General features: G+C 35.7%; 2 protein-coding genes across 2 annotated transcripts; both read left to right on the top strand.

Annotated features, from left to right (window-relative positions):
- Positions 1-7,117: 7,117 nt before the first annotated feature.
- LOC137658400 (clotting factor G beta subunit-like) lies at positions 7,118-36,144 on the top strand. Its single transcript, XM_068393082.1, has 13 exons — positions 7,118-7,276; positions 15,228-15,274; positions 17,883-18,013; positions 21,439-21,557; positions 21,763-21,866; positions 23,780-23,901; positions 24,033-24,104; positions 24,361-24,532; positions 25,041-25,306; positions 27,778-27,917; positions 34,857-34,977; positions 35,154-35,244; positions 35,956-36,144. The coding sequence occupies exons 1-12, from the start codon at positions 7,238-7,240 to the stop codon at positions 35,219-35,221; spliced, it is 1,401 nt and encodes a 466-aa protein (XP_068249183.1). The 5' UTR covers positions 7,118-7,237; the 3' UTR covers positions 35,222-35,244; positions 35,956-36,144.
- An 8,877-nt stretch (positions 36,145-45,021) lies between these two features.
- Positions 45,022-56,055, top strand: SdhB (Succinate dehydrogenase, subunit B (iron-sulfur)). The gene is made up of 6 exons (XM_068393081.1): positions 45,022-45,182; positions 47,400-47,548; positions 49,445-49,588; positions 50,167-50,362; positions 51,730-51,954; positions 55,284-56,055. Exons 1-6 carry the CDS (start codon positions 45,120-45,122, stop codon positions 55,383-55,385), a joined length of 879 nt encoding a protein of 292 aa, XP_068249182.1. The 5' UTR covers positions 45,022-45,119; the 3' UTR covers positions 55,386-56,055.
- The last annotated feature ends 11,669 nt before the right edge of the window (positions 56,056-67,724 follow it).

Below are 67,724 nucleotides of genomic sequence, written 5' to 3'. Positions count from 1 at the left end.
CCCTATCTCTGCTACATGCAAATCTGATCTCTCTCTCTCTCTCTCTCTCTCTCTCTCTCTCTCGTGTATATTATCTTTCCCTTAAGTAAATCACCTAATTCTGTTTTCCTCTCTCTCTCTCTCTCTCTCTCTCTCTCTCTCTCTCTCTCTCTCTCTCTCTCTCTCTCTCTCTCTCTCTCTCTCGTGTATATTATCTTTCCCTTAAGTAAATTATTATTATTATTATTATTATTATTATTGTTAGCTACAACCCTAGTTGGAAAAGCAAGATGCTATAAGCCCAGGGGCTCCAACAGGGAAAAATAGCTCAGTGAGGAAAGGAAATAAGGAAATAAATAAATGAAGAGAACAAATTATCTCTGCTACATGCAAATCTGACGATTACAAATCTAAACTCAAACATTATACCTACCTGTCGAAGGTTATCCACCGAAAAACATCTGATATAGTCATATTGATTTTCATATAAATCAGGACACATTAATCAGTGAGAGAGATATTGAGCCTTGACGTAATTTCGTCCTGTAGCTTATAAAGATGACTTCTTTTCATGTGTTCAGGTTATGGTAATTTCTGTAATTAAGGCACATGAATTTAGTTCTCGGATGTTAATTAGCTGAGATCTTTTTGATATGTGATTCACTCAGGAAATGATTTTCTTATAATTGCCTCTACACGAGTCGAGATTCGATGGTATGATACTGAATTTAAGTAACATATTATTACTATTATTATTATTATTGTTATTATTATTATTATTATTATTATTATAATTAATAATATTATGATAATATAAAGAAAGATATTCTATTTTGTCTCTATTTTAACTTTTTTTTTTCATGGAATTAAGCTATTTAATTTTAAAATTTTGATGAGAATTTTATCACTAAAACTCACGAATTTTTCTTTCAAATATTGTCTATTTAAATTTTTTTTGTTGAGTTAAGCTATTTCATTTAAAAATTTTTGATGAGAATTTTATCACGAAAACTCATGAATTTTTCATTCAAATATTCTTTTCTCTATTTAAACTTTTTTTTGTAGAATTAAGCTATTTCATCTTGAAAAAAAATTATGAGAATTTTATCACTAAAACTCATGAATTTTTCTTTCAAATATTCTTGTCTCTCTTTTAACTTTTTTTTTTTTATAATTAAGCAATTTCATTTAAAAAATTTTATGAGAATTTTATCACTAAAACTCATGAATTTTTCTTTCAAATATTCTTGTCTTTATTTTAACTTTTTTTTGTGGAATTAAGTTATTTCATTTAAAAATTTTATGAGAATTTGATCACTAAAACTCATTAATTTTTCTTTCAAATATTCTTGTCTCTGTTTTAACTTTTTTTTGTAGAATTAAGCTATTTCATTTTAAAATTTTTATGAGAATTTTATAAAAAAAACTCACGATTTTTTTTTCAAATCTTCAGTCAAAACTAATATGAAAATGGGTTTAATTCAACCTCACCCCGTTTCAGATAACACCGATATCATTCGTACCAGAGAGTTAGTTTTACCAAAAATTCTTGCCTATTATTATTATTATTAGTAGTATTACTTGCTAAGGTACAACCATAGTTATAAAAGCAGGATGCCTTAAGCCCAGGGGGCCCAACAGGGAAAATAGCCCAGTGAGGAAAGGAAACAAGGAAAGATATATGTTGAGAATAGTAACAACATTAAAATAGATATTTCCTATATAAATTATAAATCTTTAACAAAACAAGAGGAAGAGAAATTAGAATTTGGTGCCCAAGTGTTCCCTCAAGCAAGAGAACTCTAACCCAAGAGACAGTGGAAGACCATGGTACAGAGTCTATGACACTACCCAAGACTAGAGAACAATGGTTTGATTTTGCAGTGTCCTCCTAGAAGAGCTGCCTACCATAGCAAAAGAGTTTCTTCAAACCTCTCCAAGAGAAAAGTAGCCACTGAACAATTACAGTGCAGTAGTTAATCCCTTGGGCGAAGAAGAATTGTTTGGTAATCTCATTGTTGTCAGGTGTATGAGAACAGTGGAGAATCTGTGAAGAATAAGCCAGACTATTCTTCCTCTTGTTTTGTTAAAGTTTTTATAGTTTATATAAGAAATATATATATTTTTTTAATGTTGTTACTCTTCTTAAAATACTTTATTTTTCCTTCTTTCCTTTCCTTACTGGGCTATATTCCCTGTTGGGACCCCTGGGCTTATAGCATTCTGCTTTTCCAACTAGGGTTGTAGCTTAGTAAGTAATAATAATAATAATAATAATAATAATAATAATAATAATAATAATAATAATAATAATAATAATAATAATAATAATAATAATAATAATAATAATGTGTAGGCAAAGGGAAAGTGAACTGTAATCAGAGATTGATTCAATGTAGTACTGTCGGGCCAGTCAAAGGACATCATAACTCTCTCGCGGTAGTATCTCAAGGGTAGCTGGTGCCCTGGCCAACCTACTACCTATAAATGTAACCTAATTGGTAACTTTTGATTCGAATTACCCCTAATGAGTCAACATATGGCTGAAAATCAACACAATATCACTTAGTTGGTCAGGAATTTGTTTTTGTTGTTGTTAATAGTTTATATATGACATGTCTGTTTTGACGTTGTTACTTATTTTAGAATGATTTATTGTTAATTTTTTTTCATCGTATATTTATTTCCTTATTTCCTTTCCTCACTGGGCTATTTTTCCCTGTTGGAGCCCCTGGGCTTATAGCATCTTGCTTTTCCAACTAGGGTTGTAGCTTGGATAGTAATAATAATAATAATAATAATAATAATGATAATAATAATAATAATCTCGCTGATATAGAAGACTGTTGTGTCCATGCAAATCCTGAAATGGAGTTATCACTTAGGTTACGAGTTCTTTTATAAACTTTGTTGGCGTGACTGGTTGTGGTCATATCGTGCATTTGAAAAGACCAGAGTTTGATTAGAAAAGGTAATAAAAATGTATGTGCGTGTTTAAGGTAACCTATAAAGTGTATATCGTCATCGTGACCTTCATTTGAGTAGACTAAGGTTGTATTCCAAAATGAGGGGAGTTTTTGTTTGTGTATATATATATATATATATATATATATATATATATATGTATATATATATATATATATATATATATTATTGATTGATTGATTGATTTGAAGTTCTCTGGCATCCTGTATATATATATATATATATATATATATATATATATATATGTATATATATATATATATATATATATATATATATATATATATTGATTGATTGATTTGAAGTTCTCTGGTATCCTGTATATATGTGTGTATATATATATATATATATATATATATATATATATATATATGTGTGTGTGTGTGTGTGTGTGTGTATACAGAGAGAAGAGAGAGAGAGAGAGAGAGAGAGAGAGAGAGAGAGAGAGAGAGAGAGAGAGAGAGAGAGAGACTTTTACCGTTCCCATCAAGATGATTATCTTCTGAACCATACAAAAAAAAGTTCCATTGCTAATATTAAAAATCTTATATAACAAATCTTTCAAGGTCAATCATGCAAGGATACACAGTGATCGTAAATTTCCTTTTAATAACGATAAATGGTTTTTCAGTATTTCTTGTGAGGTATTGAGGTACTGTATTAAGACAGGGACGAGAATACACACAGTATATATATATATATATATATATATATATATATATATATATATATATATATATATATATATATATATTTATATTTATAAAATAACCCACAATGTATGAAAAATGAAAAATTTATTTAACTTTTGAAGGAACCATTTCCTTCTCTCATCATTGTGGGTTATTTTATTTATCATAAAAACCGAAAATTGTGTAATTCAGTGTGTGTATATATATATATATATATATATATATATATATATATATATATATATATATATATATATATATATATACACATAAATTTTGAGAACCAGTTACTTTTCATTGATAATATATGCAAGCTATATAATGTTTAAGTGGGCCATCTAAAACACTGCCATGAAACTCCATGATTCAGTTATTTTAGTTCTGATAAAGAATTGCTCATAAACAAGTTACTCCAACCACCTAATTATTATGAATGGAAATACGTCAATGGGCCCATATTGTAATATATAGTACTACATTACAACTTTTCTTTTATTTTCCTTCCTTGTAAGGAAGATAAATCCAGCTGAGAAAAACTTTTCACAGATTGTATGGTAATAATCTCTCTCTCTCTCTCTCTCTCTCTCTCTCTCTCTCTCTCTCTCTCTCTCTCTCTCTCTCTCTCTCTCTCTCTCTCTCTACATGAATGATAGCATACATCGATTGGAACAAAACCTTCGTCTGTAATGTTCAACAAAAGCTTATGGTCTTTAAGAAAATTTACTAGATTTTTAATACTCACCTCAGCATCTAAAGTTTTGCATTTCTCACATACTTCTCCCTTTCCTTTGAATGTTTTCCTTCTTAGTCTACGAAAAGATACAAAGTTTCTCAAAAATACTTGTGTTTATCATTGATTTCAGAAAGGAGTCTGTTGGAATATCTTACAGAAAGGTGTACGAAGTTTCTCAAATATACTTGTGTCCTTCTAGGAGAAGGACACTCCAATATCAAACCACTGTTCTTTAGTCTTGGGTAGTGTCTTAGCCTCTGTACCATGGTCTTCCACTGTCTTGGGTCAGAGTTCTCTTGCTTGAGGGTACACTCGGGCACACTATTCTATCTAATTTCTCTCTTTTTTTTTAAGTTTTTATAGTTTTTATAGGAAATATTTATTTTAATGTTACTGTTCTTAAAATGTTTAATTTTTCCTTGTTTCCTTTCCTCAATGGGCTATTTTCCCTGTTGAGACCCCTGGCCTTATAGCATCCTGCTTTTCCAACTAGGGTTGTAGTTTAGCATTTAATAATAATAATAATAATATTAATATTAATAATAAAAGATACAAATTTTCTCAAAAATACTTGTGTTTATTATTGATTCCAGAAAGGAGTCTGTTGGAATATCTAACTGTAAGGTGTACCCACGGGTACGTGCTTCATAAGGCTGTGATATTGTTATCTTGACTGCAGCAAAATTTTTGTCAGAGTCCTTATACCCATTTTTGATTTTACCATACTCTTATAATACTTTGCGGATGAAACTGTACTTTTAATCTAGAATGATAATATATCAAAGACACATGTAATATTTTCTTCCATGTTAAATCAATTAATTTTAGGATGGATATTAAAAATCCTCAGAGCTCCTCCGAACACTTGCTACAGAAAGTACCTTTGTTAGTGCGTCGTGGACTAAGGCACCTGCTCGTGGAGTTCGTACCCCTGATGACGTGTGTTTAAGGCTTCCAAGGTCTGGTCAAGGGTGTTTATGAGAGCATATGTCATGTTTGTACACTCACACACACACGCACACACACTATACACACACACACACACATATATATATATATATATATATATATATATATATATATATATATATATATATATATATATATAGTGTGTGTGTGTGTGTGTGATGTAATATATGTGTATGTGGCTACACAGTAGTTTTAAAGACAGTTTACTAACACAGAGCATGATCAAGGGTGTTTATTAAAGTATATGTAATGTTTGTACACACACACACACACTATCCATACACACACATATATATATACATATATATATACACACATATATGTGTGTATGTGTAATGTAATATATATATATATATATATATATATATATATATATATATATATATATATATATATATGTGTGTGTGTGTGTGTGTGTAGCTACACAGTAGTTTTAAAGAAATTTCATTACCACAGAGTATGATCAGTGCATGCATTTCAAAGCTACTTTGTAATTCCTGTAAAATGATCCAGTTATAATCTGGCTGTAACGAGTAGACTATTTGATAACATATGTCTAAACCCTATTTTATACATATTCTGAATAGGCCAACTTTTTTGTTTATGATGATTTTTTTTTTCAGAAACATTTTAGTTTCCGAGTAAATCAATATTAAACCTGACGTTTATCAAATGTCGATTTTCTATGTTTGAGTGAAATTTTCCGGAAAGCCTATAAAGTTCGTATATATATATATATATATATATATATATATATATATATATATATATATATATATATATATATATATATATAAGTAAAAAGATTACCCTTCATTTTATTAGCAATATTTTGATAAAAATATTATCATTCTAAACCCAATGACTGAGAAGTTATGATTCATCGTATGTGACAGCACACTTAACTTGGCGGCCATGTTGATGACGTCATCACACACCTACTAAAGGAATTTCGTTCTAAGATTCTTATGTCTTATGCCATGTAGAAACTGGCATTATTCATAAACTTTTTGCATTCTTCGGGTAAATAAATCCTGCCCTGGCTCTTGGACTAAAGCAGGCGAAGGAAGAGATTGGGATGGATTGGCAAGCTAAGAAAATTTGCAGGAATAGACTAGCATGGAAAGACCATTAACAGACGTGAGTGGAAGGACATGTCTGAGACCTTTGTCCTGAAGTGGGCTAGTAATAGCTGACGATGATATATATATATATATATATATATATATATATATATATATATATATATATATAATGTATATAAATTATATATATATATATATTATATATATATATATATATATATATATATATATATATATAAAAGTAAATAAATAAAATATATGAAAAGTAATGAGCAATTAAAATAAACAAAATATATGAACAGTAATGAGCAATTAAAATAAATATTATGAGAACCGTCACAACATTAAAACAGATTTTTCATATATAATATATAAGAAAGACACTTGAATCAGGCTGTTCAACATAAAATCATTTGCTGCAAATTTGAACTATAGAAGTTCTACCAATTCAATTAACCCTATTAGGAATATATATATATATATATATATATATATATATATATATATATATATATATATATATATATATATATATATATATATATATATATATATATATATATATATATATATATTGGCAACTATAGTCCCTTGAGTGTTCTACAGTATACTGTCAATGGTTTAATATATCCCAGGTGTTCAAGGTAGTACATTAATGGCTATGGAAAGTTCTATGAGACGTAGCTGACATACACAGCATCAGAAGCATTCCATCCACTGACCGAGGTAGAGGAATTTCAAATTCTAGTTGTAGTCTTCCATAAACTACTTTTTGAAGTCCCACTGAAGCCAGTATGGTTTCTCTCTGGCTGTATTTAGGATCCATCTTCTTGGTAAGTCTGAACAACTTTGTGTTTTGGTAGTTTTTATAAGTTTTGGAAATTGATGCGAGTCTGATCAATATTGTTTGCATTATGGTTTTTATAAGTTCTTGGAAATTGGTGTGAGTCTGATCAATATTGTTTGCATTTTGGTTTTTATAAGTTTTTGGAAATTGATGTGAATCTGATCAACATTGTTTGCATTTTGGTTTTTATAAGTTTTTTTAAATTGATGTTAGTCTGATCAACATTGTTTGCATTTTGGTTTTTATAAGTTTTTGGAAATTGATGTGAGTCTGATTAACACTGTTTGAATTTTGGTTTTTATTAGTTTTTGGAAATTGATGTTAGTCTGATCAACATTGTTTGCATTTTGGTTTTTATAAGTTTTTTTAAATTGATGTGAGTCTGATCAACATTGTTTGCATTTTGGTTTTTATAAGTTTTTGGAAATTGATGTGAGTCTGATCAACGTTGTTTGCATTTTGGTTTTTATAAGTTTTTGGAAATTGATGTGAGTCTGATCAACGTTGTTTGCATTTTGGTTTTTATAAGTTTTTGGAAATTGATGTGAGTCTGATCAACTTTGTTTGCATTTTGGTTTTTATAAGTTTTTGGAAATTGATGTGAGTCTGATCAACGTTGTTTGCATTTTGGTTTTTATAAGTTTTTGGAAATTGATGCAAGTCTGATCAACGTTGTTTGCATTTTCTTTTTTATAAGTTTTTGGAAATTGATATGAGTCTGATCAACGTTGTTTGCATTTTGGTTTTTATAAGTTTTTGGAAATTGATGCAAGTCTGATCAACGTTGTTTGCATTTTCTTTTTTATAAGTTTTTGGAAATTGATATGAGTCTGATCAACGTTGTTTGCATTTTGGTTTTTATAAGTTTTTGGAAATTGATGTGAGTCTGATCAACGTTGTTTGCATTTTCTTTTTTATAAGTTTTTGGAAATTGATATGAGTCTGATCAACGTTGTTTGCATTTTGGTTTTTATAAGTTTTTGGAAATTGATGTGAGTCTGATCAACGTTGTTTGCATTTTAGTAGTTTTTATAAGTTCTTGGAAATTGATATGAGTCTGATCAACATTGTTTGCATTTTAGCAGTTTTTATAAGTTTTTTGAAATTGATGTGAGTCTGATCAACATTGTTTGCATTTTAGTAGTTTTTATAAGTTTTTGGAAATTGATGTGAGTCTGATCAACATCGTTTGCATTTTAGTAGTTTTTATAAGGTTTTGGAAATTGATGCAAGTCTGATCATTGTTTGCCTTTTGGTGGTTTTTATAAGTTTTTTAAAATTGATGTGAGCCTGATCAACATTGTTTGCATTCTGTTTTTTATAAGTTCTTGGAAATTGATATGTGTCTGATCAACATTGTTTGCATTATAGTAGTTTTTATAAGTTATTGACAAATTGATGCAAGTCTGATCAACATTGTTTGCATTTTGGTTGTTTTTATAATTTTTTTGAAATTGATGTGAGTCTGATCAAAATTGTTTGCATTTTAGTAGTTATTATAAGTTTTTGGAAATTGATGTAAGTCTGATCAACATTGTTTGCATTTTTTTAGTTTTTATAAGTTTTTGGAAATTGATGTAAGTCTGATCAACGTTGTTTGCATTTTAGTAGTTTTTATAAGTTTTTGGAAATTTATTTGCTCTCATACTTTGATTTAAAATATATTATCGACTTTTTGAGCTAAGATTGTGAGATTAGGACGACCTGTAAGTCGTTATCAGGGGTTTCAAAAAGCAATGAGCTAATAAAACTTGCATCCGCCACCCATGAATAACCTTTATTCATTTGGATCTTTTTAGTCCATATAATATTTTAGATGGTTTTTTATTATCTAATCAGATTAATGAGGAACTCGATCTTCTTCCTTCATGTCTCCCTATTTGAGATCTTGATGGATTTTGATGCTTATGGAGATGTAGACCCAAATAATATTATTCCTTTGTTTTTTAAAGACCACTGATTTCCCAAGTTGTCTGTTATTTTAAGCAAGTTAGCAAAAAATGGATTATTTTAGCAATTATTGGAGAATTGGTATTGTTACTCTATTAGGTAAATGAGTTCCTTTGTGTTTTAAAGATCGCCGATTTCCGAAGTTCTGTTATTTTATGCAAGTTAGCAAGAAGAGATTATTTTAGCAATTATTGGAGAATTGGTATTGTTACTTCATTAGGTAAATGAGTTTAAGGTAGCTATATTTTTTAACATATTCTGGCCAAACATGTAAATAGGTATGTTGAAGGTAATATGTTCCATAATTTGTAATTTGGCTTTGGCAAAGGCCTTAGAACGCGTGATGCCCTTCTTACAATTTCCAGTGCTGGGGAGAAATCCCTTGATTGTGCTCAGGCAGTTCAAATGATTGGCCTTGATTTTAGTGCTGCCATTTATCGTGTTAATCATTAGCCCCTGGTTTTCAAACTCTAACTGTTGGGAGTAGGTGGGTCTTTTCTTAGCATCATTATTGAATTTCTTAGTAATAGATCATAAAGAGTAGATGTTGAATGTCACCATAGTGAGTGTAGGAATGTAATAGCTAGTGTTCTTGACCCTTTACTTTTCATACTATAAACACATGATACGTGGTTTGGGATAGAAGAAAAAAGGCTTTTTGCATGTGCAGATAATGCTACTCTTTGTTAAATTCAATCTCTTGAATGTTGAGTTGAGATTCCTGAATCCCTTAATAGAGAACTATTATTATTATTATTATTATTATTATTATTATTATTATTATTATTATTATGAAATGCTAGGCTACAACCCTAGTTGGAAAAGCAGAATGCTATAAGCCCAGGAGCCCCAACAGGGAAAATAACCCAGTGAGGAAAAGAAATAAGGAAAAATAAAATATTTTAAGAATAGTAACATTAAGATAGTCCATGGTAGAAATTAGGGGGCAGGAAGTTGAACACTAACAAAATTCACCTATGATTGTAATTCAGTCGAGGACAGTGGCTCCTCAACATCTAGATCTTTTCATTAATGTTTCTTTGACCCTATACAATTCCTTTAAAATTTTAGTTGTGATTCTTCAACTGCCAAAAGCAATTGTGTTGAGAAAGTCATTTGGGATATTTGGTGTTTAGTATAATCTGAAGTATTTTCCTTTTTTTTTGTTTTTTCAAACATATTTTCTTGTTTTGAGTATTGTTCTCCTGTCTGGTCTTCAGCTGCTGAATCTCTTCTTAATTTGTCGGACAGGAACTTATGGTCTATTAGATTTCATATTTTTGATCTGGATGTCTGATTTGGATATTAATATCTGGAGCTGTTGTTCAGTTAGTTCTTTATGAATGTTGCATAAGATTTTTCACAAATTTGAACATCCTTCACATTCAGATCATCCCAAGCTATACCATCATGTACGTGGAATTATTTTTGAAGTTAGTTTTAACATTCTTGCCTTTTCCATCATAAGGCTCGATACTAGACAATATTCTAGAACTTTTATTCCAGTTGTGATCAGATTGTGCAATGATTTTCCTAATCGGACAGTTGAATCGGTGGAATATCCGAATCTCAAAATTGCAGCGAATGTTTTTATGTTGAATAGGTTGACGTAATTTTCTCTTCATATATATATATATATATATATATATATACATATATATACATATTATATATATATACATATATATATATATATATATATATATATATATATATATATATATGTATGTATATATATATACATATATATATATATATATATATATATATATATATATATATATATATATATATATATATATATATATATATTGTATATATATATATATATATATATATATATATATATATATATATATGTCACATTTATTTTTACGTTATCAGTGATCATAAGATATTTTTTATTTTTCATTCTTCACTTCTCATATATAGTATTTTTCCTTAATTCCTTTCCTCTCTGAGCTATTTTTCCTTTTGAGGTATCCTGGTATTCCAACGTAGAATGTAGCTTAGCTAGTAATAAAAATAGGCCTAATAATATACTTTTGGACTATATGCGCACATCTGAATGTAATTATTGATATTTAATGTTTTAAGAAAAATTTTATATGAAAAGGAATACTGTATGTTTAGTTCAGCCAATTTAGTCATCGTAGGTCGTCTTATTACTTTAAGTCATTCATTTTACCAAATTTATTATTACAAGGACAGACTGTGCAGTGTCTGGTTTTTTTTTTTTTTTTTTTTTTTTTAATTTTGGTTACTCGTGTATCAAAGTCCGTGAAACTATATGCTATGCAGTATTTATTAAGTAGCTCTCGCCATACAAAAATACAAGAGCTCTAAGCTATGCTCAATGAAATATATCAAATAAGCTTTGATAGTTTTCGGCTGGACTAATAAATTGGATTTGATTTACCCCCACTCAAATTCGGATGAAAGTTTATAATCAATGGCTTTTGTAGTAAAATATTACTTCCTCCTCTTGCTGTTCTAAGAATAATACCATTATCAGTGTACAAACATAGAGGTTAACTACAATATTCAATATTCTTTTTTTTTTCTAGACAACCAAAAAATTTTATCGGGGAATTTAATGGCAGAGGTTAAATACAATATCCAAGATGATGATGATGAATTTTTTTTTTTTTTTTTTTTTTTTTTTTTTTTTTTTTTTTTTTTTTTTGGGTAGACAACCCAAAGATTCCCTGTGGCATTTAATGGCCTTTTGGAAAGCAATAAATAATTTTGTTTTATGGAATTATCAGAACTAATGCTTCTGATCATTTTACGAACTACACTATTATATACACTACGGTTTATTTTTCTTGGCTATGGTATGATTTTTTTTATATTAGTTTGTTGAAAAGCTGTAGTCCTACTGTTTTTTATTTATTTTTTTTAAATTATAATTTCTTTCTTTTTTGTTTGCTGAAAAGCTGCAGTCCAACTGCTCTCTCTCTCTCTCTCTCTCTCTCTCTCTCTCTCTCTCTCTCTCTCTCTCTCTCTCTCTCTCAAGACAGGTATAAGATAATCAAATTCCCTTTATTAATGCCTCGTTGATTTCCTGATATGTACCTACATCTTAAACGAATTTCTTAAAGCCACGTTGATTTCCTGAGAAGTATCTACATCTAAAACGAATTTCTTAAAGCCTCGTTGATTTCCTGATATGTACCTAGAGCTAAAACGAATTTCTTAAAGCCTCGTTGATTTCCTGATATGTACCTAGAGCTAAAACGAATTTCTTAATGCCACGTTGATTTCCTGATATGTACCTACATCTAAAACGAATTTCTTAAAGCCTCGTTGATTTCCTGATATGTACCTAGAGCTAAAACGAATTTCTTAATGCCACGTTGATTTCCTGATATGTACCTACATCTAAAACGAATTTCTTAAAGCCACGTTGATTTCCTGATATGTACCTAGAGCTAAAACGAATTTCTTAATGCCACGTTGATTTCCTGATATGTACCTACATCTAAAACGAATTTCTTAAAGCCACGTTGATTTCCTGATATGTACCTACATCTAAAACGAATTTCTTAATGACACATCAATTTCCTGAAGAAGTACCTACAGCTAAAACGAATTTCTTAATGCCTCGTTGATTTCCTGATATGTACCTACAGCTAAAACGAATTTCTTAAAGCCTCGTTGATTTCCTGATATGTACCTAGAGCTAAAACGAATTTCTTAATGCCACGTTGATTTCCTGATATGTACCTACATCTAAAACGAATTTCTTAAAGCCACGTTGATTTCCTGATATGTACCTAGAGCTAAAACGAATTTCTTAATGCCACGTTGATTTCCTGATATGTACCTACATCTAAAACGAATTTCTTAAAGCCACGTTGATTTCCTGATATGTACCTACATCTAAAACGAATTTCTTAATGACACATCAATTTCCTGAAGAAGTACCTACAGCTAAAACGAATTTCTTAATGCCTCGTTGATTTCCTGATATGTACCTACATCTAAAACGAATTTCTTAAAGCCACGTTGATTTCCTGATATGTACCTACATCTAAAACGAATTTCTTAAAGCCACGTTGATTTCCTGATATGTACCTACATCTAAAACGAATTTCTTAAAGCCACGTTGATTTCCTGATATGTACCTACATCTAAAACGAATTTCTTAATGCCACGTTGATTTCCTGATATGTACCTACATCTAAAACGAATTTCTTAATGACACATCAATTTCCTGAAGAAGTACCTACAGCTAAAACGAATTTCTTAATGCCTCGTTGATTTCCTGATATGTACCTACATCTAAAACGAATTTCTTAAAGCCACGTTGATTTCCTGATATGTACCTACATCTAAAACGAATTTCTTAAAGCCACGTTGATTTCCTGATATGTACCTACATCTAAAACGAATTTCTTAAAGCCACGTTGATTTCCTGATATGTACCTACATCTAAAACGAATTTCTTAAAGCCACGTTGATTTCCTGATATGTACCTACATCTAAAACGAATTTCTTAAAGCCACGTTGATTTCCTGATATGTACCTACATCTAAAACGAATTTCTTAAAGCCACGTTGATTTCCTGATATGTACCTACATCTAAAACGAATTTCTTAATGCCACGTTGATTTCCTGATATGTACCTACATCTAAAACGAATTTCTTAATGCCACGTTGATTTCCTGATATGTACCTACAGCTAAAACGAATTTCTTAATGCCACGTTGATTTCCTGATATGTACCTACAGCTAAAACGAATTTCTTAATGCCACGTTGATTTCCTGATATGTACCTACAGCTAAAACGAATTTCTTAATGCCACGTTGATTTCCTGATATGTACCTACAGCTAAAACGAATTTCTTAATGCCACGTTGATTTCCTGATATGTACCTACAGCTAAAACGAATTTCTTAATGCCACGTTGATTTCCTGATATGTACCTACAGCTAAAACGAATTTCTTAATGCCACGTTGATTTCCTGATATGTACCTACAGCTAAAACGAATTTCTTATGCGATTTCCTGATATGTACCTACAGCTAAAACGAATTTCTTAATGCCACGTTGATTTCCTGATATGTACCTACAGCTAAAACGAATTTCTTAATGCCACGTTGATTTCCTGATATGTACCTACAGCTAAAACGAATTTCTTAATGCCACGTTGATTTCCTGATATGTACCTACAGCTAAAACGAATTTCTTAATGCCACGTTGATTTCCTGATATGTACCTACAGCTAAAACGAATTTCTTAATGCCACGTTGATTTCCTGATATGTACCTACAGCTAAAACGAATTTCTTAATGCCACGTTGATTTCCTGATATGTACCTACATCTAAAACGAATTTCTTAATGCCACGTTGATTTCCTGATATGTACCTACAGCTAAAACGAATTTCTTAATGCCACGTTGATTTCCTGATATGTACCTACAGCTAAAACGAATTTCTTAATGCCACGTTGATTTCCTGATATGTACCTACAGCTAAAACGAATTTCTTAATGCCACGTTGATTTCCTGATATGTACTTACATCTAAAACGAATTTCTTAATGCCTCATTGATTTCCTGATATGTACCTACATCTTAAACGAATTTCTTAATGCCATGTTGATTTCCTGAGAAGTATGTACATCTAAAACGAATTTCTTAATGCCACATTAATTTCCTAAGAAGTATGTACATCTGAAACGAATTTCTTAATGCCACGTTGATTTCCTGATATGTACCTACATCTAAAACGAATTCTTAATACCACGTTGATTTTCTGATATGTACCTACATCTAAAACGAATTTTTTAATGCCACGTTGATTTCCTGATATGTACCTACAGCTAAAACGAATTTCTTATGCGATTTTCTGATATGTACCTACAGCTAAAACGAATTTCTTAATGCCACGTTGATTTCCTGATATGTACCTACATCTAAAGCGAATTCTTAATACCACGTTGTCGGTTCGTATCTTTACTAACCCACTTTCCTTTTACAGGGGATCTTGTGTACTAACTCCTCTCCAATCTTGAATGATAATGAAACGTAAGTAAATTATATTGTGTTTACTTTACCACTTTTAGGTTTTTTTTGAGTGAAAGTACGAGTACCCAGAGTTACTCCGTATATTTTCAATGTCAGTGTTTTCAATGTTCTTTGAATGATGTGAGGTAGTTAAGTCAGAAGTATATTATTATTATTATTATTATTATTATTATTATTATGGTATAGCTGTTGTTGTTGCTATATATATATATATATATATATATATATATATATATATATATATATATATATATATATATATATATATATATATATATATATATATATATATGTATATATATATATATATATATATATATATATATATATATATATATATATATATATATATATATATATATACAGCTTCTGCTGATGATATACATACACATACACACACGCATATATATATATATATATATATATATATATATATATATATATATATATATATATGTATATATATATATATACATAGGCTACATATAACAAGCAGCAACAACAAATGTCCTTATTCATAGCCGTGTTTTGGCCACTTCATCACCACGCTGGCCACTACAGATTGGTGATGGCCCAGGTTCTCTCGCAATGGGCCAATTTGATCCTTTGGAGTAGGGACACTGTCCTTTCCCGACTGCCCAAGTTGATGCCGGACAGGGAGGCTTGGCTTCTTGGGAACTCATCTATCACAGGGGAGTCCTTCTTCCCAGGACATCTGGTGGAAGGGACCCTGGAGAAGTGACGCAAGGCCAGTCAGGATGCGGTGCTCCACAGGACCTCTTCGGAGAAGCAAGCTTCTCATCGGCCCAGGATTGCTCGTCCGAGACCGGCTCACCCCCTCCCCAACCAAGATATCTGCCCACCGGACCGTCGACGAATGGGTGGTCTGCAAGCACACGGCCCCCTACCACCTACATCTCTTCCCGCCTGAGATATGTCGCCAACTGTTTCCCCCGTAACGGTCACTTCCCCAGAAAGAAGTAGGACCGGGGGCTCCCCTTCCCTTGTGACTCCGCATGTAAGGGGATGTTTCTCGTCATGTTGGAAGAATTATGCCGATTGCGGTGCAAACCCTTGGATGGTGCAGGTCCTGAGGGACAGCTATCGTATCCCCTTCCAGGACGACCTCCCCTTCAACCCAAGGGCCCACTTCAGAGGAGGTCTCTGGAAGTGGAGGTGGAAGAAATGCTACAGAAAGGGGCTATCCAGAGAGTAGGTGGGGGGTCACCTGGGTTTTTCAGTTGCCTCTTCCTTGTGGAGGCCACCAGTGGTTGGAGATCAGTCATAGACCTATCCGCCATCAACAGCTTTGCGCTCAAGACTCTCTTCAAGATGGAGACCCCCAGGACGGTCCTGGTGGCCGTCAGGGATGGGGACTACATGCTGTCCCTGTACCTGAAGGATCCATATTTCCAAATTCCAGTACACCCGTCCAGCAGGAAGTTCCTCCAGGTCAAATGGGGGAAGGACGTCCTCCAGTTTCGCACCCTATGTTTCGGGTTGTCCATGGCCCTGCAGGTATTCACCAGGGTCATCGCCAAGATTTTCGCCCTGGTCTCACAGTGGGCCCACAAGAAGGGGATCAGAATCCTACGGTACCTTGACGACTGGCTGTTACTTTCCTCCTCAAAGGAGGTCTTGCTGAAGCAGAGGGACTAACTTCTGGGATTTTGCAAGGAGCCAGGTATCCTCATCAACTGGGAAAAGTCCTAGATGTCTCTAGCGACATAGGCGGTGTACCTGGAAGCGGAAATCTGTACAGCGGTAGCCAGGGACTTCCTGGCAAAGGAGAGGCTCGACAGGCTGTATGAAGTAGCCCGTCCATTCCTTCAAGGAGTACCGGCACCCCTCGGGGAATGGCAGCGCCTGGTGGGACACCTGGTGTCTCTGGTTATTTTTGGCGGTGGAGTAAATTGTTCCTAGAATAATTCACATATCCAAATCAAAAGGTCAGATTGATGAGAAAAAAAAAAAAAACATTTGTTTTTACAAGATCGAAAACAAATAATTGGGAATATTTAAATATATATATATATATATATATATATATATATATATATATATATATATATATATATATATATATATATATATGTATATATATACATATATAGATAGATAGATATATATATATATATATATATATATATATATATATATATATATATATATATATATATATATATATATATAGATATATGTATTATTTTTTGATTGATTTATATAATTCAAATTTTACCTTATATGTGTTTTATTTCAAATTCTTCCCATCAAAACTTTTGTAATTCAGGTGACTACTAGCTCTTCTTAAAAGAAATAAAAAAAGTAATTAACTTGATTGTGAGTGACATTCACTGAGGGAAACTACACGTTATAAACCTAATAACCGTCCCGAGTTGCCCCTATCCAATAATGATAAAATAAAAAAGAGGAAGATTATACTAGAAAAAAATTTAAGACAAAATAATTTTTTTCCCAAAGTTAAGTAAGTCTTGGATTACTTTATTATTGAAGATCAAAATTGACAATGCAGAGAAAGGAGCAGTTTATCAATAGGATTATCAATATATTTCGATTTGACTTTTACTCATGGTTTTCTTTTTTTCAGATGGATCTTCATACCAAATACCAGAGGACCTTTTATCTTGTACCCCGAAAAGGAACATTCCATTCAAAGCAGAGCGGTTCACGAGCCACTGAAACCTGATTCACGCATCTTTCATTCAACTACTAAACTAAGTACAATCTGATAGAAATTTTTGACAAAAAATTGAGTAATTGATCAAATTATTTTGACTTTTAGAGGAATCAAGTAACAAAATTAAAATGGTAGATTTTATAATGATTTAATATAGCAGAAGATAAAATTCCTATATCAAAAGAAAATAATTTTTTTGAAGATAGATGCCATATTTTTCTTTTTACTCCAGGCAACATTCCATGATGTACAGAATATTTGATTCATTTGCCTCGTATATACCCCTGTAATAGCTATCTAGATCCTTACCTGGGGGATTGAAGCGCCAAGAGGTTAGAAATTCCATAACAGATATCTAAATATGTACCTGGAAATTTCATATCAGATTTGTTCCGACACTCATACAAACCTTACAATATTTAATAGCTTCGGCTTCATTCTCAGGCTACACTTGATGTTAGCCTTTAATTTAAGCTAGAGCTCGTTGAAGGGAAGCAAAGAGTGCTACCTGGAGGTTCGCCTCCAGGGGTTGTAATTCTCTTCCGAAGTTAAGTCCCTTCACTAGTCACTGTTCAGCAGTCTTCTTGCGTACGGGGAGAACTGCCGACAGCGGCAAGAGGGGTTGGTCGTTCTTTCCATCTCAGAAAGACTTCATTCACCTGGTTGGTTTTCTCTTTGGGGGATTCCTCCCATAGGAATTGGATTTTTCCATTTCTGGACTTCTGTGTGTAATCCCCTCGGGTGGGGGGTGGGGGGGGAGAACCCAGAGAAAAATCTTGGGATTGTTCTCAGGCAGCGCTCGACGTTATTCTTCAATTTGAGCTAGAGCTTGTTGAAGGGAAGCAGAGGGTTCTGCCCTGGGAGTTCGCCTCCCCAAAGGTTCACCTCCAGGTGTTGGAATTTTCCCTCCACCAGTCACTGTTCAGCAGTCTTCCTGCTTGCAGGGAGAATTGCTGACAGAAGCAGCAGATGTTGGTCACCCTTTCCCATCCACGGGAGAGACTTCCCTCCACCTGTTCGGTCTCTCCTTTGGGGGATTTCTCCAGCAGGAATTGTATTCGTACATTTCCCGCTCTTCCTCTTTGGGAGCAGACCTCGCCCAGCACTAGTCTCTCACAGATCTTATCTCGTCTAGACTCTTTTCGTGCTGCAGTCTCGTCTCTCCAGCAAGACATCTCCCCAACAAACTCGTCTCGCCCTGCAAACTCGTCTCGCCCTGCAGACTCGTCTTGCCAACAGAATCGCCTCGCCCATCCCTGCTGCAGCTGCACCGTTACTTCATGATCGACCACGATCACCCTTCAGCTCGCGACTGCCGTTCGCCAGCTTGTGATCGTCATTCACCTTTTACCAGCTGACTGCTCGTCAGCTCACTATTCACCAGCTTGTGATCGCCACTCACTGTTTGTCAGCTCGCCGATCGACAACTTCACCAGCTCACCAAGCACCCTTTGCCAGCTCATACTCAGCCAGCCCTTTGTTCGCTGATCGCAAGCTGGCCGTTTGCCAATCACTGTCTCGCCGCTCGCCAGCGTCACTCACTGTTTACCAGTTCGTTGTTCGCAGCTCGTGATAGTTTGCCAGGTCCTGATCATCATTCACCGTTTGCCATCTGGCTGTTGGTCCGTTTGCCAATCGCCAACTCACTGATCGCCATCCCACCAATCACCATTCGCGGATCTCTGTTCACCGATTGCCGATCGCCAGCCACCAATCACTGTTCGCCGTTTGCCGATCGCCAGCCACCAATCCCTGTTTGCCGTTTGCTAGCTCACTAATCGCCAGCTCGTCATTCGCTGATTGCCAACTTTCGCCAATTCACCGAGTGCCTTTTGCCAGCTCGCCATTCGCCAGCTCACCGTTCGCTAGCTCGCCATGCGTCAGCTCGCCGTCTGCCAGCTTGCCATCTGCTAGCTCATCGTTTGCCAATTGACGTTCACCGATGGCCGTTCGCCAGCTCGCCGTTCGATATCTCACCATTCGTCAGCTCACCGTTCCCTTAATTGCCGTTCACTGTTGACCGGCTTGTGATCATCACTAAGTTGCTCTCCTCTAGGTTGCTGTTAGAACCAGCAACTACTTCCAGCACCTAACGGTTTTTCTTCTGGATACTTATCCTTCCAGGGTAAAGTTACTTCTGGGATAATCTGTTCTAACTGAGATCTTCACTCCACTGAAGCTTGGGCTTCTCGTGAGTCTCATACTTTTCAGAGGGTACTCTCATCTAGACGACATAGATCATCTTCCCACCTCTCTCTTGGGTTCATGCTACTTCGGTAGCCTTCCCACATAAAGTTAAAGGAATTTAGCATGGATTTCCTTCTTGCAACCTAACTCAGCACTCTCCATCAATGGCCAGAGTAATGCACAAGGGCTAACCTTGGCACGTAATACCCCTTCCACCTTTTGAATTTTGTTAGTATTTCACAAGTAGGGTTTCTTCAGTTTTCATCTCTTCTGAACTTCAAAGAACCTGCGTACATGTAGCCAGGCATCTTCTTCAAATCCGGCACGTTCGCGAACGTTCATCCCTTATGAATGTATGTTCTTCACCTACACTTCGTTCTTACTACAGAATAGCTTACGTGTCATGTGCCTCAAGGACAAGGTTGCTTCTTCTGCTGCTACCTCCTACCTTGTTCCACATTATGGTATATAACTACCTTAATAGCTAACTCTGCATGGATAGAACCTACGGTAGTTCTACAGGCTGCGGCAGCGAATCAGGTCTTAGATGCGGTTGTGGAGGCAGATTCCTTAAATCTGCGTCTCTGCCCGTGTCAGTAGACATAACCTCATAGCTGTGACAGCTATAACAACTTAGTTGCTAAGATTTTCCTTATTTATAGGAGGATTTGGTCAACCCTTGGATGGTTGACCTTCTGAGAACATTAGAGGTTGTTAGCATCTTGCGTGCTCCCAGTCTTCGTCGGCCTGTGTGTTCTCAAAGCTTGGTGTGATCATCTTCAGCCCTCATCCACGGAATCTTTTCCCGGAGAGACATATCTGCCCAACCTCTTTGAACTAATTTAGAATATCTGGTGAGATTCTTCACTTAATCCCTCCTTTGATCTTCGTGAAAAGTATTCTATAGAATTTTCTACTGATGAAGTAGGTCCCTTTTGTAGGTTCTTGGTTCATGGCTTCTCAAGTCCCGAATGATGTTGGTTTGTTAAGTACAAATAGCATGAACACTCATTTTGAAATTTGTGAAATAACCAATAAGTTCTCTTTTGGTTTATGTTTTCTTCATGACAGATTATCTAAACATTATAGTCGGTCATAAATTAGATGTAGGCTATCAATGTCAACATTTTCATAAGATTTTTAATAACATTATTTACTCTAAAAATGTTCTGTACTTCAAATATTACAACTAATATGCAGCATAGTGTGTTTTAATGTATATTAGTAATTTCATCTTTTATAAGCTTAAATTGTCATACTGGAAATTCTTCCTTTCCAGCAAATAACGTTATCTCGTGTGGTTCATATATTCTGGGCCCAGGTCAAACTGTAGTTATAAGGTCAAGGAATTACAAAGGAGGCTTTCTTCAAAATAGAGATTACAGATGGACTTTTAAGGTTTGCTCTTACAAAACGTCTGTTGTTTGATTCAAAATATTGCTATTGTCAAAGATAACTATTTTCATCGTTAATGTTCAAGAAAAGCTCTGATTTATAAAGGAATGGGAAATCTGAAAAGCGGTGTCAAAATCTACATTATCCTTAATTATCTACCATAATGAATACCGAGAAACTTTTAAATTCATATCATGAACTTTTGCAGGGATCTAACGATGGCTCAAAGATAACTGTAGCGTGTTCAATTAACACAGTGAGAAGTTGTAGTAGGCCTTCTTTGGTAATTACTGAGAATGATGTCCCCTCCAGGTAAGTAATCTGAAGTAACATTATTATCATTACCAATTTTTTTTTATTACTTTTATTACAACTTCAGGAGCATTTATTGAAGCATTTCTTCAACTCGTATCAAACTAGAAAGTAAAAGTGCATGAAAGAAATTGAGGTGATTGATAGTATTATCTTTATCTTGAATAATGAAGACATTAAATGATTTACTATTCATTTTATAATATACATCTATCTCCTTTTGATTACTTTATCATCAGAGACTCGAAGGATGATATATAATAGGATTGTGCCACAAGCTAAATTTTACAGGGAGCCTATCTTCCTTTAAGACATTCTACAGTTAATGAAACCATGTAGAGATAACGACATTGCTCTCATATACACGGAAAGCTTTGCTTAGAATGCTTTTCTTTCAATAATACGAATTACAAATGGAAGGCATTGGTAATTTGGGTGTTTCTCAAAATTTTTTATTGATATAGCAATGTCACTACAGTTGTAACTGATGTAAAAGTTAAATAGATTGAGAAGTAAGTGTTTAAGTCTTACTCCTACTATTTTTATAACTCTTTCTGTCCTGAAGTGTAAATATTATAACCTATATTTTGCATATATATATATATATATATATATATATATATATATATATATATATATATATATATATATATATATATATATATATATATATATATATTTCAAATAAGCCATATATATTAATACATAAAAGTCTGGATTCTCTTAACGACCTCGGGATCAGAGCCCCAGGCGGAACCGCCCAAAGACTATAATATCGGACCGGCGGGGATTTGAACCCTCATCTAGGATATCTGTATGCCAGTGACCATACCACTCAGCCACTCGTGGCTGAGTGGTATGGTCACTGGCATACAGATATCCTGGATGAGGGTTCAAATCCCCGCCGGTCCGATATTATAGTCTTTGGGCGGTTCCGCCTGGGGCTCTGATCCCAAGGTCGTTAAGAGAATCCAGACTTTAATGTATTAATATATATGGCTTATTTGAAATATGAAAGAAACACGTTTGAATGTGCAAAAAATTATCATATATATATATATATATATATATATATATATATATATATATATATATATATATATTTATATGTATATATGTAAGTATTATATGTGTGTGTATGTATGTATGTTGGCATGAACTCAATTCCTTACTATTTTATCCTTGCATGCCACTGATTTTGTAATCGTATCTAGATGAAGTTTTTTCTTTATCTTTAATTGATAAAAAGTAGTTTGAAATTCCTCCCGAGGTTACCGAAATACCTTAAGATTAATCAGAAAACATTTAGCGTTTGAATAATTATGTATCTATTTCACATCGGATAAAGAATGTTACTTTTCTCATTATTATTTTTGGGCGGAGATAATAATCTTATTTGCAGAGCTTTTCCTTATTTTCATAGTATCAACTCAAGTGGATAAAGATCCCCTACATTTTGGTAGAGCATTCTAATAGTAATTCCGACGAAAACTTTACGATGGGAGAATACAGAAGATTACTATTAATAGGGCAAAGTAACTCTTCTGACAGCGGGGCTACTTTTGTTTTATGACTAAGAGAATGTATAAAAACTCCTTTTTTTCATTACAATGAACTAATGTAAGATAACCAGGAAAAAATGAGAAAGTTTAAAGAACCTGACCAGAGAAAACCAAATTTACTTTAAAGTTACAAACAATGGATTTTGACGAAGGAAAAATCTATTTTTGGGTGAGATAGCCATGTTGTCCTGATGGAAGGTTCCTTCGGCAGCTTCCTACTCCATAATATTTCTGCGAGTGATATTACAAGAGAATTACTGCCAGGTATCACGGATGTATGAAATAAATATTCTAGTTTAATAGCAATCTGTTTGCCCTATTTACGACGGTGATTTGTTTCATCAAATACAGGCTCTGCGAGAAATATTACAAACTCACTAAAACAAGTACCGACAACAAAATGAAGATCTTCTTCAATATCGACAGGCGATATGTAAAGAGTGAAAATTTTGCCTGTAGAGTTTCTGCTTCAGGTAAAGCTAAATTTATCAGTTTTGTTTCATAGAATTAGTAAATACATTTTTGCAGATAGTGTTATATACTGTATAGTTGTGTTGCCGAGGCAGTCACTAACGCACTTTTAAAATCGTCTTTATTTCGTTAGTGCCGCAACCGTCAGGATTATCCCTCACCCTTTCAACGACGACTCCCACTCCAACTTCACCAGAACCATGCAGTTAGTCATGTGTTTTTAAGTACTTTTTGTTGATACAATGTGTACACAGATTACCAATTTATTTCATATAAAATATACGCCATTACCAATATTTTTTTTCTCTCTATCTCTGTCTCTCAGAGAGAATTATATAGATTAATAAGTAACCTCAAAAAAGGCAAATTCTTCATTTTGAATTAGAGTTTGAAGCCAAAAATATTACTGAAATATGTTTAGTTTCTTTAATTTACGTCTTCTTCTCTTGTGCTTCCAATAGAACCTTGTGGTACTGTGAACCGCGTGACCCGCATCGTTGGAGGAGTGCAGACTGAGGTCAATGAGTACCCATGGCAAGTGGCCCTCGTTAATGCTGGAACCAATACCGTCATCTGTGGTGGATCTTTGCTCAACAATGTGCTGATTCTTACCGCTGCTTCCTGTATTCAAATGTAAGAAATAATCATTTGCAAAGAAATAGAAATAGAGGGAGAGCAGTATACTTTTTGAAGAACCAAACTGTAGCGAATGCAAGATTTTCAATATAATAAAAAAAATACTTATTCTCTCCCTGATTTGTTTTTCATACAAAAACGATATGTAAAAAAAATATACGTGGTTCATATTAAATGAATAAAACAATAGCTCGAAAATACGTAAATCTGTTCTAATAAAAAAAGAAAAAAGTTAATGAAAGTCTTCCTTAATTCATAGAATTACCAAAATCTGATTTCTAGTTCCTTTAAGATCTTGTTAATTATATATTATATATTTTCATATCTATGAATGAAATGTTATATTCAAAGCTTGGAAAGATGAAATTTGTTGAGAATAGCAATGTTTTAAAGTCAATCGATCTTTAAATGGCGATCTTCTGAAATGCTACATCATGAAACAATATGTTAGAACTCTTTTCCTTTATTATCTCTTTAATACTGTACATGGATATATATTTTTCAGGATGGCCACTGCTGCCGACAAGGAAATTCTTGTCGGGGCTCATGACATCAATAACCCAACTGAGGTTCATCAGAGAATTGGCCTGGCTAAAGCGGGTTATTTCCAAACTTTTAATGCTGCTACAAAGGATAACGACATTGGCCTTATTTGGCTTGCTACTCCTGCAATTTTGAGCGATAGAGTAAAACCTATTTGTTTTCCAGACCCTGCTAAAGATTACAGTGGTTTCCTAGCTGTGACATCAGGCTGGGGAAATCTTGCTGAAGGTACAGAAATTTAAAACAATGTTCTTGCCTTTTTTGTAATTAATATTAATTTGAATAATAGCACCATCTCTAAATGAGTACTGTATTCGTAAGAGATCTTTTGCTGTTTCATTTTTCTGAAAACCTTATATCAGTTTTATTCAGTGTTAAAGTTAAAAAGTTGCGGGTTTTAGGTCTCCATAGAGACGATTTACATCGCCCTCCTCGGGCGACCATTAGCCAGCTGGGACTATCACTAGTCCCCTCTAACCTCCCCCCCAGGCGCCACTTTGGAGTAACCCCCGGTAGAAGGTCTCACGGTATTCGCGTCCCTGGCGGGGACCGAACTCGGGACCTCTATAATAGAGATCCGCGACGCTACCAACCTTGCTATCCGGAATGTTCAGAAAATGTTCTCATAAGGTTACTGGTGGTTTTCGTATTTATTGATAAAGAAAACCTAAAATGTTTGTAAGTTATTTCGTTGAAAAAAAAAAAAAACTCATTTCTCAAATAAAAGATGACGATATCTATAAGTAAGTAGTAAATCTGAAAGTGTTTCCCTTAAAAATATCTAATTATCCTCTTCATATTTTGTTGAATAGATTTCAGTGAGAATATGTTTTATTTTGTACTAATTTTAACCATTGGTTGCTTTCAAAGTTACAAATTTCTTCAGATATTTCCAAAGCCAATTGTTAATCTTGGTTCAGAGCAACCCCTTTTAAAAATTTCTCTCGTATTTTAATTGTAGGAATCGTATATGAATTATAAGATACCTAACGATAAATTTATAGTTTTATAGAGGAAGAAAGAATGGAGCTTGAATCAGTAACTCAAAGTCATGTAGTGATTCGCTAAAAAGGTATGTGATAGGGAAAAAAGGCCAACAACAGACATCTGAGTATCAACATTTCCGAAGATAATAGAGTTCCCAACTTCACACCAGAGCGCGTTGACCCGACACACGCGCGAGTGGGCTACGTTAGAGTACCTATATAAAACAGGTACTCTAGGGTATGTCCAATTGGTTGCCAGATCTTCGATGATTCTTCATCTGGCGTACCAGCTTGCATGCCTGAGTATATCCGTTTTAAATGATGAAGGTTATTTTTTTTTTTTTTTTTTTTTGGCGTAGGAACAAAGGAAAACATTCAAACCCTATAATGTTTGCATGTTAAACATTCCGTATCAAATTAAATTTCAAACGCAGAACAATTACAATATCAATAGTAACTAATAGAGATGGTAAAGCTAAATATATCATTGATATGGTTCATCATTATAACCCAATTCAGTTATGCTTGCAGGCCGTAAATAATAAGCTTGAAGCCAATTGAGCTCTTTGTGTGTGCTGAATCTCATGAGGAAACAGTTGTAAATCCTCTGTATTTTCACCTATGATATAATCAGAACAGCAAGCTTTTTTTTCTGGTTAGATTAGACACCACCAAGACTAATAACTTGAAAAACTTTCTTGAAAGCGCTCAACTCAGAAAAAGATTAGACACCACCAAAACTAATGACTTGAAACACTTTCTTGAAAGCGCTCAACTCAGAAAAAGATTAGACACCACCAAGACTAATGACTTGAAACACTTTCTTGAAAGCGCTCAACTCAGAAAAAGATTAGACACCACCAAGACTAATAACTTGAAAAACTTTCTTGAAAGCGCTCAACTCAGAAAAAGATTAGACACCACCAAGACTAATGACTTGAAAAACTTTCTTGAAAGTGCTCAACTCAGAAAAAGATTAGACACCACCAAGACTAATGACTTGAAAAACTTTCTTGAAAGTGCTCAACTCAGAAAAAGATTAGACACCACTAAGACTAATAACTTGAAAAACTTTCTTGAAAGCGCTCAACTCGGAAAAAGATTAGACACCACCAAGACTAATAACTTGAAAAACTTTCTTGAAAGCGCTCAACTCAGAAAAAGATTAGACACCACTAAGACTAATAACTTGAAAAACTTTCTTGAAAGCGCTCAACTCGGAAAAAGATTAGACACCACCAAGACTAATGACTTGAAACACTTTCTTGAAAGCGCTCAACTCAGAAAAAGATTAGACACCACCAAGACTAATAACTTGAAAAACTTTCTTGAAAGCGCTCAACTCACAAAAAGATTAGACACCACCAAGACTAATAACTTGAAAAACTTTCTTGAAAGCGCTCAACTCACAAAAAGATTAGACACCACCAAGACTAATAACTTGAAAAACTTTCTTGAAAGCGCTCAACTCAGAAAAAGATTAGACACCACCAAGACTAATAACTTGAAAAACTTTCTTGAAAGTGCTCAACTCACAAAAATATTAAGCAAAAGTATTTTATTTCTACATCTTCGGTATTTTTTTCTGGAGGTTTCATTGAATTTTTTTTTCATTTTTACTCCAAATTCATGTAAAAATTGTTTTCAATGTTTTCGCTAAATAATAGAGGATATTGTCTAAAGCTCATAACCTATGATCTTATTGCATTTTAGGTGGTAGTCCATCAAGTATCCTCAATGAAGTGGAATTGCCAGTAATAACCAACGAGGCCTGCAATGCATCTTATCCATTTAGGGTCACGCCAAACATGATTTGTGCAGGATACCAAGAAGGGAATAAAGGCGCATGTGAGGTAAGTTTTTGTCCTACTTGTTAATAGCAAGTACTTATCGTAGAAGAGTAACATTGTGTGAAATATCTCCCGAAGTAGTTTGGGTTGATTGCAATCACCATATCTGTCCAGCCATTGTATAGGGATAAATAAGTCATGCCTAGGGCTATTCACAACATAGGCAAGAATTCCTTCTAAAATATTACAGGACCCCAAATATTTACTGTTTTTTTTTTCTCTCTCTCTCTCTCTCTCTCGCTGAAGTTAGAATGTTTACTTGTTCCCATACTAACAAACCTTCCAATATTTATTTGGATTATCTTTTGGTGAAGCTGGAATGTAGCCATTAGACTTAACCCTGGATAGGTACGCTCCTCGGACACCCCTTTAAGGGTATACTCGGTCGCTCGCTACCCCGACTCCGAAAAAAAATCAGGAAAAATTTAGTTATGCATCAGTCTGTATTGTTTGACTTGCTAAAAATACTTCAAAGAATGCTAAAAACTACTGAAAATATCAATGATACCCATCTACAAAATAACTATTTATTGGAAATATATTAAAAATTTAAGTATACAAAAAAAAGACGACGTAAATATTCACAAAAAATAGAAATATACATATACACATAAATCCCTTTAGGGACACCCTCTTAGATGGCCAAGCAACAGCGTGTAATTGCTGGAAATGAGTTGGACCCATAGAAGTCAAGATCTGAAATGAGAAAAAAAGGGTAACTTTTTTTGGCCAAAAAAATTTGTCCAAATTTCATGAATTTTTTGGGGTACCCAAATGAAATAGGAAGAGGCTAATTTTTTATAGAATAAACTCATATTATCCTAGAACAGAAATACATAATAAAATGTGCACTAAGATGTAATTTACTGTTATATCAGGGGCGAAATCTAAAGGTCATTTTTTAACGGCCTAGTTTCACAATGTAAATTTCTTATGAAAATCATTGTATCGCCTATAAAATATGATATTTATGCATTAAAATATACCAAAATATCGCGAATTCTATACAGAACAAGAATTTATAGAGACATGCCAACTTACCTTTCGGGTATGTCAACAAAATGGCCGCAGACCGCAACAACTCTTACAGCCCAATCTACCACTTGAAATGAAGAATGGGGTTGCAAACTCCATATTATCATCAACATCTCTTTTTAACTCCATTAGAAGTGTGTTGATGACATCCATGCCGAGGGAATACTGCCTGCTGGCCATTATTGAAGATAAATTCAAAATAAATAGAAAAAAATCAAATTTGCAAAAAATAAAACAAATTCAGAAATTAGCATTTGAGGGAAAATGGACCTCATGGCAATATATGGCATCTAAGCCAAAACCAATGTCATGCAAGTGGTAGACACACCATCCATCCACACTTTCCAACTATAAAGAACCAAACAAGTATCAACACTGTTCGACAATTTATAATTATGTAATAACTTTGCTGTTTGATCACTTACCCCTATAAAGGTATGTCAGGGTTGAGGTCGACCCCTGGGGGGGGGGGGGGGGGTAAAAAAACGGGGAAGGAGGGAAGTTAGACGAAAATCAGTCCTAAAGCAGACAATGGCATGTAGACTAGTCACCCCTTGCAGGTTGATCACTTCCATATTCGAGACAGCTGATGATTTATGGGGAAAAAACAGGTTTTGAAAATGCTGTAGGGGTCGCGTACGACCCATCATACCTTTCCAGGGTTAAAGTGCAAGGTGGCAACCCTGCCTAACCGCTAGGCCAGGGGCCGTGGGGGGGGGGGGCTTGCTACCCACCCACCTCTATATATACTGGACTCTCACGCTGTGAGCTATGACACTATCAAAAGAACTGACATAAGCTGCCATATCAAAAAAAACTCCAATCGACAAAACACAGAAAAGAAGCATTAAAACGTTTCAAACTATTGGATAAAAACATCAAAATAAATCTCTACAAAAGTATAATAAGACCTCTATTTGGATATCCAATAGCACCAGCATGCACAATGGCTCAGTCAAAGATAAAAACACTACAAAAATTCCAAAATGGAACCATAAGAAACATACATGGCCTAAACCATAATAACAATAATAATAATAGCATAAATGAAAACAACGAAACACTCCATAGCATATACAATCTCGAACTAGTAAACATCAGGTACCACAGAAGAGCCACACAAGCCTGGGAAAGATTCCAAAACATTTACCCAGAACTTAAACAACGAGTGTGGAAATAGCAGACACATAAAACGAGCATTCCTGGTGGAAAAGGATAGCTCCTTTCATTGCTCATGACAAACCAAATCCAGAGTATTAAAATAAAACAAAAATAGGCAAACATAAAAAAATAAACAAGCCCCAGAAAAGGAATAATCATGAAAACAAGTCCCTCGGAGGCTGGCAAGAGAACTCGCCCCCTGGAAGTCCTCAAGGCATGATGTTGACACCAAAAAACTAACAACAAAGAGCTATTGGGTGTGCCCCAATCTTTTCACCTCCCACTATACTTCTTTTCAATACTATTACCTCTAATCCTTCCAATCCTAATTCCCTCCCTCCCTTCCCCCACCTATCCTATCCACCTATACTGTAGCTGTAGCTACGTCACTTTTTCTTTTGGCTCAGTAGAGAGTAGACATCTCTCTCTCCTCCCAAGGCTGTCATTGGACATCTTTAATATATTTTTCTTTTCAGGTGTGCATGCTTTCTTCGGATCCCCCTCATGCGGACCTGTCATGGGCACAAGGGTGCTGTGGGCGGTATCTTCATGTCCTCGTTGGATGCTAACCGGCACTTTCTGTGTCCTTCATGTAGACGGCAACTTTTGCCGTGCGATGTCAATTATTGGAAACACGTTTAATCTGAACACAAGGAAATCTTTGATGTTCGAATAACCCAAAGTACCAGTATCGGAGTATTGGCAGATTAAGTTCATTTTTTAGATTGGCCGATACTGATACCAGATACTCATGGAGGAGGCCACTACCTATGTCATGACTGGTCGCTACCGATACCGATGCCCAAAAAAGGGCGATACATCACTAGTTACTACAGTTCCTCAGTGCTTATACACGAGCCGTTAATGGGGATGGCATGACTAAAGATGACAAAGATTGGGTCTGCAGCTATATTTCATGTCAAACTTCAAATTGCATCAAAATACGAATTTGGGTGTGGGCACTTTTCTTCAATCCAAACTTCGTTTTGCCAATATTCACGTTGATATCGTCGGCCCCATACCCACATCACAAGGACATCGTTACCTTTTCTAAGTCTCCGATCGCTCCATTTCTGGCCTGAAGCCTTCCCCCATGCAAGATGGAACATGTGCCTCATGAACTGCTGCCTTACTAGATTCAGCATCCCAGATAGTACTTTCGACAGGCCTGTCACTTTCAACTCTCAATTCTGGACGCCTCTTCTCAACATGGCCTTACATCACCCAACCGAATAGTGGAATATTTCCGTCTTACCATCAAAATATATATATGTATATATATATATATATATATATATATATATATATATATATATATATATATATATATATATATATAATCTTTTCCCTTACCAAAAGGAAAGTAGCCACTGAACAATTAGAGTGCATTAACCCCTTGGGTGAAGAAGAATTGTTTGGTAATCTGTATTGTCAGGTGTATGACATTTCAGTGTATGTGTAGGCAAAGGAAAATGAACAGTAGCCAGAGAGAAGAGTCCAATGTAGTACTGTCTAGCCAGTGAAAGGACTCAATAACTCTCTAGCGGTAGTATCTCAACGGGTGGCTGGTGCCCTGGCCAACCTATTGCCTTCGACTAAAAGAGTCAGCGAACTTCACAGTCTCTCGTATGACATCGCCTATTCAAGGGGATGGGGAGAGGTAAGCTTCAGCTTTGTCCCTGAGTTTGTAGCGAAGACTCAAAATCCAGGGGTAGCCGATTCTAGATTTGATTCCTTCCTGATAACGAGTCTCTGTTCTGTAACCGACGACCCATATCGGCTGCTACTATGTCCAGTAAGGAGTTTGAGGCTCTTACTCAAGAGAACAGCAGCAGCTCGTTGCCGGCTGCCATCACTTTCCCTCAGCACGAGGAGGTCAAGAGGAGGATCACGAAAAACACCATTTCTGCTTGGATTCGTAAGGTTATTGACCTTGCGCTGAATCCAGATCTTCCTCCAACATCTCAACCCAGAGCACACGACGTCAGGGGCATTGCTACATCCCTGGCCTTTAAACGTAACTACTCTGTGGTGCAATCTACAAGCGGACGTGTGGAAGCGTCAGACGACCTTCACCGCCCCCAACCTGCAAGACGTAACCCACAGGAGACTCGATACGTTCTCTATCGGTCCTGTGGTGGCTGCACAACAACTGGTTTAATACCTCAAGCTCTTTAATAGACAAGTACTGTAGTAGGAGGTTGAGGGCATTGGTTACCCAGTTTTAGTGTTAGTGAATGAAACGAATGACTGGCTCTTTTCTTTTCTTAATCCTCCCTTTTCTTGGGAAAATCAGCATCCAGGGTCCCCTACACGGCTGACCTCAACCACTGCAGTTAAACCATTATTCCCTTGTGTAGCCTAGTATTGTGTCATTATTGTTGGGTCCCCATACCCTGGAGAGGTGATATTGGGTATGTCTTGGTGACCTCGGACGATTCCTTTGACTCGGAAGAACTCTTACCTTGACAGTCACATTGCTAGTATGCTGGTATCTTAACACACAGCTTGTTCAGGCTGCAGACCATGTATAGCAAGGTTTAGGGAGGTGTTAGGGTCCCCACCTTTAAATGCTAACACACATGAAGGGGAATTGCCGGGTAAAAGCCAAAAAGTCAGATTGGTTGGGACTTCCACCTTCCTAAGGGGTGAGTCAATCCCCATAAATAGTGTTGGTTGTATTCCACTTACGGAACAAATGACAAATTTGGAAGTAATTTGTATTTTTCCTAATGATAAAAACCTATAACTATTTATACAGATTTGCCCGCCAGCCCAGTCCCCCTTGAATTCCTACCTCCAAGCAAAGGGAGTTAGTCACAGGTGCTTGAGCGAGAGGGGTAGTTACTACCCCCTCCACCCCCCACTAACTAGCGGTATGGATGGTTAACCCTTGCTAAATTCTAATGGCTCGTCCTTTCAGCTTCATAGAAAGTAATAACCCTATAAATAGCTACAGGTTTGTATTGTAGGAAAAATACAAATTACTTGCAAATTTGTCATTTTTAGACAACAGAATTGACCCCCTTTCCATTGCACCTGTCAAAGAGGTAATTGATGATCTAGATAGTCTGTTACTTTGTCCTGTAAAGGCAGTCTGACATTATCTCAAGAGAACTCCTCTATTTCGTCCTAAAATACTTAATTTATTCTTGAGTGCAGGTTCCAACAAAAGTGACTAAAAACACTACCTCTTTTTGGGCCTGGGGCCCATCCTAGAGCTCATGATATATGTCATGTTGCCTCAACGCAGGCATTCCGCAAGAACCACTCAGTAGCCCAGTACTGTAGTGCCGGAATCTGGTAAAGACAGACCACCTTTATGGCTCACTATCTTAAGGACTGTACCCATAAATGACTAGACACTTTCTCTTTGGGTCCAGTGGTGGCTGTTCAACTGATAGTTGGTTTTTTTCACATCATTGGTTATTCTCGTAATACCTGTAAGTGGATGCATGAATTGAATGAATGATTTCTTTCCCCCTTAACTCTGCCAGGAGTACCTGCTTGGATGGGACTCTTATACAGGTAAGAAGTTCTTTGTGACATTAAGTTACAATACTATTCCCTGTTTCTAACAATGTAAACCTTGTCAAGTCAATGACTTTTATTGTACCTTGACCTTGCCTCTCCTACAAGCCGTTCAGAGATATTAGGGCTAAGCAGATGCCCGTTGGACTCCAGGGACTTCCTCCCACATAAGCAAGACTCCCCTTATAAATGATGAGAGTTTATCAGCATATGAACAAACTACAATTTTTAAAAACAATTTGTATTTTTCCTAGCCACACAAACCTCCGTTATTTATTTTAACGTCCCGCCTCATCGAACCCCCAAGTCTTGACCACGATAAGAGTCTCATCGAACCCCCCCAAGTCTTGACCACGATAAGAGTGATGCTGCAGTGCTTGCCTGTAGCGTGGGTGAACTGCTGATACCAATGTTACCAACATCCCAAGAATTCTTTCTTTCTGGTTGTATCCAAATAATTTAGGAGTAAACCATTATAAATGACTTCGGTTTGTATCATCATCATCATCATCATCATCATCATCTCCTCCTACACCTATTGACGCAAAGGGCCTCGGTTAGATTTTGCCAGTCGTCTCCAGTCAGTTTGTATAGCTTGGAAGAATTCAAATTGTTTTAAAAATTTGTAGTTTTTTGCTAATTGAAATAAATAGCTTGTATGATAAGTTAAATATAAACTTTCCTTTCTCTTTGAAGAAAATACAGTCAAGCATAGAATGCTTTGAAACATTTGAATGAAAATAACGATGTAAAGGCTTTCCCAAAATACTGGTAGTTACCACCCAAGACATGGAATGAATGGTTAGAGTCTGACAGGTCTTTTGAAAGACCTAAACAGACACACTTTACCAAATCTAGCTTTATTTGTGTCTTGACCCATTAGACATACAATAATACCTCAGGGTACAAAAGTTTCTGTAAACAAAAAATCTCATCATAAGAATCGACATGCGAAGATTTTTTCGCCTCATATTACGAAGAAATACTCGGGATACGAAACGAAATTTGCGATGTCAGGTTAGGTATATCGAATGATTCAAATGTATTTGATTCTATTTTATTATAGAAAACAAAAATCCTGTTACGAAAGTCACTTCGAAACTAATCAATTTCATAACCTGAGGTATTACTGTAATTTTATGAGTGTTTTCTCTTTAAAGATTTGTATATATAATTTCCAAGTTAAATCAAGGTATTCAATTTTCTCCTTTCAAGGGGGATACTGGAGGACCGCTTATGGTGGCAGATAATGGCACATGGGTCTTAGCTGGTATTAGATCGTGGGGAGATGGATGCGCCAGGGTAAACGCCCCAGGAGTCTTCGTCAGAGTTTCTCGTAAGAAACCGAGGGATATTATTTTCTCCATAGTCCTTCTTAATTCTTGAAACTAAAAAGAAAGTGCTACACGTTTCAATTATGTTATATTATCCATAACTTTGAAATATTAAGTTCCTAAGTCAAATTTACTCCATTAATGGGTTATTCAAATGATATCTTATGTTTGTTCACAGAGTATATCGATGTGCTAGCATCCCTTTTGGCATCAGAGGGTGCTAATACTTTATGTGACGGTTATTAACTTCTGCTAAGACGAACAGTGAGGTAAATAGCATGTGTTTTTTATATACCATTGAAAAGTAACTTAAATGAAAGAGATTTGAGGGGTAAATAAACACAAAGAAAGTTTTCAGGTGAGATGTGTACGTAGAACATTACTATGAGAAGCTAATCGACGATTTATATAATCATCTATATAAAATGGCTAGAATCGATAATAAATTGTAATACAAGTTAAGCAAACCAACACTAAACCAAAATCAGTGGTTATTCTAATGGGAACTGTTTAATGCAGATATTTTTAAAAAATTATTTGTATTATGGAAAGTTTCAATTCATTTAGTAATTATTCCTCATTAACGTTGAATCTTTGTAACCATCGTTGCATGCAACAAGAATACGAAAACAAACTAGATTATTATTATTATTATTATTATTATTATTATTACTATCCAAGCTACAACCCTAGTTGGAAAAGCAAGATGCTATAAGCCCAGGGGCTCCAACAGGGAAAAATAGTCCAGTGAGGAAAGGAAATACGGAAATAAATAAATGAAGAGAACAAATTAACAATAAATAATTCTAAAATAAGTAACAACGTCAAAACAGACATGTCATATATAAACTATTAACAACATAAAAAACAAATATGTCATAAATAAACTATAAAAAGACTGAAGGAGCCCCGTATTTACTGAAAATTAAATCATGATTATGTGCAGAAGGTAATTATAATATATATATTTTTTTTTACAGATTAGGCCTACCTACCTTGGATATCATAACATACAGGTAGCTCTGAAGCTTCTCCAAGGCTATGAAATAAATATTTTGAAAGGACAGCAGTCCAAGTTTGGTTGTCGGTATTACATATCTCTATTTAAAATTTCCTATAATCATTTGAAATTGTAAAATGAATGACTTGAATTATGATATATTAAATCTCTTGAGCAATTACAGGCGTGTTGTTCTCGATCCTCCTACTAATATAAACCGGTATATATATATATATATATATATATATATATATATATATATATATATATATATATATATATATATATATATATACAGTACTGTATACACACACACACACACACACACACATATATATATATATATATATATATATATATATATATATATATATATATATATATATATATATATATATATATATATATATACAGTATGTATATGCATATGTGTACTATTTATAAACACATGATAGTGTACACAACCTGTCAAAATTACTGCTAAATATTTAGATAGGTATGCACACACATGCACCCCCTCTCATCAGTTTATGACTACTTCCTCTCCCCCTACCTAAGGGACGAGGAGAGGAAAAACATTTCCATGGATATTGCGAGGATTTATATTCAAGGTTTATCTATATGTTCTCTATAGTTATTTAATCTTTGCATGATTTATTTGAGCCACCCTTTTCCTCTCCCGTTTTCCAATTTTAATGACCACCGATCAATGCTTGTGATGTAAGCATTTCTATAAAGCAACTGTGGGAAATAATTTCAGGAAAGCCTCCCCGCCCTGATTTCTGGATCCTGGATAGGAGGAATAGACGCCAACTCTCTTGCACTCAACAAACCCGAGAACCGCAACAACCACGATTAATTAACCATACATTCGTTCAAGTCCAAAAATATATCGGGACTGTCAACCCTGATATCCCCTTGATGTTTCGATGCTGCTCAGGGCATAGAGTAGTAAACCCCAAGTAGGCTTGGAAAAATTGCGTTAACAAGAGACAGTGACACAAATTGCGTTAGGGGAAGCAGTACTGTAAAAGTTGAGCGCTCTAAGGGCTACCGGGAGGCAATACTATAAAAGGGGATTTTGACGTAGGAAAAATCTATTTTTGGGTGAGATAGCCATGTCGTCCTGATGAAAGTTCCTTCTGGCAACTTTCTACAATATAATAACTCTGCGATTGAAATTACAAGAGAATTACTGTCAGGTATCACGGGGTTCCAACCCCCGGAAATGACTATCCGAAGATATCGTGTATAATCAGAGATGTATGCTAAGATAACCATAGATATCTGCACCCCAAAAAGACTTTACCCAGTCTAATCATCTAAGGGGTAGGATAAGTAAGGAGCCATTACATATCCTATCACCTCCCGGTGCTCCTATACGACCCCGCTTCACCATTCCTTTGTACGCAGCTGGTGGCTACAGTGCGGTTGATAATGGATTGGCACCGTTAACTTTACTTCTGACACAAACATAAAACTCACCTTAGTCATATCTCGCTTAGAACCCTGAGAGCAGGAATTTCATCTCATATTCATAATTGAGCTCACACAATTAAAACAATGGGACTCATTATCTCGCATGATAATAATAAATAATCAACCTTTGCAAGCACTTTAAGCTTACATTACTTAACTTCAAACTTATGCTGCACGAGGTGAGATAAAAGCAGTACCTATTCTTGACCTAAGAATGGCATTTATTTACTGAAAGTATCACAGTAATTTTCACCTGACTGACACAGCAAAGCTACCTAACAGAAAATTGAATTATTAGTGAACAAATGGCAAATGGAACAAAGTGCTTTAATAAAACATTATTGGCAAGGAAGGGTTAATTACAAAATTAACTGGTTGAACCAGCCGTGCAATCAAAGTAAAACCATGAGGACCAGGTTGATACTTCTTTAAGGATCTCATCCTAATTATTCACAAAATGTTATAAACTGGTTGGGTCTGTTGATTGTGATCAGATGCAGGACCCTGAACTCCTAGCCGTCAAAAAGAGACTGCTCTTGGAACTTATGGTCTCAAAGTGTGGTGGGTCACTCCACAAAAAAAAAAAAACTACCTACTGCAACTAAATCGTGTCTTCAAGTGGTCCGTTGAAGCTTCCCGCCGCTGGGCCTGGGGGTCGCATCAACTGGGTGAATGATTCTCTTCCCTTTTTCCCCGTAGATACTGAATGGTGCTTATATAAGTACAAGGTATATTTTTGCAGCTCTAGGGGAAAGTAATTACAAAAAAGTCCTACAGTCTGGCATGAAAATTTTAATACACAAAAAAATTAAGTAGCGCTCATTGGCCGTTACAGTTAACAATCCTAGCTAAACACACTTATAAATAGGTGCAGAGATGTAAATAATTACGAGTTAAAACTAATGAGTTATGCAAATTAACAAGTTGCTTAAACACAAATCAATCAGTTTAAATATTTTGTGACATGAGCATTTGTGAACAGAATGCCCCATGACCCATCAGCAATTTGCATCGCTAAAACGCACATATTGGAGGTCAAGAAGCTGAAACAATATTATCTAAAGAGAAGGTAGGGAATGAAAGGTATGACAGTACAGGGGAATGATGAACATGTTAGCTGAAATGCATATTAAAGTTATACGAATGAATGATAAAGGTATAACAAGTGATGGTTACAAAGAAAAACTGTGGTGTGCAAAACTTAGGAATAACAGATAAAAAATTAAAAAAGGAATAACGGGAATAACTAAAATAGAGCGTGGAAAGAATTTCCACACACTGCAAAGTAAGAGCGAGAGAGAAAGGGGTCTGCTTAATGAGAGTGAGGGACTGATGGAAGCATTATTACTAATCTACAGCACCTCCTGGAACATGGCACGGGCTTTATCTGCTGCGGCCCTATGAGGTTGACCTTGAGAGGGCGCAGGATCAGGTCTAGGAAGCGGATGACTTTATCAGGAGATTATCTCATAGGTTGGTTGTATGTGATGTCAGACACTCATGTATATAAATGTCACGGGTAAGGCCTAGGGGTGAAATACCTATACGTATTTCGGATGAATTAGGACTTAAAAAAGGGGTTTTTGACGAAGGAAAAATCTTTCTGGGCGAGGAACCTGTGTCGCCCAGTGAAATGCTCCTCTAGCACCATTTCTAAGGCATATTTATTGCTGAATATACCAGAGAAAAAAAAGAGATGCATGGAATGCCAGGAATAAACCTAGCTCGCTCATTCATTGAGTGTCGGTATAGAAAACTGGGGCGTGATTGAACCATGACCATAGATCCCTCACCAATTAGACCTCTCCTTCATCAACATCCCCCTCCACCCCTACATCTCCCCACCCCTTATCTTCATTCCTCTATCAGCACCTGCATTGGTCAGACGTGTTTTATTTTGCTCTGTGTTGTTTTGTGTTTTTGAAGATGTCCGACGTTTTAGAGATCCCTGCTCCCAAGTTGAGTATTATATTTGTCTGTTTGGGATTTCTAGGTAGCGACACTTTCAAATTTTACGAAAATAATCTTAGGAAAGTTATTGTTTTTTTTTAATAAAATAAATAATGGATCTAAAGGCTGTAAGTTAAATGTAATACATCATATTCTAAAGAATGATTGACTGCCTTTCTGGCTATGGTGTTAAATGTATGAATGAAGCTGTAGTAGAAAAAGGCAACAACCAATCACAACTGAAAAAGTTATAGCCAATCAGAGGGCTGGAATATATTGCCAAGAGTTGCTCTCTTAGAAATCTGCCTAAATTTCCAGAAGATCCCCTCTCTCTATGGGGAATTTGGGACAGAGTTGAAGATTTCTCATTTTTAAGGGAATTAGAGTTATATTTTCTTCAAAATATATAGACAGTCTCTTATGAGAGTTTTTTATAATATACTCTATCAGAGGGATGCATTCTGATTACCAAATCATTATATTTATTATGAAAATGCATCTTTGTGAAGCCATCAAGAAGAGTAGGATGAATTTTGCAGCTTGTTTAAAGGACTGATTAATTCTGTTTGCTGGTTTGAGTGAGGTATTGAGTAATACCTGGCTGATATCCGATATTCAAATAAATACTATTATTATATCAAGATTAGATAATTCCCATTTTAATACATTTCAAGTATAATGTAATTGAACGGTGATCATTTATATTATCTTTAGTAGAAAATATGTTGTTGTAATGGCTTAAACATCAACCGTATACACATAATTCAGATAAATTATGACTTAAAATTGGAATGTTTATCAAACAAACTCAAAAACAATCATTTCGTAATAAAATATATTTGTAAATATTGTTGTATGTATATAAAAGAAATAGGATGATAGAAATCCTTCTTAGCTAGAGGGTTTGAACGACATGTCTCTCGTGAATCTGACTCGTTCGTCATCAGCAAGCCCTCTCGCCTTATGCTTTTTATTTTACCATGAAATATCTGACGTCTTATTGGCTGACTCGTCCTCTGCTGAGATTGGTAGTTGTGCGAGACATAAAGCAATAATTTTTAAAATGAATTCAACTGAGTAGGAGTGAAATATCTAAACTTATTGCAGATAAATTAGGACATAGATTATAATTTTTATGGAAACAAACTCATAATATTAATAATTTAATAATGAAATAGATAATGGATCTTGTTCAAAGGTGTAAGCTAAATAAATACATAATTTTCAAAGGAATAATTAACTAGGCATGAGTGTGTGAATTTGTGAACAAAGGCAACGCCTGAGAAGATGCCGCCAATCACAGGACATGCCTCATCCATGCAATTAAGCTAACCAAGTTAACGGCCATCTAGAATTTGTCTAAACTCCCATAAATGATTTACTCTAATCCCCCTAACTAGTGACATAAGACTTGTGGTACGACAATGTGTAGAATATAGAAATCCACGTTTGACAGCATTTGTGGACTATGATGAAGCCTTTGATAGTGTGTACTGGCCAATTTTTTGGAGAGTCCTGCGTTATTATGGAGCTACCCATAAATATGTAAATTTTAATATGTCTGCTCATGAGCATAGCAAGTGCAAAGTTAATATTTGTGGAGTCCTACCAAATGAATTCCCAGAAAACAGTGGAGTACTCCAAGGGAATGTGTTGTCACCTATGTTGTTTATCCTCTTCATGAATTTTGTAATGCTTAGAACAGTCGGAAATGGTTTAGAAGGATTGGACTGGGGTGGTAATAGGTAACTGGGAGACCTAGATTATGCTGTTGATGGTGTCCTTATTAGCAGAATACCACAGGATTTTAAATGCTTTTTCACCAGAATGCATGAAATATTACATGAGGTTGGGCTCAAGATAAATACAGTAGAAGAAAGACAGATAATGAGAATGGAATATTCAATGGAAAATTAAATACCATTGAAAGGAGAAAGGATTAATGAGGTGGAATCATTTAGATATTTAGGAACTATGATCTCTAATACAGGGTCTTTGGAATAAGAGTTTAATGAAAGATTGAAAAAAAACAAATCAGACGAGGGCTAAGTTAAGTAAAATTTGGAAATCAAATTGCCTGAAATTACATATAAAAATCAGATTATATATAATTTTAGTGAGATCAGTGTTACGATATGGACTTGAGTCATGGTATGACAATGAAACAATCTCCAATAGATTTAGTAGATTTGAGAACAAAGCCCTCAGAAGGATATTGGAAGGTAAATAGTAGAACAGGATTAGATATGAAACTATAAGAGATTACACGAGTGCCATATGTGGACGGAATCATGATGAGGCGTAGATGAAGATGGATTGGGTATGTTCTTCGTACTCCCCAAGAGAGATTAGTTCACGAAGCGTTTAGCTGGGCTACACAAGGCACTAGAAGAGTTGGAAGGCCCACGTGGCTGAGGACTATGATTTTATGGGCTGCCAATGCAAGAGCCTATGACCCCTTATTTTAAGGCTGAGGTCAATAAAAAACGAACGAACAAGCAAGGACTATGAAGCGTGAAGTAGTGGACGAGTGGAGAAGTACTGAATTAAAAGCTCAAGATAAAGAAGACTGGCGAAATATGACCGAGTCCCTTTGCGTCAATAGTAGTGGGAAGAGATGATGATGATGATGATATCAGCTTAGCCATCTTTTAGATATTGTGTGTTGCTTTGTCTCATAAATATACCGTTGAATTTTGGTACTGCATTGAATAACCACTCTATCAGTGCCACAATATTTTACCTTGACAATGTTTGCATTGTATTATCTGAATCACAACTTACAAACATGTAATCAGGATGAATAGTTTTGTAGGGTTTCCAGGTCAGGAGACTTTGAAATCCGGAGTAGTAGCTGAAGGCTATTTTCGTGAGTAGGCGAGCAAAGCGATCCTGTTCAGCGGGGGGTGGGGGAGCTTTAATCCCCCAAGGAAATTTTTTAATTTGACCAATGTCAGAGGCATTTTTAGGCCCTATATGATGGATATTTGGACATACACTAAGATCAGTAATAAATACTTTATCCCACTGGCTAATGTGGTTTATTGGGGAACCATTCAAATAGCATGGTTTTAATTGACTTGTTAAATAGAAAAAAAGAGCAAGGCATGGTACACTCAGTACTGTATCGTCTACTTTACATTCATTACTGAATTTGCTGGGCGTGCTATTCCACATATTGCCATTTTATCGCTACTCGGAATATATCAATCTTTTCCAACAACTAATCCATAATGTGGTAATGAAAAAGAGAAATGTTTTACCAGCTATTATATAATCAAATAGGCTACAGTTGCTAACAAAGTACACAATAAAAAAAATATTAAAAAGTATATAGGGCCTACATATAGGAACTTATAGCTTTGTCTGCATTTACTACTTGTTTAACATGTACCGGTACTTTGTATTGCGCATTGTAGCCTTCAAAAGAGGTCCTTGGTCTTTGAGACAGAAACTCAAAAATTGGTGACCATGACACTTTGTAATTAACCTGGACATATAGTTCACACTTTATTGATGCTACTCTCATACGATTTCTGCTGCCAGTCCACTGATTATTTTTGGGCTCAAGCCATGACGTCCTGATGGAAGGTTCCTTCAGTAGCTTCCTGAGGGTATATACGACTACAGTAGATATTCCCAGAGAATTAAACTAAAGGTTTCACAGAATTCTAACTTCTGGCGCGAGTACCCATAAGGTTTCCCTTTAGGATATCGTATAATAACAGGGGACGTATGCTTGACACGCCACATAGCTATCTGCACCCCACATAGCGTTTACGCTTTGAGGGGGAAGTGTGGCAAGTATAGGAGGAGCCTATTAACTGATATTACTAAGATTCTTAAGACAATATTTTATAAATTAGGGGCTCTTGAACCTGTGAAGGAGGAAGCCTATTTCGCCCAACTTTGTGATAACACTTCCAAAGGGAACTATCTCATCATACAATTCATCTTCATCCACTAATGTACAAAGTAGTTTGGCAGCACACAGAAAGTCTTCAGTGACTACTTTCCTCTAGGTAAGGGTAGAGGAGACTTTAGCTATGGTAAGCAGCTCCTCTAGGAGAAGGACACTCCAAAATCAAACCATTGTTCTTAAGTCTTGGGTAATGCCATAGCCACTGTACCATGGTCTTCCATTGTCTTTGGTTAGAGTTCTCTTGCTTGGGCGTACACTCGGGCTCACTATTCTATATAATTTCTCTTCCTCTTGTTTTGTTAAAATTTTTATAGTTTATATGAGAAATATTTATTTCAATGTTACTATTCTTAAAATATTTTATTTTTCCTTGCTTCCTTTCCTGACTTGGCTATTTTCCCTATTGGGGCCTTTGGCTTATAGCCTCCTGCTTTTCCAACTGGGGTTGTAGCTTCGCAAGTAATAATAATAATAATTATAATAATGGTCTTCCATTGTCTTGGCTTAGAGTTCTCTTGCTTGAGGGTACACTCGGGCCCACTTTTCTATCTTATTTCTCTTCCTCTCGTTGTGTAAGTTTTTCTTTATAGTTTATAAAGGAGATCTTTATTTAAATGTTACTTTCTTAAAATATTTTTCCTTGTTTCCTTTCCTGACTGGGATATTTTCCCTGTTGGAGCTCCAGGGCTTATAGCATCCTGATTTTCCAACTATAATGTATGATAATAATAAAAAAAAGTATATAATAACATCGGTAATAATCCTATTTCTCTATTCTAACGGAAGACTGGAGATAAAATTCAATTTCCGGAGATTCAGGTCCAAAACCCGGAGTCATGACAGAAATTAAACAACGGAAAAACAAGAAATATCTCTGGACGGGAAAAATCTTAAAACTGAATTGTCCTACAATATTAAGAAATTTAATTGTTGATGTAATTATATCTATCTAAAATAGACTATTTTTAAGAAAAATCTACCACATTGATTGTCCCATGAAATTGCCCATGACATAATTCTTATGTAATGTACGCTAATATGATTTTGCGTCAGGAACAGTCTTATATTAATTAACCATGAACATTATGCTATAAAAGACATTTTAAATATATTTTGTATGGAGAGGGTATGAAAATGTTATATATACACACCTTTCATAACGATACTTGGTGTCACTTTTAGTTACTACATATTTTCTATGGTTTACGCAACATTATTACCGTGACGTCATGTAAAGGTTACAGGGTTACGCTAAAGTTTTGAAAGTAGATGATATAACAATAATAATGTTTGTCATGGAAGACAACAGCCCAATAATATACGGTATTATAAAGTATATAATTGTTCAATATTAATATTTAAAAGGATATTTAATTAGTTAGAATAAAAAGACAGGTATTTAAATAATTTTACAGCCAATAATTTATTTTGAAGCACTCTGTAGCCTGGGCGACGTCACGAACAGAGTTGCCAGGTTTTCCAACTGAGAAAAGGCCAACGTCTAATCAACAGAGGCTTTAAAAGGTCAACCCATTAATAGAAAAAGGTCAAAAATAAATTATTTAAGGCTCGGCTTTTTTCATATTACTAAAGGCCAACCTATTTAAATACAAAAGGTCAAATTTGAGTTTTTTTTTGGCCGGAAAAAGGGCCAAACTGGCAACCCTGGTCACGAAGCTCCGCCCAAGAGAAGAAGAAGAAGAAGAGGACTGTTGCATAAACAAACCGGACCGAGGACGAGATCAACGTAGGCGTCATTTGATCCCCAACAAGAGACGTATTAACGTTATATTATGGCGAGTGTTAGTAGGGCCTTAAACCCTGGGAACTTCGGGAATGCCTGTCGACTAATTGCTGTGAGTATGAGGGAACTACGTTGTTTCTAAAAAGTCTTTTGCTTGTGAAAAAGTTTCGTCACCTTGGTGGCAGCCATGAGCAATCAGCTGATTTCCGTACCATGGGGGTATTTCAGGTACAACTGTATTCGTTGTTTTATTTTTAATATTTGTTTCCCCGGTTGTTAATGAAATAGTAAAATACAGTAAACTAAAACCAGATATAACATAATTAGGGAGTTGAAATTAATTTGATAAGTTACGTAAATGAAAGTATGTCGTAAGAAAGTGATTTACTGTTAATAGTATTGGGGTAGTTTTTAGCGCTACGGCCAAGCGTCCTAATTTGCTTATTATCGCTCCGACTGTTATCTTGTATGAAATAAAAACGTTTGGAAATGGTCTACGGATCTTAAGTATGTTGTGTAAGGGGGGTCTGAGGGGCGCAGCCCCCCTGGGTAAGGACATGGCCTTTAGCATAGGTTAGGTGGGTTTTTTAAGTTAGCTTCTCCCGTCGTACTCGTAGGTAAGGAAACTGTTGTGTAAAGGGGGGGGGGAAGCCCCCCTGGGTAAGGATACAGCTTTTAACATAGGTTAGGTGGGTTTTTTAAGTTAGCTTCTCCCGCCAAAATCGTTTTTAGAACGACGGCCACAGTTCAGAATATTCCCGTTTCCTACGGGATCTGGCCGTCACCCTACAAACGCTCCATAGTATTGGTATTATAGAGTAACACGAGAAAAGCTTTACTAATAAAGGTAAATACATGATATTTTAAGTTCTAACGAAACAGATTCCCTACGAGAAATGGACGACTGCTGGTTGGTTTGGTATTTTTCTCGTATCCTTTGTATATCGGCGGCCAGTTCCTCCACGAGCATTAGATATGGAAATCAACGAAATTAAAATCCCCCCCCTTACCTAACCTACAATCCGTGTCCTTACCCATTTACTTAAGGGGCGGGGCTAACGCCCCCTTGCGACCCCCCTTACACTGCTGTATTCTTAGTCAGTCGTCATTAACATACAGGTGGCCGCTATCATACATACACCCCTTTTACTCTATATGTTTCATAGGGGCTGGGGCATAATAATTTGACGTATTGGTCAATTAAAATTTGAATTTTATATCAAAGTCCATTTTTTACATCTGGGAGACTGATATCGAGGTACTGCGCATGCGTTACTTGCATTCGCTATGGCCAGCTTTTCTGTTTTTTGTATGATGTAATCATTACCAGTTAGGAGCTTCCAAATATTTATGCCCAAGTTCACGGATGTTGTTTTACAACGCCATTTTTTTCACCCTTTCCTTCAGTTTGAGTTAAACCACCATCACATAAAGACTTCTCTCCAAGAGGGAACTTGAGGGAAGTACAGTCTATTTCGAAATTGTGTAATTTCATGTATTTCGGCCATTAATTAGTGTATAGCTATTGTTGCTCATGTGAAAGTAAAAAGATAACCCCGAAATAATGAACCACAGGGATTGTGAGCGCAGCTCAACATTACTGCTTGCCAGTAAATACGGAGCTTGCCGTTTTTATTTTTCTGCGAGCGAAGCGAGCCCACAGCAAAACAAAAACTATAAGAAGGATGAGATACTTTAATTTTCAGCCACTTACATAAACCATAAATTTTTCCAACTGGTTATGTGTTTGATTTTGCATTTCTGACAATTATTATTGCTGCAAATCACTAATTTTTTGGCATTTCCCCACCCAAAACCCAGTTTCCCACAGGGGTCCCCCATAATTGTCTTTATATAAACGGGTCCAAAAACTCATGAACGGGTGGTTTGCCCCCAATAATCATGGTCAGAGATGCATAAAACACAGTATAGCGAGTAGAAAAATATATAGTTCATGTATTTGGCTAGAAATTAAAGTATCATATAATTACCCCATTAATGATAATTTGTGCAGTTTTCCATGGGTTTATTATGCGTCCCAGAAAATAATGTATAGAGAAGAAAAGTTTATTAACATTTATCGTTTACTCAGTATATTTTCCCCACCCTTTATTTTGACTGGGTGTCCCCCATACAGTATCTGTGATATATATACATACACACATATATATATATATATATATATTATATATCTATATATATATCTATATATATATATATATATATATATACTTGATTTCTTTTTTTCAATTTGTTGAGGTACAGATCACCGACGTTAACTTGTTTTCTACAGTAGGAGTACTGTACTCAAGGTGCTGGCCTTTTTCAGATCCGATCCCAAAGCACTGCGGCCGCTCCAGCAGAGCAGGTGGAATCCGTGCGCGAAAAACGACTGAAGAAGTTCTCAATCTACCGATGGGATCCCGAGAAGCAGGGAGACAAGCCTCACATGCAGACCTACGAAGTAGATCTCAATACGTAAGTCATTTAGGTCTTTGCTTGTAAAAGGGTTTGTGGTCTGTGTCAGATGACTTGATTAGATGTACAGTAATAGGTTTTCATGTTTTATATGGAATTGCCTCCAATATTCCACTGTACTGTTAAAATTCGTAAAGATTATGCCCTATAGTCCATTTCTTTTATCGAGGCAGATTTGCACCGACTCGCAGCGGTGCCCTTTTAGCTCTGAAAATTTTCCTGATTGGTTAGAATTATCTCGTCCAACCAATCAGCGATCAGTAAACTTTTCCGAGCTAAAAGGGCACCGCTGCGAGTCTGTGCAAATCTGCATCGCTAAAAGAAATTGACTATAGGATGCTCTACAGTATATATTTTTATAAGGTTAGCTTTTGTGTTGTATGTATGGAATGCCTATTTACATGCTGTAGTAGTGGAATTTATGTAGTCATGGTTGTAAATTATTATTATTATTAAATTTCTGGTGTATTTTATCAATCTAAGTATTAGAGAGAGAGAGAACTCGAGAGAGAGAGAGAGAGAAAGAATCTCTCTCCTGCTTTTACATAATGAACTACATTCTGTATATTTTTCTGGAAAATGTAAAACTATTCATAAATGATTCTAAATTGTTTATGCTGACATTTCTTGATGTTATTACACGTTTTATATACCGTATCAAAATAGTATGTTATAAGCATTTTTAAATGGATCTTTAAATATTCGCGAAATTGAGCGATTTACGAGAGGGTCTGGTCCCTAATCTTCCCAATTGTGAGGATTTAACTATATTGCCTACCTCTACCCCCTTGCAATTCCTAACCAAAATATTGGTTAGGTTAGATGACCAAAAGAAAAAAAGGTGTCTGCGTCTTTGCTAACATCGCCTCACCGAAGTGCTAGTGGGAGCATGGTGTAACCATACATTGTTGCCATCCATACAAAAATTCTTCTATATGGTTATAACAAAGTGCGCCAAAAGGCTTACCTAGTCAATATGACGAGGGTTTGTATGGCTAGGAAAAATACAAATTAAAACTTGCAGCATTTGTTATTTTTTAAAGCTTTTCAGTGTTATTTACTTTTTAATTTCTGAGTTTTTACTTTACTGATCAAGTTATTGCAACACCTTTATGGAATTTTGGTGGATGGACGTAGTGAAGAAAACCCTAGGGCACAGGATGATAGATGTGAGAGAGGCAAAAGAGCGTGTTAGAAATAGGAAAGAATGGAGGCAATTGTGATACAGTTACAATAGACCTTGGTGCTACCTCAGATCACCTTGGTAACCGCTGAAGTAGCAGCAGTAGAGGAATCAGCACACGAAGCTTCATTTGTTGTGGGGAAAAGGGGAGGGGTGAGAAGTTGATACAGTAGTTATATAATGTTTCCCCTTTTATTTTTTGTCGGCTACCTCCCAAAATTGGAGAAGTGCCTAGGTAGATAGGTACATAAATACATATACCAAGGGCACTTCCCCCAATTTTGGGGGTTAGCCGACATCAACAAATGAAACAAAACAAAAAAGGGGACCTCTACTCTCTACGTTCCTCCAGCCTAACCAGGGACTCAACCGAGTTCAGCTGGTACTGCTATGGTGCCACAGCCCAACCTCCCACATTATCCACCACAGATGAAGCTTCATAATGCTGAATCCCCTACTGCTGCTACCTCCGCGGTCATCTAAGGCACCGGAGGAAGCAGCAGGGGGGCATAAAAACAATCAGAATAGCGCCAACGTTATCCCTGCGTGTCGTAAGAGGCGACTAAAAGGGACGGGACGAGGGGGCTGGGAACCCCCTCTCCTGTATAAAAATCTTACGAGGCATCAACAAAGAGGTAGATAGGTATTTAAGCAAAATCTTCAACTTGAGATAATTACTGTTTTACTAATTCTGTATTATATTTGATTTTCAGTTGTGGGCCGATGGTTCTTGATGCATTGTTAAAAATCAAGAATGAGATTGACCCTTCTCTGACCTTCCGAAGGTCATGCCGCGAAGGTATCTGTGGCTCCTGTTCAATGAACATTGGTGGTGTGAACACCTTAGCATGTATCAGGTAAATTCTGTTTTTAGCATTATGTTTTTTCTTAGTACATGGTGAAATTGAAACGTTTGAGGTTTTATAACTCCTGATTTATATTGCTCACTTTATCTGACTACCATCCGAGGATGAAGAGAATCATTTTTTTAGAGCACAGATTTTGGGCAAGTATTGAAATAGATTTATCATAAAAATCTTAGAATTCAGGTTGTATTGCTTTATATAAGAAAAAATATGTTACTAGAGTGTAAGTGACCTATTTGAAACATCCCTGCCTAGCGTTATGCTGGATGTGAGATAGAGTCCCGTTCAAACTATATAATTTCTTGTAGTGCCTGCAACCTCGCCATCCTTGTGACATAAGGATGGGGTTTTTGGGGAGTTTAAAGGTTTGCATGCTGAGTCATCAGCAGCCAATTGCCCTCCCTGGTCCTAGCTTAGTTGGAAAGGGGCTTAGGCACTGATCATATGGATATATGATCAGTCTCTTTAGGGCATTGTCACTATCCCTTGCCTCTGCCATTCATGAGCGACCTTTAAAAACTTAAACTTTAACTATGGTTCCAAATCCTAAAAGTATCGTTTAATTCCAGCAAAATCGACACCAACCTGAGCAAGGCCTCGAAGATCTACCCTCTGCCCCACATGTACGTGATTAAAGATTTAGTCCCGGACATGAATAACTTCTACGAGCAGTACAGATCGATTCAGCCCTGGTTACAGAGGGAGGATGGACTTCAGCCAGGAGACCAGCAGTACCTTCAGTCAGTTGATGACCGCAAGAAGCTGGTGAGTTTGCTGTTAAGTCCTTATAAGACTTTTAGTTGTACATTTGGCTTCTTTGATTCCAATAGACTTCACGAGGACCTAAGAAAGATGAGATGATGTCTGACATTTGTACATTGTAGCAGGTTATGTGTTTATAAAAGAGCGACCGTTGGCAACGCTGCATGTAAAAAAATCGCTGAGCTTGTAAACACAGGATCAAAATACAGTATATTTTTTTAATTTTACCAGGTGCTGTATTGAAAAATTAATGTATTTGGTTGCTCGATTAGGGACAGAATTTGGAAGGGTGTGTGAGAGAAGGAATTTGAGAGTAAATGTGGGTAAGAGTAAGGTTATGAGATTTACGGGAAGGGAAGGTGGTGCGAGGTTGAATGTCATGTTGAATGGCGAGTTACTTGAGGAGGTGGATCAGTTTAAGTACTTGGGGTCTGTTGTTGCAGCAAATGGTGGAGTGGAAGCAGATGTAAGTCAGAGAGTGAATGAAGGATGCAAAGTGTTTGGGGGCAGTTAAGTGAGTAGTAAAAAATAGAGGGTTTGGCATGAATGTAAAGAGAGTTCTGTATGAGAAAGTGATTGAACCAACTGTGATGTATGGATTGGAGTTGTGGGGAATAAAAGTGACGGAGACAGAAATTGAATGTGTTTGAGGTGAAGTGTCTAAGGAGTATGGCTGATGTATCTCGAGTAGATAGGGTTAGGAGCGAAGTAGTGGGGGTGAGAACTGTTGTAAGAAATGAGTTAGCAGCTAGACTGGATATGAATGTGTTGAGGTGGTTTGGCGATGTTGAGAGAATGGAAAATGGCTGTCTGCCAAAGAAGGTGATGAATGCAAGAGTTGATGGGAGACGTACAAGAGGAAGGCCAAGGTTTTGGGTGGATGGATGTAGTGATGAACGCTCTAGGTAATAGGAGGATAGATGTGAGAGAGGCAAGAGAGCGTGCTAGAAATAGGAATGAATGGCGAGCGATTGTGATGCAGTTCCGGTCGGCCCTGCTGCGTCGTCCGGTGCCTTGGATGACCGCGGAAGTAGCAGCAGGAGGGGATTCAGCGTTATGAAGCTCTGTGGTGGATAACGGGGGAGGGTGGGCTGTGGCACCCTAGCAGTACCAGCCGAACTCGGTTGAGTCCCTTGTCAGGCTGAGGGGAATGTAGAGAGGAGAGGTCCCCTTTTTTTGTTTCATTTGTTTGATGTCGGCTACCCCTGAAAATTTGGGGAAGTGCCTTGGCATATGTATGTATGTACTGCAAGTAATGTTGAATACTGTCATTCATAAAGTGTAATTTCATTTCCTTTACTAAAAGTACTGTATAATGTTGACTCCTGTCGAGCGTAAGGTGTAATTCAGTTTTCTTTATTCTTCTTCAGGATGGTCTTTATGAATGCATCCTGTGTGCCTGCTGCTCTACATCTTGCCCTTCGTACTGGTGGAATGGTGACAAATACCTAGGACCTGCTGTACTCATGCAGGCATACCGATGGATCATAGACTCGCGTGATGAAAAGTCTGAAGATCGTCTGAAGAGACTGCGCGATCCCTTCTCAGTGTACCGCTGTCATACTATCATGAACTGCACAAAAACATGCCCTAAGGTGAGTGGAATATTATTATTATTGTTGTTTTTATTATTATTACTACTAGTTAACCCTTTTACCCCCAGGCTCTTTGGAAATTTCCAACCCTTAACCCCCAAGGGGTTATTTTTTCCCCAGCACATTTTGCAGTATATTTTTATAAAATTGCTCTAACAGGCTTAATTTTTGTCATAGAGAGGTCAGGTTGGTCTCATTCTCTTGTAAAATGCCTGAATTTTTTCAAAAAATTATAAAAAATATGAAAAAAAAATTTTATAGCATTTTTTTGCAAGGACGTTCAGGTACGTCCATGCGGGTAACGGGATGAGTTTTGTGAAACGTACCAGTACGTCCTTTGGGGGTAAAAGGGTTAAGCTATAACTCTGGTTGGAAAAGCAGGATGCTACAGGTCCAAGGGTTCCAATAGTAAAAAATAAGAAAATTTTTAAGAGTAGAAGCAAGGTTTCTTATTTGCTGTGTATGATGACAGTACTTGTTAAGCTTCAAGTTGATGAATTGAATAATAGCAAGACTGCATTAGTTATCTCCTTTAAATGTGTGGATAGCTGATTTTGGTTTTCAGTTCTTGATAGATTTGTTTGAATTTGGCTGTTCATTAGTTCTAGATTTGAAATAATAGAATCTTTTCAACTTTAGTTGCTAATGGAGAAGCTGTTGTATTTATTCAATCGTATGAACCTCCTTCGCTACGATGACGTTACAGTGAACCCTCGTTTATCGCGGTAGATAGGTTCCAGACCCGGCCGCGATAGGTGAAAATCCGCGAAGTAGTGACACCATATTTACCTATTTATTCAACATGTATATTCAGACTTAAAACCTTCCCTTGTACGTAGTACTGTTAACAAACTACCCTTTAATGTACAGAACACTTAATGCATGTACTACAGTACCCTAAACTAAAACAGGCACAAATATTAAAGGCGATTTTATATCATGCGTTTCCTAAACACGCTAAAAAGCACGATAAAAAATGGCAACTAATGTTTTGTTTACGTTTATCTCTGATCATAATGAAGAAACAAACTGGAGGTAGAGCTTTGCTTATTACCCAGACATATTTCCCATACTTTTCCCTTAGAACTACATCACATCTTCCTACTTTAGATATATATATATATATATATATATATATATATATATATATATATATATATTTATATATAAATATATATAAATATATATATATATAAATATATATATATATATATATATATATATATATATATATATATATATATATATATATACATACCTACATATATACATAAATACATGCATACATTATATATATATATATATATATATATATATATATATATATATATATATATATATATATATATATATACCTATATATACCTATATATATATTACTGTATATATATGGGTTATGGAAAAAATCCGCGAAGTGGTGAATCCGCGATGGTCGAACCGCGAAGTAGCGAGGGTTCACTGTATACGTCAAAAACATGTCTGGTGATACAGACGATGACGTCCTGATACCTCGTCATTATTATTATTATTATTATTGCAAGCTTAGCTACATATATAGAACATGTGGAGGTTAAAATTACTTGTATAAGTCGTATATGCTACAAAAGAGCATATCACTTGTTCACATATTACACGGTTCACACGGGCAATTTCACTAGAAAATCTCGTAGGGCCACCAAACTAAGGCAATTTGGATATAGACGAAGGATGGAATGTTTGATCTTATTTGATCTAAAAACTTGACGACTAAGAGGGCATGTTATAGAGGCATTCAAAATTTTTAAAGCAGTAACAAATGTAGATTACAACAATCTGTTCACTATAAGCACAAAGCAGTCCAGAGGTAACGGATATAAACTGGAATTGAAAAGATACAACACCACTCGATATGGTAATTTCTTTACTTAGAAAATAACAAATACTTTGAATAGACTTTCAGCGGATGTAGTGAACAGTAACACGATAAACGAGTTCAAGAATAAGTTAGACAAGATCATAAGAACTGTCTAAATGCGTACACTAAATTACTTTAACAAAGAGCGAATGGTGTCTCTGGGGATGGACTAAAAGGTCTTTGAGAAATCCAAAATCCTTGTAACACACACACACACACACTCTCTCTCTCTCTCTCTCTCTCTCTCTCTCTCTCTCTCTCTCTCTTTTCTTTAGAGCTTATAGAGAAAAACAATCTTCTGATAGACAGCCAACTTGTTTTTAGACAAAAAAGATCCTTTGTGACAAATGTTGGAATTTTTTCCACATCATGTTTAGCATACATGACAAAAGCAAGGCAATTGACATCAGATACCTAGACTTTCAAAAGTCTTTTGACGAAGTCCCTCTCAGAAAATAATGGTTAGAATTAGACCACTAGGCATCATTGATGAGCCAGCTGAATCGACTGAAGATTGGCGGACAAACAGAAAACATATAATGAATTGAGAAGCTTCTGAGTGGGCAGCTGTTACAAGCGGATTACCTCATGGATCCTTCCTTGGCCCATTACTATTTCTGATTCATGTTAAAGACATAGATTCGGATTAACAAGTAGAATAGCCAATTTGCCGACAACACTAAATTAGGCATAAATGCTGCTAACTCAGAAGACGTAGAAGCTTTAAGAGAGGATCTAACTATTTAGGAGAATGGTCCAGGAATTTTAAATGCTTTTCAATTGTAGGAAGTGTTAAGATACACACATAGTTTATAGTAACCCACAAGCAGATTACTCACTGCTGGGTAATGAAATAGAAACTGTGGACCTGGAGGAAGATCCCGGCATTATTATTAAAGATTTGAAGTTCACCAAACAGAGTATAAAAGCTGAAAAGAAAGTACAGAAACTAATAGGTTACATGAAAAGAGAATTCAATTAAAGAATGACATTGTGCTGCAGCTGTAAGCATAGAATACAGAGTCCAATTCTGGCCTTCACGTCTTCAGAAAGATATAGATAGACTGGAAGCAGTATAAGCTAGGGTCACCAAACTAGTCCCAACACAGACAATTTGTATATAGATGAAGAATGGAATGTTTGAATTTGTTCAGTGTACAGAATATAGATAGACTGAAAGCACCTTAAGCTAGGGTCACCAAACTAGTCCAACATAAAGACAATTTGGATATAGACGGAGAATGGAACGTTCTGAATGCAAAGGATGGTCAATTATGAAAAGTCTGACGCAACATTCATAAAGAATTAAGTAAAGACAATGCCAGAGATTAATATTTAGATCAGGAATAAAACATTTGTATTTTATTTTGTATCTATTATTTAAGGAGAGTAACGAAAGATTTCATTTTTGTAATAGATTTTCTCTTGATTCCAGGGTCTGAACCCCGGCAGAGCCATTGCCGAAGTGAAGAAGCTGTTGTCGGGAATCGCCAAGAAGGGCGATCCTGGTCTGGACGCATTAGGTGCTGCTAATTAATTCATTTAATTTTTGTCATTTTAATTTTGAATCATATGCAGATGGATCTTTAATTTTCAGGTAAAATCTATTTTTATTATAATTTATTGTGGGAATCATTTGTGCGTATTCTTAAGTGCATACAGTGATGGGGTAGTTTCTCAGCTCCCCTGATATCTGTTGTATATTTTTTAAAGATTTATTTTTAACTGGAAGCTAACTTTTAAATGCAAGTTATGGTAAATGTTTTCTTTTTCAGCTTACCATTGTTATCAGGGTTTTAACAAAGTCTAAAGTAATGTACAAAAAATCATTTTGGTTTTCAATTATATATCACTCTCCAAGCATTTAGCTGTAGTGATTATAGCATGGTAATAATGAAATAGTTTTCTTTTTAATTAGAATACCACTATTTTTCTTATTTTGAGTATTTTAGTTTCAAAGTCACGGCAGGATTTGAGGGTAATGAAAGAACCAATTGAACTCTGACCCACTTATGTATGAATATAAAGTGTAGATATTTTTTAATTCACCAAAATAAAATTTTTGGGCAGAAATTGACTATTATGCATCTTTGTGAGAGGGGTGAGGTTCCGTTAACACTTGTAAATACATTATGAAAGGGGTTTATGCCCCCTCCCCCGTTGATTGGGGATGGTACCTCAATTAATAAAAGAGAAGGCAAAATTCATTTTTATTTTCTGAAGAATTCCTGTTACACCAAAAACATAGAATAGTTCAAGTGGGGAAGAAGGTTTAGTGTTTGGAACACTTCTTTTTACTCAGTGTATTGATGACTTTTATTTTCTGGTATATTTAGCAGTATTTATACCTTAGAAATGGTGCTATAAGGAGCATTTAACGGAGCGACACAGGTCCCTCGCCCAGAAATAGATTCTTCTTTCATCAAAATCCCTTTATTCATCTCTCACCATTAATGAGTCTGCATGCAACCACCAAGTCTCCATGCTCCTTGAAGAAGAATTTGTTTCAAGTGACTGCTGAAACTTTGAGTGCGGTCTGTCTCTTTCGTAGACTGCTACACCATCAGTGAAAAGTGTGCTCTATGCCTCGAGTTTTCTCTTTTATTATTATTTATTATTACTAGCTAAGTTACAACCCTAGTTGGAAAAGCAGGATGCTATAAGCCCAAGGGCTCCAACGAGGAAAGTATATTAGGGAGGAAAGGAAGTAAGGAAATTAAATATTTTCAAGAACATTAACAATATTTTTCCCCTCCTTGATTGGAAGGGGAGCTCTGCTCCTTCGTTTGAAGTGAACTAAGCCACTGAGGGTTGTGAAGATGAAGCACAGCAAACAAATGAAAAGTATAAGGCAGGTAAGAGATGCTGCAAAAGAAAATTTTATTATTATTTACAGTGACCTGTAAGAGCCACGTTGGGTTTTTGGCATTATTGGCCAATATACTAGGGTATCTCAAATACTGAATGTAGCTCAGTGGCTGTGTGCCATTTATAGTTGAGTGAAGATTTCCTGAACACTTCTAAAAATATTTGCTGGAAAAATAACCAATCAAATAGTGATGGAACTAGGTTGACCAAAGATGTAGAGAATGGATATCTGAATATTTGGACTACCGTATTTGGCAAGTTACCTCAAGAACTAAGATGTTATGAAAGGTTTGACATTTTTCAAGGAATTACAGATGAATATGCTCAAAGGTGGTGATCCCCCCCCCCCCCCAAAAAAAAAAAGAAATTGTTTGAGTATATAAATGTATCCAACAAATAGAAAAATAAGCGACTCCTTTTAAAGACCGAAAGGTAACATTGAAACTCTCAACGAACTTCGAGTAAAATGATAGTAAGAGTATGAACATATATGAAAAAATGTATTTAGGTACTGGTTCATAAATGTTTTGGTAATATATGAATTAGAGGCCACAATTAAAATAAATATTCCCTAAATAAACTATAAAAAGTTTAACAAAACAAGAGGATGAGAAATTAGATAGAATAGTGTGCCTCCAAGCAAGAGAACTCTTAACCAAAGACAGTGGAAGACTATCGTACAGAGGCTATGGCACTACCCAGACTAGAGAACAATGGTATGATTTTGGTGTGTCCTTTCCTAGAAGAGCTGCTTACCATAGTTAAAGAGTCTTCTACCCTTACCAAGAGGAAAGTATCCACTGAACAATTACAGTGCATTAGTTAACCCCTTGGGTGAAGATGAATTGTTTGGTAATCTCAGTGTTGTTAAGTGTCTGAGGACAGAGGAGAATATGTAAGGAATAGGCCAGAATATTCAGTGTATTTGTAGGCAAAGGGAAAGTGAACCGTAACCATAGAGAAGGATCTAATGTTGTACTGTCTGGTCAGTCAGAGGACCCCATAACACTCTAGTGGTAGTATTTCAATGGGTGGCTGGTGCCCTGGCCAACCTACTACCGTAATATATAAGTACTGTATACTGTACGTATGTATACATAGCCTACATATTAACAGCAAGGAATCTTGGTTGTATTGTATCAATAAAATAGCTTATAAATACAAGTGTATAAGAAACAGGTCGGTTATTCGACGTATCATCAATGAATCTTGCTTGTATTACAATAAAATAGCGAAAACATCATTGTGTAAAAAAAAAAAGGTAGGTTATTTATTTTATGTACTGTGCTGTATTGTATAATAAATTGTATATGGTTAGAAATATGAGCGAGATGAAGAAAAAGAGTTGTTTACTGTATACATGATAGAAAATGTATTTATCTGTAGTAAGGGTAACATTAAGTATATATAGTATGTACTGCACAGTTCTGTATATTTCGTATATGTACAGCATTGTACTGTACTGTACTTACTGTGTTATGGTAATTTGTTTATTGCTGTTCTTGATACACATTCAGTATATTTTTCTGAAAAATGTCTTAAAACTACATATTCATAAATGTACCTAAATTTTTATGATCATATTTTTTATGTTATTACACATTTTATATATCAAAATGAGCAGTTGTATTTTTAAATGGCATTTTAAGTATTCACAGTTTTGCTCTATTCGCGGGTGGTTCTGGTCCCTAACCTCCACGAATCCGGGATGCTAACTGTATACTGTGTCAGTCTTTAGAGCATTGTCCTGTCCCTTGCCTCCCGTTCATGATCAACCTTTAATCATCAAGGTAAAATCATCCTCTAAACTTGCAATCTTCAATAATCTGATGCTATTTTCCCTGTTGGAGCCCCTGGGCTTATAGCATCCTGCATTTCCAACTAGGGTTATAGCTTAGCAAGTAATAATAATAATACCTAGAATATGGTTCTTTTAAAGATAGATACAGTATGATTTTGTTGAACATTTGTATGTTTTTATTTAGTTATTCTTCACTATACTAGGTTTATTGGGCTCGAGCCATGTCGTCCTGATGGAAGTTCCTCATTGGTACCTTCTACTTTGGATATTTCTGCGAGTGATATACCAGAGAAATTTACTTTAGAGGTACCAATGGAGTTCTGACTTCCGGAACGAATATCCAAGAGATATCGTGTATAAATCAGGGACGTGTTAATAACAAGCCATGGTTATCCTTCCCCGAATAGAGTTAACCTTGTCTCGAAGGAAAGGAAAGGGTAGGATCCGTGGGCAGGAGAGCCGTTTCAACTCCCGATCTCAATGTGCTACAATTAACATGCTTCCTGTTGAACCATTTCCCCTTCACAGCGCCATCTTTGTCGTTTCGCTTGTAGAGTTTCTGCTAGTTTTCTGAGTTTTTGGAGGGATTTTTGATCATGGATGCTTCAGCTTCTTCCTCATTGACTAAGTTGAATACCCCCATTTTTGTGTGTTGGAGAATTTCGCGTCTCCACCCTATATTTTTATCGTATTGTATGCTTTTATTTTTCCAAGGCCGGCATGCTTTTGGCGCCATTACATCATGTCTCATCGCTTAGGAACGTTTAGTTATTTTACTTTAGGAATATGTTTTATTTTATTATTCTAAAGTGTGCTATGTTTATGGTATCTCCCCATCCTTCCTTGGTGTTCTTGTGTGTTTTTTATCAGCATTGTCTTAGACTAGCCTACCCTAGCCAGCGGCCATGCCTGGTAAATGTTCACTATGTACCATACCCTTCTTTCACCAAACCTTAACGGTTGGGTGAAGGTAACTACCCTCCCATGCTGTCGATTCGTCACAGCAGGGAGCTGCAGTCTTGAAGGTCCTTTTGGGAGTTGGATATTATTCTTAGTTGTCCTAGGGTAACTGTTTTCACTTTCCACTTAGCGTATATGTGTGGCAAGGCGGCACAGCTCTTGGGATCCTGTTCCCTGTGTCTACTTATGTTTACCCATTGGAATTCCTTACCCCTTGTTCTGATGCTGACTATTAGACCTCCTTGTATCGCCTTAACCATTATTAGGCTTCCCTCTTAGTCCTTGGTAGGCTATGCCTGGTTGTGAGGACTTGTCCTTTGTGCCCTGTCATGGCAGCCGCTTTGAAACACTATTGCTATTCTAATGTTGCTGTTGGAGAAGCAAGAGGCCTATCATCTTTGGAAGGGTAACAGATCAGATTTGACCTGGAATAACTATACTCAGCTTAGAGCTTTTGCTCAGAGAATTTATGCTTCAACTGAAAAAGTATACAATTTAACCATAAAAAACCCTTTCTGGTACAACCCAGGAGCAGAAGTGGTGGACTACCCTTAAATCTGCACTCCTTGGTGTAGATGCAACAGTTCCTACTTTACTTAAACCAGATGGTTCTGTCACTCACTGTCCAAAGGAAAAGGCAACTCTTTCGGCAGATGTGTTTGACAGCAAGCAGAGTAATGAGAAACTCAAACTTCCTCATTCCTGTTTTCCTGAGGCTAAACTAACTAGTTTAGCTTTTCAATCTCATGAAATTAAAGCTCTGTTAATGGACCTTGATGCTTATGGAGGTGTAGACCCAAATGGCATTTTTCCTTTGTTTTTTATAGACTGCAGATTTCTTAGCTCCAAAGTTATCTGTTATTTTTCGCAAGTTAGCAAGAAGAGGAGCTTTAGCACTTGTTGAAGAATTGGTAATGTTACCCCACTATGTAAATGTGTTTGTGTTAGCTCAAGTCCAACTGATTACCACTCAATTTCCATAACTCCCATATTATCTAAACTTCTTCTCAATAGATAATTCCACTACCTCTTTGAAGAATCTTACTCAAAAGTCAACCTTTTTGCTTGCTATGGCCTCTGGTGTTAGAGTCAGTGAGATTGTGGCACTTTCAAGGGCTGATGGCCACATCGAATTCTCGGAATCGAGAGAGGTAACCCTGTGATACCTCTATAGGTAAAATTCTCTGCTATATCGCTCGCAGGAAATATCTCAAGCAGAAAGCTGCCTGGAGGAACTTCCATCAGGATGACATGACTATCTCACCATAAATAGATTTTTCCTATGTCAACATCCCATATATATATATATATATATATATATATATATATATATATATATATATATATATATATATATATATATATATATATATATATATATATATATATATATATATATATATATATATATATATATATATATGTATATGTGTGTGTGTTTTATTGGAGCTTCAGTGCATTATTAATACCAGCTTAAATTCTATACGATATTATGATAATATCAAAGATTGGTAATGCCTGTCATCATGAGCTTACAAATGACAAAGAAAGTTAAGATAATGTTATCATAGTAGATAACTGAGATGCTCAATTGAATTAGTATCATCTGACCTCGAATCTCTTATCAGAGGCAGATAACTCTTTGACAGCTGCATTATTATCACTTTGAAATTCACATCTTCCCTTGAGGGTTTCTCGTGAATATATCATTGTAGGTAATGTAAATAATATAAGGTTAGGCATTGTCATAAGTTTTGAAATTGTATATTTTTGTACTGTATGTGGTTTGTGGCTGCATTACATTTGAAATTGAAAGTATACAGTATGTAACCAAGTTGTTTACGGCTGCATTACATTTGAAATTGAAAGTATACAGTATGTAACCAAGTATACAGTATGTAACTATGTTGATTACGGCTGCATTACATTTGGAATTGAAAGTATACAGTATGTGACCAAGTTGATTACGGCTGCATTACATTTGAAATTGAAAGTATACAGTATGTGACCAAGTTGATTACGGCTGCATTACATTTGGAATTGAAAGTATACAGTATGTAACCAAGTATACAGTATGTAACTATGTTGATTACGGCTGCATAACTTTTGGAATTGAAAGTATACAGTATGTAACCAAGTTGTTTATGGCTGCATTACATTTTAAATTGAAAGTGTACAGTATGTGACCAAGTTGATTACGGCTGCATTACATTTGGAATTGAAAGTATACAGTATGTAACCAAGTATACAGTATGTAACTATGTTGATTACGGCTGCATAACTTTTGGAATTGAAAGTATACAGTATGTAACCAAGTTGTTTATGGCTGCATTACATTTTAAATTGAAAGTGTACAGTATGTAATCAAGTGGTTTGTGGCTGCATTACATTTGAAATTGCAAGTGTACAGTGTGTAACCAAGTTGTTTATGGCTGCATTACGTGAAAATGAAACGGTATAGTTACCAAGTGCAGTTTACTGTAATGTTATTACGAGATAAAAAGTCTGCTGTAGTTATAATTGCGTAAAAAAGAAAGTCCTTGATCCTGGTTCCTAACTGCTTGATTCGCAAAATAAGTTTGCAGGCATTCTGTCAGTAGATTGGTGCAAAGCATCTCAGCTTGTAACCAATATTTTAATTGAAGTTTTTCCTGCTACCATAAACAACAATCTTAATGAAAATCTAATTTTATCCCAGTCTACCTTGAAATCAATTTAGGTAACCCCTGGTATTTTTAAACATTCAGATTCATGGCCCGACTTGTGTATTCCACCAGCTCTCTGCTAGGATTTTGAAATTCATCCACTCATATTTTGTTCATTTAACTTTACTAATTTTGACCATCAAAATTAATGTTCTGTATTATCTTTTTTTTTGCAAAATTCACAATTTTACAAGAATTATCTCTGTATTTCCCCCCGAAATTTGCTTATAGTTTAAGCATGTATAACCTTGCTTTCATTATAAGGAATGCATTATCCTTATCCATTCCTCTGAGACTGTGGGACTTCTTTCTATGAATCACAATTTATTCATCTCTACCATTTATTCCTGTATAATTCTTTTCTTAAATTTTTTCAGGGTCCTCTTACCCAGTTTCTTACTCTCCTATTTTCATTCCATATTTACATCAAATTTCCTCAGTGCTACTGCTCCACCACTTTGCATAAGGGTTCTGCAACTGATCTTCAGTTGTCTCTGATTAATCTCATCAGAGTTTATGGAATGGCATTATTTATTGTCTATTCTGCAAGACACTGGCCATATTCATGTTTCTGCTATTATACCCCAATCAATACTTGATGGTTGTTCATACATATTTCTTTTTTTATTCTGTATTGCAGGCTTCCATATCTTTATATCGTTATTTCACTTAAAGTCTCTACATTAGCAAATATTATTGATACAACCTCTGTTTCACATATTTTCTTTCTGACTTCCGATGCCATTTTTCGTACTTTCTTCTGGTCTCAATATTTTTATATTTCTTGGGACATGTACACAACCCGTGGCTTTCATTATTGATACTCAATTTTTTTTTTTACTTTCTCTGTGTAACATTCTCAAAGATATTTATGTTCCTTAGCTATACTTGCTGTCCTCTTCTTCACTTTTGCTTTAATCTCTTATTTTTTCTTTCCTTTGTGAATTATTAATACCAGATTTTTTTTAGAATGGTACTGATTATGAAATTTTTAAGGATCTCCAAGTTAAGACAATTACTTATAGCATATTCTGTTCCTTTCCTTCATGGGGGAAACATAATATCATCTACAAATATCAATTATTAAATTTCAATATTCCTTACCTGTGTTATATTTTTTCTACTGATGCTATTCACTTTCTCGATCACTAACTATTGTGACGGGCCGAGAGAGGCTGTGACTAAGAAGGCAGGATGAAGGCAACTGAGTAACTTTATTACAGAACATCCGTTTATATATACATAAACTCCAGGCAAAAAGGGCATAAAAAACATAACAGGCAATTTTATGTTCAACCGACAACCGCACCGGTTAACAGTTAACGGTAAGAAAAACAGACATGTTATTTCAGGTCCCTATCAGTGTGACGGGGAGAGCGAAGATACAAGCATAATATATACAAAAAATGAAATGTCGTTACTATGTACAATCGTGTGACACACGGCTGGTACACTATACTGCATAGCTTGGGTCAAAATACAGTTCCTTGTCTTACCTCTTCAGTCTCAATGTTCCTTGATGTTCCTGCAGGGCAGTCAACAACTGCTATATTAATAGTAATAGTATAAATGTACAGTATTCTGAAACAGCTTTCTGTATGAGAAAATAACCCACAGATGGAAAAGAAGTGTAGTTATATACCAGCAACAACAAAAAAACAATTGTATGAACGTTGCTGTATTCTGTGAAGTATATCAATGTGTCTTAGCTACATTTTCAACCGAGTAAGGCTGTTACATTAACGTACAGATTCAAAATATTGCTACACAGACTTGTAAACAAATAAAATCATGCAAACATAGACACATCTTGGAGGTTTGTAAATAAGTTATGAAAATGAAACTATTTAAACACGAATTGATAAAAAAGTTAATTATTCTCCTGAATAACAATATATTATACAGCAGAGGGATAGTAACACCAGTGCACCTCATGCAGTTTGCTCTATGCTGTACTTAAGGGTAGTATGTAGACCTCTGCATTGAAGAGGTAAAGGGCAGATTAATATCCTAAAGTCTGATCATATATACATATCACCCCCAAGCCCCTCTTCATCAAGCTAGGACCAAGGTGGCCCAGGCAGTGACTACTGGTGACTCAGCAGGTAGACCTATAGGTTCCTCCAAACTCAGAAGGGTGGTAAAGTTGCGAATACTAATACAAACTATCGAGCTAGAGTGGGTCTCGAACTCCTGTCCAATAGAATGCTTGGCAAGGAAATTTTCAATTGCCTACTACAACCTCATCACTGTAGTAAGGTACATAAGATTTCAAATATCAATATATATCTAAAAACAAGACCATTATTTAAAAGGGTATTGAATTCAAAAGAGGAAATGTTCTAAAAAAAATAGGAAAAAAAAATATAAGAAATCCCATCATCTATCTTATTGTACTCTGGAAGATCAACTTCTTCTGATGTTAATAATAGTTTAACCAATATTTGGATGATTAAAACAATGAATTACATATGCTTAGGGTTTCGTATCTTGTTTCTCATAAGTTATCATAAAAAAAAAAATAAAGTAAAATTTATATACTTTTATCGTGATCCCGAAACCTGTACGATAATTCAATAGTATTATTATTATTATTATTATTATTATTATTATTATTATTATTATTATTATTATTAAATGCTAAGGTACAACCCTAGTTGGAAAAGCAGGATGCCATAAGCCCAGGGGCCCCAACAAGGAAAATAGCCCAGTGAGGAAAGTAAGCAAGAATAAATAGAATATTTAAGAATAGTAACATTGAAATAAATATTTAAATTAGAGATATTGAAGACATAAATAGCAGATTTTGACTTAGGAAAAATCTATTTGTGGGTGAGATAGCCATGTCCTCCTAATGGAAGTTCCTCATTGCTAGGTTCTACTTGGGATATTTATGTAAGTGATATACCAGAAAAATTTAACCTTAGAGGTATCAACAAAGTCCTGACCTCTGGAGTGAATATCCCGAGAGATATCGTGGCTATCCTTCCCTGAATAGAGTTAACTTTGTCTCGAAGGATAGAAAAAAAAAAAAAAGAGGGTAGGATCCGTGGGCAGGAGAGCCGTTACAACTCCCTATCTCCGTGTTTACAACTAACATGTTTTCTGATGAGCGACAGCCTGTTAACTGTACTTGTTAGTTGTTAGTTTAGTTTAGTACATTTGTTAGTAATTGCTGTTCCTTACGGGCTGTCAACGCAAGAGCCCGTGTCCAGCACAAGGTTGCAATCTAATAAGCAAGTTGCTGTTCACAGTTGCTTGAGTGTACCTCTACCCATGTCAAAGTAGACGCGATGAAGGCTTGGGGGGAGACAGGTGAGTCGTATTTTAGTGGAAGTGGCTGGAAAAAAACAAACAAAAAAAACTACCCTTTATTTATGCTACTGTACCATACTTTCAATTGCAGATGTTCATGAAATAAACATCTTTTTAAGAGATTGAAAACGTGGGTTCTATATCCTACGATAAGCTTAGTCTTATTAGCTTACCTAGCTTAATATCGCAGACCCATGGGGTAGGTCTGTGTTAGGGGTTTCAAAAATAACGAGCGCCCACCAGTATATATTATTATGACTAACGTAGAGTACGACAGTGTAAGGCGGCTCGCAGAGGGGCATTACCCTCCCCCATAGGTAAGTAGGTGAGAAAACGGCTTCTAAGTTAGGTTAGGCGGGAAAAGTTTAAGTTAGTTGATGTCCATTATTTATCAATGCGTGACGAACTGGCCGCTGATATACAAAGGCTCCGCTTAGTCTTACTAGCTTATCACAGACCCATGGGGTAGGTCTGTGTTAGGGGTTATGAAAATAACTTTTCCATGGGCATAGGCTCTTAGCTTAACAGAATGGTATTGGTTGTAAATGTAGTTTGATGGGACAGGTTAAGCTAAGAATACGGTAGTCTGAGGTGCTATTTTAGTTTGGTATACACCGGCCCTCTGTAGGTAAGTAGCCAAAGATATGGCGGAGCCTTTGTATATCAGCGGCCAGTTCGTCCCTCTTCCATAGTAAATGGACACTAACTAACCTAACCTCCTTCCACCTAAGCTACAAGCCATGTCCTTACCTACAGTACTTACCTAACGGGGGGTGTGATTGTTTATTCAACATTAAGAATTTGATTTCTATTAATTGGCAACAGCATTGGGATAGTTTAATTGAAAATAAGAAGTGAGAAATAACAAATTTTACGTACCCCTGGAAGTATAACATGATGCCTCGAAAGTTGGAGACTACTCTTTGTCGTCTCCGCATTGGTCACACTCAGTTGACATATGAATATCTGCTTACTGGCCAATACCAGCCATATTGCGACGACTGTTTGGTACCCATGACAGCCAGGCATTTGTTGACCAAATGCCCCACATATAGTAGTGAAAGAAATATATACCTTTTTGAGGCTCGAAGTGAGGATGGCAGGTTCATCCTTGCCAAGATTCTTGGACATGAAGTGTTCTACCATGCTAGCAGTATTTTTAGCTTTACTGTACTTCAGAAGCAGGTCTTCTGAAAGCTATTTAACTTTTAAAATGACATCTTTGCTTTTATGGTTTTAATTGAATACTTTTATTCTTTATTTATAATAAGTGATATTGGCATCAATGACCTTAGATGTCAGGATTCCAGGAAACCTCAAATCAATCAATCAGGAGTTTCGGCGAAGCTGAAAGGACGGGCCATTTAAATTTAGTGAGGGTTAACTACCCATCCCGCTAGTTAGCGAGGGCTGGGGGTGTAGCTTGCTACCCCTCCCACTCACACACCTGTGATTGAGCTCACTTTGCTTTTGGCTCGGATATGGAGTTGTTGCCTCATCTTCATGCCCAGTTTGTTAGGAGGCTTACAAGAATCAACACTTTTTGCTCCTGTACAAGAGCGAAGTGCTTTGACCTTTCCCAGGAAAGTACACTAAACTGCCAGTTTCATTATAGGGACCTCATCTTCCCTAACGATTAGTGTCCTATTGAAAGATGAAGGTTTGTGTCGGAACAAATCATAGATTTTTAAAGTGATTTGTATTTTTCATTTAAGTTACAGTGCCCGCATCAACCACTCCCCAAGTCCTAGTCTTCAGGTCTCTAAGTAGGAGCTCAGTGGTTTGTCAAGTGTATGGAGCTTACCTACATAAGTCTTAAGCCTTCGGGTTTCTAGCATCTTGCTTTTTCAACTAAGGTAGTAGTTTAGCTAATAACAACAACAACATAATATAATATAATATAATATATTATAATAATGATAATAATAATAATAGCAGTAGTCATATCCAGATGGAAGTACAGCAGATTCCTGTTAAATGAGTCAGGCTTGTATACTGTAATTAAGAAAAATACTAATTACTTTAAAAATTTGTTTTGCTTAGTTAATGGTGAACTACTACTACTACTAGTAGTAGTAGTAGTAGTAGTAGTAGTATTAGTAACATTCATAAACTACAATACTAGTTCTTCCTGTGAAATGAGTTCATAATATATGATAAGTTTGGATACTGGAACTTTTATCCTTTGGTGCCTTGAGGTGTGAGAAATTGAATATATACTGACTCC

This window comes from Palaemon carinicauda, chromosome 19, assembly GCF_036898095.1.
Source record: "Palaemon carinicauda isolate YSFRI2023 chromosome 19, ASM3689809v2, whole genome shotgun sequence".
NCBI lineage: Eukaryota > Metazoa > Arthropoda > Malacostraca > Decapoda > Palaemonidae > Palaemon > Palaemon carinicauda.
This window is presented reverse-complemented; position numbering and strand designations above follow the sequence as displayed.

Bases quoted from the DNA above. Each gene is read 5' to 3' on its own strand.
- LOC137658400 (XM_068393082.1), top strand. From the start codon at position 7,238: ATGGTTTCTCTCTGGCTGTATTTAGGATCCATCTTCTTG. The intron at 23,902-24,032 runs GTAAAGCTAAAT...TTATTTCGTTAG, and splicing joins CTGTAGAGTTTCTGCTTCAG to TGCCGCAACCGTCAGGATTA. The intron at 25,307-27,777 runs GTACAGAAATTT...ATTGCATTTTAG, and splicing joins CTGGGGAAATCTTGCTGAAG to GTGGTAGTCCATCAAGTATC.
- SdhB (XM_068393081.1), top strand. From the start codon at position 45,120: ATGGCGAGTGTTAGTAGGGCCTTAAACCCTGGGAACTTCGGGAATGCC. The intron at 45,183-47,399 runs GTGAGTATGAGG...GGCCTTTTTCAG, and splicing joins ATGCCTGTCGACTAATTGCT to ATCCGATCCCAAAGCACTGC. The intron at 51,955-55,283 runs GTGAGTGGAATA...TCTTGATTCCAG, and splicing joins GCACAAAAACATGCCCTAAG to GGTCTGAACCCCGGCAGAGC.